Source organism: Mastacembelus armatus, chromosome 22 (assembly GCF_900324485.2).
Source record: "Mastacembelus armatus chromosome 22, fMasArm1.2, whole genome shotgun sequence".
Lineage (NCBI taxonomy): Eukaryota > Metazoa > Chordata > Actinopteri > Synbranchiformes > Mastacembelidae > Mastacembelus > Mastacembelus armatus.
The window spans coordinates 19,643,325-19,715,413 of record NC_046654.1 but is presented as its reverse complement, the minus strand read 5'-3'; the positions used below and the strand labels follow the sequence as shown (position 1 = coordinate 19,715,413).

Sequence of the window (72,089 nt, the reverse complement as noted above, 5' to 3'; positions counted from 1 at the left end):
AGAGCTAATAAGAAGCATTTTAGCTTGGACTTAAACATTGTCAGAGATGAGGATTGTCTAACATCATCAGGAAGACTATTCCAGATTTTAACTGCATAAAAGTGAAATACTGCTTCTCCATGTTTTGTCCTGACTCTGGGCACAAGCAGAAGGCCTGTCCCTGATGTTCTCAGAGTCTGAGATGGTTCATATGGCACCAACATATCAGAGATGTACTGTGGTGCTGAGCCATGAAGAGACTTATACACAAACAGTGATGTTTTAAAGTCTATTCTCTGAGATACAGGAAGCCCATGCAGAGGTCTGATAGCAGTAGTAACGTGGTTGTACTTACTGGTTCTACTCAGGACCCAAGCAGCAGCATTCTGCATGTACTGCAGCTGCTTTACAGCTCATTTTGAGAGCCCTGTGAGCAGGCTGTTAGAGTAATCTAACCTGCTGGAGATAAATGCATGGATGAGTCTCTCGAAGTCTGGTTTAGACATGATCCCTTTGAGTCTAAGTAGTGATCAAAGTTTTTTTTCTGTAATTGTATAAACTACTTTATTAGTCATTGAAATTACACATGGACAAAGGACACAGCTCACACCGCAATCCTTATCTTATTTCCAGTTCTTTCATATTCATAATTAAAGTGAAATAGTGAATTTCTATTTGTAAATATAGTGTAAAAGCAATGAACCCTAATTTTATTGTGTCCCTTTACTTCTGAAACAAAACCAGAGCCCTTGAGGTTGCTCAAACATATCTTTGTCATTTCTTTACTGTGGCTGACATTGTCCTGTGTTTTTTCCAGAGTGTTCTTTCGAGCTGTGTACAACACCTTACACCCTTCTGCTGCTCTGAGATTGGCACATATGGATAAAATGGATTCAACAAGAATGCGATGCTGGAACCTGAGCCACTCCAGAGTCAATGGACTATAAGTGTTCCAACAACCCCAGCCTGGAGCTCAACACAGCCTCAGTGGTGTCCTGACCTTCCTCTGTGCACACAGCACAGCAGATGTACTGTGGTGCTGGGCCATGAAGTGTTTGATCTGGCCAGGCACAGAAAGACCAAAAGTTCATAAAAACCTCTGCTGATGGTGACATGCTAAATTCATGTGCATATAGAGAAGAATCCTGCCAGAGAAGAATGCAGTTATTATGGAGAAAGAGCCTAGAGCAGTATCAGTACCATTGCTGTATGTGATTTAGGTCATGGTCTCATTCATTCTTCTGCTAAAGATCCTAACTATACTTACTACACTTCCGTAACTTGAATTTACATTGCCTGAGGATGACCGAACATACTAGTATGTTCACAGTTGTTCAAAGGTGTTGGGTTTCTGCTTACCTCTGGCTCTGGCAGAAACGCTTCTAAAATTAAAATCTACATCATGCTGCCTTGATATTACCAACAAATTTTTTTTTTAAATGTTTTTAACAGCTTAGCTCCAGATGTATTGCAGATTGTCAATAGTTCTCTTCAGTCAGGGCAGTTTCCCCAGGCCTTAAAAACTGCTGTTATAACTACAGGCCAATATCAAATCTTCCATTTTTGGGAAAAATAATTGAAATAAACAAATTCATAGATTTATGGTGCAGAACAATCTTTTTAATGCACTTCAGTCTGGATTTCGTGCACACCACAGCACTGAGACTGCACTTATTAAAATTTTAAATGATTTACATTTGAATAATGATGAATCCAAAACCTCTGTTTTAGTACTACTGGATCTCAGTGCTGCATTTGACACAGTTGATCATGATGTGCTGCTTGATAGACTAGAAACGTGGGTGGGAGTTACTGGCACAGTATTAAATTGACTAAAATCTTACTTACAAGATAGAGTGTTTTGTCTCACTTGGTAATTATGAGTCTGAGCGAACAAAAATTAAATGTGGGGTTCCTCAAGGGTCTATTCTTGGTCCTGTCATTCAATATCTACATGCTGCCCCTTGCTCAGATTATGGAATACTACAACATTGACTACCATACCTATGCAGATGACACCCAACTTTATATATCAGTATCATCTCATGGTTATAGTCCTCTAATTTCATTAGGTGAGTGTATTAATCAAGTCAAAGAATGGATGTGCCAGAATTTTCTCCAGCTCAATACAGACAAGACAGAAGTGATTGTTTTTGGCCCCAAAAATGAAAAGTCAAAGGTCATTGCTCACCTTGACTTCATGTCATTGAAAGCTACAAATCAAGCCAGAAACCTTGGTGTAATCATTGACTCAGACCTGAATTTTAACAACCACATAAAATCCATCACTAAATCTTCCTATTACCACCTGAAAAACATTGCTAGAATAAAAGGTTTTCTGTCTAAACAAGATGCAGAAAAACTTGTTCATGCATTTATCTTCAATAGGTTAGATTATTGTAATGGCTTGTTTACAGGTCTTAGCAAAAAGTCAATCAGGCAGCTGCAGCTAATCCAGAATGCTGCTGCCAGACTCCTTTACAAACACCAAGAAACTGGACATTATCACACCAGTTCTTAGATCACTACACTGGCTTCCCGTTAGTCAAAGGATAGATTTTAAAATCTTATTGCTAGTCTATAAAGCACTAAATGGTTGTGGACCAAAATATAATCAAGATGTATTAGTTCCCTATGAGGTTTCCAGACCCCTCAGGTCATCTGGGACAGGTCTACTGTGTGTTCCCAGAACCAGAACCAAACAAAGTGAAGCATTCAGTTACTATGCTCCTCACTTGTGGAACAAACTTCCTGAACACCTGAGGTCTGCTCAAACTGTCAGCTCATTCAAATCAGGACTGAAAACACTGTTGTTTACTGCTGCCTTCAAATAATTGTTCATCCTTGTTTTCTTAATGTGATTTTATGTCTTATTTTAATTTACTTTATTTGATTTAAATTTATTTTATGTTTAATGTCTTTGTTTTTAGATGCTCTTTTCAATGCTTTTAATGTAATTATATGCCTTGTAAAGAACTTTGAATTACGTAGTGTATGAATGGTGCTATACAAATAAATTTGCCTTGCCTTACCTGTGCACTTGCTGTCACTGCAATGGAATGGGGCTTGTGTTGCAGTGCTGTTCATAATGATCCACACTGTTGTGTAATCACTTTGTTTCAAAGTAATGAATCATCACATCACAAAAAAAAAAAAAATCAGTAAATAATTAATATCCACATCTGTTAAGGAATGTATAAACATCAAATTATGAAGAGCCATATGTAATAATACAAAGCCAAAACTTGTTAAATATGTATTACAATTGATAGAAAGCCAACAATAAATGGCCTTGCATCAAATAATGAACACAGAGGTTGAATTATGAAATGTGGCCATTTAATTGAGGCGGCTGTGGCCCAGGAGGTAGAGTTGGTCGACCATGAACCAGAGCGTTGGTGGTTTGATCCTTGGTTTCCCTAGTCCACAGGCCGAAGTGTCCTGGGGCAAGACCCTGAACCCCAGTGGCTGTTCCACCGGTATATGAATGTGTGAGCATTTGTGTGAGTGAGTGAGTGAGTGAGTGGACAAATAGTGTAAAAGAGCTTTGAGTATACTTGAGTGTAGAAAAGGGCTATATAAGTTACAATCTTCAGGACATAATATTAAACAGAAAAAGACTGAAGCTGAGCTTTTGACTGAGGTAGTATTGGACTGAGCCTCACAAACAAGGACTAAATAGATCTTAAAAAATCAAGAATTAAATATGATTATTCGTAATATTTTACAGCTCAGTTTATATTTATATTAATAATGATTGAAGCCATGGTTGAAGTTTGATATACTCATATATACTGCAGTTTGAGTTTGCATGTTCTCCCTGTGCTTGCGTGGGTTTACTCCGGGTACTCCGGTTTCCTCCCACAGTCCAAAAACATGCATGTCAGGTTGATTGGTGACTCTAAAATTGCCCGTAGGAGTGAGTGTGAGTGTGTGAGGTTGTCTGTCTTTGTGTGTCTATATGTGGCCCTGCGACAGACTGGTGACCTGTCCAGGGTGTACCCCTGCCTTCCACCCGAGAGAGAGCTGGGATAGGCTCCAGCAGATCCCCGTGACCCTGAACAAGGAAAAAGCGGGTATAGAAGATGGATGGATGGATGGATACTGCAGTTTAAAGGGATCAAACAGCATCATGTCATTAATGCTGTATTTTACCTCCATACCTACCAAACTTTGTTTACATTTTTGTAGACTGTTTTCAAATGCATATAGTGCATTGTTAGATATTTCCAGTCAAAGGATGAAACATTGATCTGGACATCCATCCCTTCCAGTGACAGATGATGCATTTTGACAGCAGAGACAGCAGAGAGAGACAAGCACATTCCAACCGCATATGCAAGGTCTCATATTGATGACATAAAGTCCACTTTTGACCTGTTTCTGACCAAGCCTGTTGAAGAGGTGGTGCTGAACATGACAAACAAGCAGGGATGACACGTGTATGATATGTAAGTGGAAAAGGATGGATTGAATGGGCCTGCAGGCATATGTGGATATGTTGATTCCCGCTGGCATGTACCGATCCAGTAAAATTACAGCTAGTTTATGGCATCCAGGCACTGATGTGACTGTGGATAAGTGGCTGTTCCTCTCCAGAGGTCGCTGTCTATTCCAACAGCACATTCCAAGTAAACCAGGAAAATATGGGATAAAACTATGGGCAGTATGCAATGCCAGGTCCAGCTATGCATTGAACATACACTGGCAAAGCTGCTGGTGTGCAGTCAGAAAAAAATCAAGTTGTCCCTGGCATGACAGAAAATCTCCAGGGCAAAACAATCACCTGTAACAACTTCTTTACGTCACATGCCCTTGGCGTGCAGCTGTTGTAAAGAAAGATGTTCATGTTGGGAACAGTATGGATAAATAATCCATACTGTTTCTACCTGCACCGGTGTCTAAAATGGACAGGGCTTGGTTCTCATCTAAGTTTGCTTTCACCGAGACCCATGCTCTGGTGTCCTATCACCTCAAAAAACAGAAAAATGTTCTTCTGATGAACACTTTGCGTTGAGATGGTGCTGTGCGCACTTGGGATAACAAAATCATTGAAGATTACAATCACAACAAAGGAGGTTTCGATAACCTTGACAAGGTAATGCATTCATAATATTTATATTATATCTGGAAATGATGATGCATTGAATTTGTCTGTAGGAAAATAAATTTACATTTCTGATTTTTTTTTTTTTTTTTTCCAGGTTGCCAGTGTGTACACGTGCAAAAGAATGACAGCCCACTGGCCCCTCATTGTCTTCTACAACATTCTCATATGTCTGCATACAACTCCTTTGTCCTGTGGTCTGAGATCAAGCCAGCATGGAATCAGGGGAAGTACAGCAGGAGGAGGCTGTTCTTAGAGGGGCTGGGGCGACAACACATCATACATCACATCAAGCGACGCAAAGTCAGCATTAAGCTGCATTTCTGCTGCTCTTCCTTCTCTAGTAAACTCACAATTTGAACTATTTGTATTTTCACAGTGATTTGTTATAATGAAGTTTGACAGATTATTCGCTGCACACCAGTCAGATTGGTTATGGAGATCCAGCAGTTCTGCAGGGCGGCTGTGACTCAGGAGGCAAAGCAGGTTAACCATAAACCAGAGAGTTGGTGGTTTGATCCTTGGCTTCCCTGATCCATGGATTGAAGTGTCAACCCCAAGTTGCCCCCGGTGGCTGCTCTACCAGTGTATGAAGTGACTGTATGGGTGAATGGACAAATAGTGTAAAAAAAGTGCTAGAACAGTGCTATACAAGTTTAAGACCATTGCTCCAGCTGTCCCTCCTGGCCGATCACCCAAAAGAAGTAGCCAGACTGATCTCAAAACATTGAAAATGTGCCAAAAATGCAATGCATACATCTTGGGTGATAATTTATACTTTTTGCTCAAACCAGACAGGGTCCATTAAAAAAACTGAAGTGCTTTAAAATGGCATCCTGACTCAACTTTGACATATACCAGTCTGTGATGATCTATCAATACACGTAACTGATTTTATTTTTATACAAAAACAAGGCTGAGTTCATGTAAATGAGTGTTATTGGCCTTAAATTTCAAATGGAATTTAAAAAATGGTATTAATGTTTTTAAATGAAGTTATTAAAGGTGTAAGACAGAACTGGGTGAAATATCCACTTTATATTCTTTAAATAACCAAATTCAATTCAATTCAATTCAATTCAATTTTATTTGTATAGCGCCAAATCACAATACAAATCATCTCAAGACACTGTAAAAAAACTAAAACTAAAAACCCAACAATTCCCTTATGAGCAAGCACTTGGCGACAGTGGAGAGGAAAAAACTCCCTTTAACGGAAGAAAAAAACCTCCAGCAGAACCGGGCTCAGTTTGGGCGGCCATCTGCCTCGACCGGTTGGGGTGAGTGGATAGAGCAGAGAGAAAAGAACAGCAACAATAAACAACAAATAGACACTGCAAGGTGGTGGGGCCAGTAACTGCACATCAGCAATATACAGCTCCAGGACCAGGGACACCTGCAGAAGGTACAGAGAGAGAGAGAGAGAGAGAGAGGGAGGGAGAGAGCACAAACTAGGGGAGAGAGAGAGCACAAGGTTAGTAACATTCAATGGTGGAATATACATGAGGTGGGAGAGAAGGGGGGGGGGGTTAGGGTAGGGGAGCTCAGTGCACCGATGGTCCTCGGGCAGTCTAGGCCTATAGCAGCATAACTAACTAAGGGATGGTTCAGGGTTGCCTGAAGCCAGCCCTAACTATATGCTTTGTCAAAGAGGAAGGTTTTAAGTCTAGCCTTAAAAGTACAGAGAGTGTCTGCCTCCTGAACCCATGCTGAGAGCTGGTTCCACAGGAGAGGAGCTTGATAGCTAAAGGCTCTGCCTCCCATTCTGCTTTTGAGAACTCTGGGAACCACAAGTAGGCCTGCACTCTGAGAGCGAAGTGGTCTATTGGGATAATATGGTACTATGAGGTCTTTAAGGTATGAAGGAGCTTGATTATGAAGGGATTTGTATGTGAGAAGAAGGATTTTAAATTCTATTCTATATTTTACAGGGAGCCAATGAAGAGAAGCCAATATAGGAGAAATATGATCTCTCTTGCTAGTTCCTGTCAGGACTCTGGCTGCGGCATTCTGGATTAATTGGAGGCTTTTTATTAAGGTATTAGGACATCCAGATAGTAATGAGTTACAGTAATCTAGCCTTGAGGAAACAAATGCATGGACTAGTTTTTCTGCATCATTTTGAGACAGGATGTTCCTAATTTTGGAAATGTTGCGCAGGTGAAAGAATGCAGTTCTAGAAATTTGTTTTATGTGTGAGTTAAAGGACATGTCCTGGTCAAAAATAACTCCAAGGTTTTTTACAGTAGTGCTGGAGGCCAGGGCTATGCCATCTAGAGTAGCTATAATTTTAGAAAAGTTATTTCTGAGATTTTTAGGCCCAAATATAATGACTTCTGTTTTCTCCGAGTTTAAAAGTAAAAAGTTACTGGTCATCCAGGCCTTTATGTCAGTTAGACAGGCTTGAAGTCTGGTTAACTGGTTTGTGTTAACAGGTTTAATAGATAGATATAACTGAGTGTCATCCGCATAGCAGTGGTAATTAATAGAGTGCTTCCTAATGATATATCCTAAAGGAAGCATGTACAGGGTGAACAGAATCGGTCCTAGCACAGAACCTTGTGGAACTCCATAACTAACTTTTGTTCGTGTGGAAGGTTCATCATGGACATGAACAAACTGACTGTCCGATAAATAGGATTGGAACCACTTTAACGCTGTTCCTCTGATACCAATCACATGCTCCAGTCTCTGTAATAAGATGTTGTGGTCAATGGTGTCGAATGCTGCACTAAGGTCTAGGAGGACAAGTATCGAAACAAGTCCATTATCTGAGGCTAAGAGAAGATCGTTGGTAACTTTCAACAGTGCTGTTTCTGTACTATGATGTGCTCTAAATCCTGATTGGAAATCTTCAAATAGTTCATTCCTGTGTAAGTGGTCTGATAGCTGCTTAGCAACAGCTTTTTCTAGGATTTTAGAAATAAATGGCAGGTTGGATATTGGTCTATAATTAGCCAAGACTCCTGGATCAAGACTAGGCTTTTTGAGTAAAGGTTTGATTACTGCAGTCTTAAAGGCCTGTGGTACGTAGCCTGATACTAGAGATAAATTTACCAAGTCCAATAAAGATGAGTTCATTAATGGCAGGGTGCCTTTAAGCAGTCTAGTCGGGATGGGGTCCAAGAGACACGTTGATGATTTCGATGAAGCAACTACTGATGTAAATTCAGAGAGATCTATAGGAGAGAAGCAGTCTAAACATAACTGAGGTCCTACAGATGATTCAAGAGCTACTGTAGTAAAAGATTCATTTATTGCAGGTATAGGAAGCACCTGCTGAATTTTATCTCTAATAGTTGTGATTTTATTTGTAAAGAAACTCATAAATTCATCACTGCTGAGAGCTAAGGGAACACTGGGCTCAACGGAGCTGTGACTTTTTGTCAGCCTGGCTACAGTGCTGAAAAGAAACCTGGGATTGTTCTTATTTTCCTCTATTAGTGATGAATAGTATGCAGTTCTGGCTTTACGGAGAGCTTTTTTATATGTTAGTAGACTGTTTTTCCAGGCTAGAAAAATTTCCTCTAAGTTTGTGGAACGCCACTTCCTTTCCAGCCTTCGTGATGCCTGCTTTAAGGTACGAACATGTAAATTATACCATGGGGCTAGTCTTCTCTGAATCACTAACTTCTTTTTCAGAGGGGCTACAGAATCTAGCGTTTCACGCAGTGAGGTTACAGCGCTGTCAACAACATGATCAATTTGGTAGGGAGTAGGATTAAGGCAGCTGCCCTCCACTATGTTTATACTTGGCATAGATGCAAATAAAGATGGAATTATTTTCTTAAATTTATTAACAGCGTTGTCGGATAAACATCTGCTGTAGTGGAATTTTCTTCCAGACGCTGCATGATCCATCATTTTAAATTCAAAAGTTATTAAAGAATGATCTGACAAAACAGGATTTGGGGGAAAAACTATTAGATGTTCAATTTCGATGCCATAGGTCAGAACAAGATCAAGGGTGTGATTGAAACAGTGGGTGGGTTTATTAACATTTTGAATGAAACCAATTGAATCTAATATAGAATTAAATGCAATGCTGAGGCCGTTATTTTCAACATCTACATGAATGTTAAAATCTCCCACTATAATAACTTTATCTGATCTAAGCACTAAATCAGACAGAAAGTCAGGGAATTCAGTTAAAACCTCTGAGTAAGGGACAGGTGGACGGTACACAGTGACAAGTAGAACTGGTTTTTGTGTTTTCCAGTTTGGATGTGAGAGACTAAGAGTGAGGCTCTCAAATGAGTTAAAATTGTTCTGAGGATGAAAGTTTAATAATACGTTTGAGTGGAAGATTGTAGCTACTCCACGTCGACCTGTGCTTCGAGGAACATGATAATTTTTATGAGTGAGGGGGGTTGATTCATTCAGACTGACATATTCATCCTGCTGTAACCAGGTTTCAGTAAGATAAAGTAGGTCAATTTGGTGATCAGTTATCAAATCATTTACTAACAGAGATTTAGATAAAAGAGACCTGATATTTAATAGTCCACATTTGACAGTTCTGTTTTTCTGTTCAATAAGAGGAGTGGTCTTAATTTTTATTAAGTTTTTATGAATAACTCCTCTTCTGTTAACTTCTGATTTATTTGATTTATATGTTCGAGGGGCAGACACAGTCTCTATGTGGTTTGAGGGGGGCGGCGGCTCTAAGGAAACTGCAGAGACTGCGTTTTAGACTGAGTCTCTGCATCCCGGTCCCCACCCTGGATTGTCAGGCTTTAGGTCGGCTAATAAACTCGGCCAAATTTCTAGAGATGAGAGCTGCATCCATCCCAAAGTGGGATGGATGCCGTCTCTCGCTACCAGACCGGGTTTTCCCCAGAAAGTGGCCCAATTGTCTATGAAGCCCACATCATTTGCTGGACACCACCTAGACAGCCAGCGACGGAACGATGACATGCGGCTAAACATGTCATCGCTGGTCAGATTGGGGAGGGGTCCAGAGAAAACTACGGAGTCCGACATTAATTTGTCAAAGTTACACACCGACTCAACATTAATTTTAGTGACCTCCGATTGGCGTAATCGGGTGTTATTGCTGCCGACGTGAATAATAATTTTCCCATATTTACGATTAGCCTTAGCCAGCAGCTTCAGATTTGACTCGATGTCGCCCGCTCTGGCCCCAGGAATACATTTGACTATGGTCACTGGTGTCTCTATTTTCACGTTCCTGACTATAGAATCGCCAATTATCAGAGTCGGTTTCTCTGCGGGTGTGTCGCTGAGTGGGGAAAATCTATTAGAAACGTGAACAGGCAGGTGATGAGCCGTGGGCTTCTGCTTAGGAGTACGTTTCCGTCGGACCGTCACCCAGGCTAATTCTCCGGGCTGCTCCGGAGCTGCCCTTGGACCGCTAACAGACCCTGAGCTCGGTGGCTCCACACCTGCTAATGGGGCTAGGCTAGCTGGCTTTTGTTCGAAGGTGCGGAGCCGCGCTTCCAAATCAGTGATCCTCGCCTCCAAGGCTAACAGAACCTTACACTTAATACAGGTATCATTATCGTTAAAGGAGGCAGAGGAATAACTAAACATGTGGCACACCAAGCAAGAAAGAGAGAGAGAGGGAGAGGCCATGTTAGCTTAGCTAACTAGCTAGCTAAGCTAACCGGTAGGCTAACGAGCGCTAAGTCAGGAAATAGCAATAAATACCGGTCAAAATAGAAAGGTACTTGACTAGTACCGGAATGTACCAGTTAATGAATTGTTTAGTGTTTAGTTAGTTTTTAGGTGTGTTAAACTATAGCTAGTCTGTTGCTAGTCTGTAGACGAACTATACAACACACACAACACGATACGCTTGCAAGACAAAAGTGATTCGCTTACCCGGAGAGCAACAATAAGTCCTTGTGGGTGGATGAACCGGTTTTTTTGAAGAGACGTTCAAGGCGATGGGCTTGGGTTTTGAGGAGGAGGTGTTCGGGTGTGTACCATGGAGCAGAGTGCGTAAAGGATACAGATCTAGTTTTGAGTTGGGCGAAGGTGTCGAGTAGATTTCGTAGCTCACGGTTGAAATTGGATAACATGTTGGAGAGGGACGGTGTGTAATTAGTACATGAAAGGTTGTTGGGAACAGCAGTGAAGGAGGGGAGGTCGATGTTCTTTAAGTTACGGAAGGTGATGGTGCGGGAGAGGTGGGTTTTGAGAGGTAGTTTGGAGTTAAAGCAGACTAGTTTGTGGTCGGAGAAGAAGGTGTCGGGGGTTAGAACATGATTGAGCTGTGACGCCAGAGCAGCAGACTAAGTCGAGGGTGTGAGCTAGAGAATGTGTTGGGGAGGAGTATCTCCCACTTCTACGAGAGAGACAAAAGTGGTTAAATGTGAAAAGAAATTTGCATTGTAAATGTAAGCACCATTTCTATGTAGTGAAGGAGGACATGAGGATAATTGGTGTGGGTGTGAAGGATATAGAGGATAGGGTTAAATGGAGGCAGATGATTCGCTGTGGCAACCCCTGAAGGGAGCAGCCGAAAGGAAAAGAAGAAGAAATGTAAGCGCCATTTCTATATTTTTAAGGCTCAAAGGTGTAAGTTCAGTTACCTAACTTCAACGGTAGAGGGCACAGACCTATTTTTTTTATGTCGGCTCTTCCTATCATTGTGAAGCAGAATTCACCAAGTGTTGGATTGTTCACCCACTAATAGAGAATGTGAGCTGGGTTTAGACCGTCGTGAGACAGGTTAGTTTTACCGTGTGTGATCACTTGTCCAATGCGTAAAACAATCTATCGTCCATTTGTTAAGAGAAGTGGTTAATATTAGGAACACGAAGAAACAAACAGAAAGTTAAGATTAGTCACTACACTTATCTTTTTCCCAATGCAATCCTTGTTCTGATCATGAAATTGTACTTCCTGCTTCTGAAGGGTGCAGATGCTTTTCTGCTTGCTCCTGCTTCTGCCAGCTTTACTTTGCTTTTATTCCTTTTTATGTCATTTATTTTTACCCAATGATTTTATAATACACTTTTTTTTACCCCTTTTTTAACTGCACTTGGAATTTTTGCAAGGATTTTACTTTTATTTTTATCAATTAATCTCACCTATTGAGTGACTACAGCCATGGATTGTTTATATTTGAACACGTCTGGAAAAGAAAACACATTGTGCCAAAACTGCCGGACACATCTTCAGGAAATCATTGTGTTATAAATGAAGATTCTTGTTCTGGAATCTGAAAAAGGACTTCACAACACGCTTTTGTTCAGACCCAGTGGTATGAAGCCAAAACCTACTATCAATAAATGCTGTGTTGACCAAAACGCTACTCTGAACCTGGACGATACAGTGTCTTTCCCAAAACTTTCAAGAGTGGGAATTGATCAAAATGAAGCCACCTGGCATAAACTTGGTGCCAAACCAAAGCGTCACAGAATTAGAAAGAAGAATGGTGGCACCCCAGGAGCACATGGTAGCATCAACAAACATACAGCTCAGTAACAGGTTTCAACCACTGTCTGAACTAAATCTTATTGAGCAACAAATGTCTGCTGTGACTGAGAACCAAAAAAGCAATAACTTTAAAAACAGGAGCCATGGAGCTAGTCAGAGAAACAGATACAAAGAATCTGTGACAAATGTGAAGGACAGAGATATCCTTCTGCTTGGAGACGCTGCTATCAGTGACATAAACAGCAACAGAATTATTAGATGCAGTTACCCAAGTGCCATGGTCACTGATATAGCAGCTCTCCTCCCCCAGGTCATCTCAAAACACCATGGAGTCAAACAGCTGATCATGCATGTGGGTGCAGTGGACACCAGAAAGGGAGAATCAGAAGTTTTAAAACAGGACTTCTCTAAATTATTAGAGGAACTTGACAAACTGAAAATCCAGTAATTTTGTCAGTGGACCTCTCCCAAACATCGACAGGGGGATTAATAAATTCAGTTGCTGCTTGCATTGAACACATGGCTATCCAAGGCCTGTGAGATAAGAGGAGTGCATTTCATTGAGAATCTCAGCTTGTTTTGGCAACGTGACAACCTGTTCAAGGGAAAGGGCCCATATCTGACCAGAAGTGGAGTGAGATGGCTAACGGATAACCTCCTCCACTCTCTGAGGCACCACACTGGGCCTGGATGGTCGTCTGAACAGCCAAAGGCTCCTCTGAGAGAAGAGAGGAGTGAAGAAAACACTCACACCTCACCAGCAATGGACCCCTCATCAGCCAAGGATCCCCCCTCAACAGCATCTTCAATGGTGCCCCCTCCACTGCCCTGGGCCCCCCCAGCTGCATCCACATCCTCTGCAGACTCATCATTGTCCATCCCATCCCCGGTTTCACCCATGGGATTCCCAAATCATTTGGAAACCTTGGTGAAATCAGGAATTAAAATGGTGCCTCTTACCCCTAACCTGGTATTATCATCAACGCCAGTGAATTCATCCCCCCAGCAAACACCACCCCCTCTGCCACCCAGGAGCATGACCTCTGTCCCTCAATCAATTAAAACTCCACCAGCTCGACCACCTCAGCCAACACCTACACCTGTCTTTCCTCAGAGCACCCCTGTCAGACCCCCCCACCTGCTCCCGGACCAAAGATCCTGACTAGCATCAATGCTGCTATGAGCAACTAGGACACCCAGGGCCTCTGCTGTTCCAGGACTTACAGCCATAATAAACCACTTATCGACCTGAGGCCCAGGGAAAGAACACTCTCCCCTAGTGCTATAGCCACAGTTAAAACACGTAGAGTGGCTAAAAAAGTGACAGTTAGACTGTCCAATCAGAGAAATCTAATTCAAATCCCTTGCAGACAGGTTCAGGTCCTACTCAAACTAATTTGAAACTTGCAGTGCTCAATGTCAGATCTTTATGTAACAAATCATTTTTAATCGATAATTTTATCTCCTCTTACAATCCTTATTTTATGTTTTTAACAGAAACATGGTTAGATAGCAGGACAGCAAATGCAGTTCTTATTGAATCCACCCCACCTAATTTTACATTTCTATCAGAAACACGAGAAAACAAAAAGGGTGGTGCCTTTTTTAGGGATAATGCGGTTACCCACAGGCTGTCATTTGGAGAATTCTTATCATTTGAGTACGTATCTTTTAAAATGGAGCAAAAATGATCTCCCTCTGTACTTTTCATAATAATTTACAAACCTAACCCAATTTTATTGATGAATTTACTGAGATGCATTCAGTTGTCTTCAGAGTTTGACTGTTTGGTTATTACAGGTGATTTTAATGTTCACATGGATAAGACCTGTGACAGATATGCCAAAGAACTTTCTGCCGTCCTTGTAACGTATGGCCTTAGTCAGCGTGTTAGTGAGCCGATCCATACCAGAGGTCACACTCTGGACCTTGTCATTACTAAGGGTGTCAACGTTTCTAATGTCAATGTGACTGATGTTGCTTTGTCTGACCATTTTTGTGTCTTTTTTGATTTGTCCATAATTCCCAAAGATGCAACTGGACCTACACTTGTTCAGAAAAGACACATAAATGATAACCCCAGGACACTGTTTATGGAGATGATTAGGTTTTAAAACACCACTTTCTCTCATGTTGAAGATTTGTGGAATTCATATACTTCAAGTGTTCTAAATGTCATAGATGTGATTGCTCCTGTTAAAGATAAATTAATCAGGAACAGGCAAAAGCCACCGTGGAGAAATGATGACTCGGTCAGGGCACAGAAAAGTGCCGGAAGGCCGAACGAAAATGGCGTAAATCAAAGCTCCAGGTTCATTATGATATTTATAAGCAGATGTTGTGCATGTTCAATGAAACTCTACGTAGAAAGAGAGAAATGTGTTTTTTTGAAATCATCAACAACAGTAGTAACAACTCACGTGTCCTGTTTACTACAGTGAGTAGGTTAACAAACCCACCCTCTCCATTGCCACTGGAACTAATTTCAACATGTAAATGTAATGAATTTGCATTATTTTTTTAATGACAAGATTCAGGCTATTAAACAAACAATAAATTGCACAAGGCAGATACCAACTCTGCAGCCATCCAGGAGACACTTGGTAGAACTGACACACTTAACACAACATAACAGTTGAAGAGATCAACCACCTGTTGCTGTTTTACCCACTAGATTTCTGAAATCAGTACTAAACAGTTTGTTACCACAACTCACTCAATTAGTTAATAACTCATTACAGTCTGGAACATTTCCAAGGGCCCTGAAAATTGCTGTCATCAAGCCCCTCCTGAAGAAGAGTAGTCTTGATGCTATGGTACTGAACAACTACCGGCCCATATCAAACCTGCCGTTTTTAGGCAAAATCATTGAAAAAGTTGTTTACCAACAACTTACTGACTTTCTCATGCTAAACAACTGCTTTGATGATTTCCAGTCAGGTTTTAGGCCCCATCACAGCACTGAAACTGCACTCATCAAGGTGACAAATGACATTTGTCTGAACACCGACGCTGGCAGAGTCTCTGTCTCAGTACCGCTGGAGCTAATTGTTGCTTTTGACACAGTGGACCATGTGATCCTGTTACAAATGTTAGAGGACTGGATAGGCATTTTTGGTACTGCACTTAAATGGTTTAAGTCCTATCTTGAAGACAGGAAGTATTTTATTGAAGTTGGTAACTGCATCTCAGACCAAATGGCCTTGACATGTGGGGTCCCCCAGGGGTCCATCTTGGGACCCCTTTTGTTCAATCTTTACAGTTTTCTTTAGGCCAGTTAATACGCAGCAATAATGTGTCCTACCATAACTATGCAGATGACACTCAGATTTACATTTCACTCACAGCTGGTGAATATGGACCAGTCGATTCACTGTGCCGCTGTATTGAACAGATCACTCTGTGGATGCAAAACAATTCTCTCCAAATAAACAGTGACAAGACTGAAATAATCATCTTTGGGCCACAAACAAAGAGAAAAGTGTCAGCAGTCACCTCAAGTCTCTTTCTCTAAAATTTAAAAATCAAGTTAGAAATCTAGGGGTAATCATGGACTCAGACTTGAATTTTAACAGCCACATTAAATCAGTAACATTGTCAGCATTTTACCATCTCAAAAACATTGCCAGAATCAAAGGGATCATGTCTAAACCAGACTTGGAAAGACTCATCCATGCATTTATCTCTAGCAGGTTAGATTACTGTAACGGCCTGTTCACGGGGCTCTCAAAACGTGTCAGGAATTCCAGGCAATGAGGACCAATTAGATGCCAACACCAAGACTCAGTTTTAAGATGTTTATTGTTTTCTTGAGGGACTCGCCAGATCTACATGAAAACACATGGGAACAATGAAAACTCAAAACACGGTTACAATACTTGATGTGGGGATCTGGGTCTCCTAATTGGGACTCACCAGACCTTCATGGAAACTGTGAAAACTTAGCACTGGATAACGTGGCTTGACGTGGAAACCTGGGTCTCTCAATTGGGACTCACCAAATCTACATGGAAGCTATGAAAACCAAAACTAGGTTACGTGGCTTGACGTGAAACAAAGAGCAGGATGAAACGTAGAATGTTAGCTGACCGGAGGTGCTATGGAGGGTGCCTAAGCCCACACTCGGTACCTGCGAGGAAGCCTAGACGGATGGCGGCTTGGATCCAGAACTTGGCCCGCAGAGCAACATCTGACGGAACGTATTAGCCTTGGTCAGGGGCGCCTGGTGATCTTATTCAATCCAATGCAGTTTAGACGCACAAAGTCAGCAATGCCAGGACGGAGTCTGTTGAGAAAGTGACTGTTTACATGCGTCTCCCATGAGCTTGGAACCTCTCCAAGCTGTGCCGGATGGTCCATGCCTCCATATGTGTCAAAAATGTCAATGAGGCGGTGCAGATAATCCTCTACTGTTTCACCCTCATTTTGTGTGCATCCTGTGACTTTCCCCATATCTATCAGGCGTCGAAAGGCAACTTTGTCATCAGTCGAGTGATTGTCTCTCGATATGTGGTGTTGTCGTTGTGTTCCCAGGTGACATGTTTACAGCACAGTTCAGGAGGTGGCAGGTCATGTGAGAATTTCTGTAAGTCAGCCACTGACAACTTTGCCGCCAATACACATCTCAGTTCTGCTCCTGTGGGGCGGAACCCCTGACAGAAAACTTCCAGGTGATATGCAGACTTTTCATCTGAATGCATTGGAGAAGGAAGGTGACTTACTGATGCCTGAACATCATCCTCAGATGCACTGACTGTCTGAGGGCTGAGCTGCTGTGCTCCTTCAACCTGGGATAGTAGTGGTGGAGGTGAAGCTGTGGAGATGGTGGTGGTGGTGATGCAGGGCCTGACAGACCAGGTCATAGTCCAGTTTCAGTGCTGTGTAAATCTGAGGATAGAGAGAAGAAACACCGGGAGTATTTGAGGGTGGTGTAATCTGCTGTGATTTATTTTGTTTTTTCCATCTTTAGCATCTGGAGTTTCTGATACATTTGAGAATTTTGAGTGTTTTCTCTGCTTTTTATCAACTACATCCTCTGAAGCACTAGATTTAGCCATTGCCTTTTGCAGTTGTTTTCCTTCCCTGTACTCTACCTCCTCTTTCCAAAGTCTCAAACATTCTTCATGCATTTCACAGTCTTGGAAAATCTTAGTTGTCTTTTTCTCCATGAGTTTTGCTTCTGCTCCCTTTAACCCTTCCTCCAACTTCTCCAATTGGTTTTTACTCAAAGAACCTCACTCAGGGAACCCATAATCATTTATCCATGTTTGTAGGCATGCCACCGCTTTGTCCCCATATTTGCCCCTCATGATATTGACTATCGGACCACACCGACCCACGTTCGTGGGTTCCCTACTTGCAGTTTGTCCCATCCCTCATGGACTAAAAGTATCTCAACACAGACTATCCGCGGAGATGATCCTGAGTCCCGGATTCTTACGTCTAGGATCGAGTAGACTACAGCCAGAGGTTCCGAACCCCCTTATTTAAGTCTACAGCTGTTTAGACCGGTATTCTAAGGATAACACTAAAGCGCCTAGGTTCCTAACCCCTGAGTCCCTAACCCAGCTTTAGATCGAAGGTTCCTAACCTAATCAGCTTAGAGTACTGATCGTGAGTCCGACTGTCTCCCCCAACAGAACAAAAGTAGTGACAAAACAGTTTTTTTTTTTTTTTTTTCACATTGAATAATAATTAATTCTAACCGGCCCCGATGATCCTCTCTGCAGACCAGATTGTGTGTTGCAGTCTGTTCCTGCATAGTTTGGTGGCTGATCCAAACCAGACAGTAACTGTGCTCTAAATCCTGATTGAAAATCTTCAAATCGTCCATTCCTGTGTAAGTGGTCTGATAGCTGCTTAGCAACAGCTTTTTCTAGGATTTTAGAAATAAATGGCAGGTTGGATATTGGTCTATAATTAGCCAAGACTCCTGGATCAAGACTAGGCTTTTTGAGTAAAGGTTTGATTACTGCAGTCTTAAAGGCCTGTGGTACATAGCCTGATACTAGAGATAAATTTACTAAGTCTAATAAAGATGAGTTAATTAATGGCAGGGTGTCTTTAAGCAGTCTAGTCGGGATGGGGTCTAAGAGACACGTTGATGATTTCGATGAAGCAACTACTGATGTAAATTCAGAGAGATCTATGGGAGAGAAGCAGTCTAAACATAACAGATGATTCAAGAGCTACTGTAGTAGAAGATTCATTTATTGCAGGTATAGGAAGCATCTGCTGAATTTTATCTCTAATAGTTGTGATTTTATTTGTAAAGAAACTCATAAATTCATCACTGCTGAGAGCTAAGGGAACACTGGTCTCAACAGAGCTGTGACTTTTTGTCAGCCTGGCTACAGTGCTGAAAAGAAACCTGGGATTGTTCTTATTTTCCTCTATTAGTGATGAATAGTATGCAGTTCTGGCTTTACGGAGAGCTTTTTTATATGTTAATAGACTGTTTTTCCAGTCTAGAAAAATTTCCTCTAAGTTTGTGGAACGCCACTTCCTTTCCAGTCTTTGCGATGCCTGCTTTAAGGTACGAATATGTAAATTATACCATGGGGCTAGTCTTCTCTGATTCACTAACTTCTTTTTCAGAGGGGCCACAGAATCAAGCGTTTCACGCAGTGAGGTTACAGCTCTATCAACAATATGATCAATTTGGCAGGGAGTGGGCGGGTGCGCCTTTATCCCAGTGTTTTGGTTAGTTTATAGCCTCTGCAGTCTCCTCATGAGTTATCGGTTCAGTATCTGTCTGTCTGGTTATATCTGTCAGAGTGCTAGAATCAGTGCTTTTTTTATTTGTCAGATGACTAACTAATTGATTTTGTGCCATGGGATCCTTCAACTGAATTTTGAAGGGAAAAAAAGTTCCATTTGGTAAAACATCTTTTGTTCAGATAGTTTTTTCTTTGAAAGGAGCCATTCTCTACATAAAGACTATAACTAAACGGTCCATCTTCAAAAAACAAACAAAATCTTGGCTCATAATGCAACGAGAATGTAATCATGTTTAAACTATGAATTGTGTGTGTGTGTGTGTGTGTGTGTGTGCGTCCATATGTATATATAGAATTTTTTATTTGTGCAAATTACTTTATGGACATTTTATTGTTTTCACTGTTAATCTTTGTAAATAATTTAGGTACGATTAACTGTCAAAAGCCTATCTAGGGACAGGTTTTGTGAATTAGCCTTATATTATTAGCCTTGGCTATAAACACTGTGATACTGATATTGGATTACTGTTACTGTTTATTGTCTCTGTCCCCACTAAATAAACCATAAAATAAAATAAATAAAAAATAAAACGATAAGGAAATATCCCTGCTTCATGTGGTCAGTTGCATCACAAGAGTGGTTACAAGTTCGACAAATTAGTCTCTCAGTCTACCAAGACGTACATCTTTCACAAACATGGTGAAATTGTTTTTCTTATAGTCATCAGAATCCTTGAAAAATAGATACTTGGTAGATGACACAGCATGCTCTAAAGATCTGTCAGTCAGTGGGGACCGGGATGCAGAGACTCAGACTAAAATGCCTCTCTGCAGTTTCCTTAGAGTCGTCACCCCCCTCAAACCAAATATAGAGATTGTGTCTGCTGCTCGAACATATAAATCATATAAATCGGATGTTAACAGAAGAGGAGTTACCACTCCTCTTATTGAACAGCAAAACAGACAGTCAGATGTGGATTATTAAATATTAGGTCTTTTTCATCTAAATCTCTGTTAGTAAATGATTTGATAACTGATCACCAAATTGACTTACTCTGTCTTACTGAAACCTGGCTGCAGCAGGATGAATATGTCAGTCTGAATTTTTTTATTATTAAACTTTCATCCTCAGAACAATTATAACTCATTTGAGAGCCTCACTCTTAGTCTCTCACATCCAAACTAGAAAACACAAAAACCTACTCCCTACCAAATTGACCAAATTGATCCTATTGTTGACAGTGCTGCAGCCTCGCTGCGTGAAATGGTTGATACTGTGGCCCCTCTGAAAAAGAAGTTAGTGAATCAAAGGAGATTAGCCCCATGGTATAATTTACATATTCATACCTTAAAGCAGGCATCACGAAGGCTGGAAAGGAAGTGGCGTTACACAAATTTAGAGGAATTTTTTCTAGCCTGGAAAAACAGTCTACTAACATATAAAAAAGCTCTCCGTAAAGCCAGAACTGCATACTATTCATCACTAATAGAGGAAAATAAGAACAATCCCAGGTTTCTTTTCAGCACTGTAGCCAGGCTGACAAAAAGTCACAGCTCCGTTGAGCCCAGTGTTCCCTTAGCTCTCAGCAGTGATGAATTTATGAGTTTCTTTACAAATAAAATCACAACTATTAGAGATAAAATTCAGCAGATGCTTCCTATACCTGCAATAAATGAATCTTCTACTACAGTAGCTCTTGAATCATCTGTAAGACCTCAGTTATGTTTAGACTGCTTCTCTCCCATAGATCTCTCTGAATTTACATCAGTAGTTGCTTCATCTAAGTCATCAACGTGTCTCTTAGACCCCATCCAGACTGCTTAAAGACACCCTGCCATTAATTAACTCATCTTTATTAGACTTAGTAAATTTATCTCTAATATCAGGCTACGTACCACAGGCCTTTAAGACTGCAGTAATCAAACCTTTACTCAAAAAGCCTAGTCTTGATCCAGGAGTCTTGGCTAATTATAGACCAATATCCAACCTACCATTTATTTCTAAAATCCTAGAAAAAGCTGTTGCTATGCAGCTTTCAGACCACTTACACGGGAATGAACTATTTGAAAATTTTCAAGCACATCATAGTACAGAAACAGCACTGTTAAAAGTCACCAACAATGTTCTCTTAGCTTCAGATAATGGACTTGTTTCAATACTTGTCCTCCTAGACCTTAGTGCTGCATTCGACACTACTGACCACAACATCTTATGACAGAGACTGGAGCATGTGACTGGTATCAGAGGAACAGTGTTAAAATGGTTCCAATCCTATTTATCGGACAGATTCCAGTTTGTTCATGTCCATGATGAACCTTCCACACGCACAAAAGTTAGTTATGGAGTTCCACAAGGTTCTGTGCTAGGACCGATTTTGTTCACCTTATACATGCCTGCTTTAGGCAACGTTATTAGGAAGCACTCTATTAATTACCCATGCTATGCAGATGACACACAGCTTTATCTATCTATTAAACCTGATAACACAAACCAGTTAGCCAGACTTCAGGTGTGTCTAAAGGACATAAAGGCCTGAATGACCAGTAACTTTCTACTTTTAAATGCAGTGAAAACAGAAGTTATTGTATTTGGGCCTAAAAACCTCAGAAACAGCTTTTCTAACAATGTAGCTACTTTAGATGGCATAGCCCTGGCCTCCAGCACTACTGTGAAAAATTTTGGAGTTATTTTTGACCAGGACTTGTCCTTTAACTCACACATAAAACAAATTTCTTGAACTGCATTCTTTCACTTGTGCAACATTTCCAAAATTAGTAGCATCCTGTCTCAAAATGATGCAGAAAAACTAGTCCATGCATTGTTACTTCAAGGCTAGATTACTGTAACCCATTAGTATCTGAATGTCCCAGTATCTCCATAAAAAGCCTCTAGGTAATCCAGAATGCTGCAGCCAGAGTTCTGACAGGAACTAGCAAGAGAGATCATATTTCTCCTATATTAGTTTCTCTTCATTGGCTCCCTGTATAATCCGGAATAGAATTTAAAATCCTTCTTCTCACATGCAAATCCCTTCATGATCAAGCTCCTTCATACCTTAACAGACCTCATAGTATCATATTATCCCAATAGAGCACTTCGCTCTCAGAGTGCAGGTCTACTTGTGGTTCCCAGAGTTTCCAAAAGTAGAATGGGAGGCAGAGCCTTTAGCTATCAAACTCCTCTCCTGTGGAACCAGCTCCCAGCCTTGGTTCAGGAGGCAGACACTCTCTGTTCTTTTAAGGCTTGACTTAAAACCTTCCTCTTTGACAAAGCTTAAAGTTTCAACACAAAAAAGTAAATATTGCAGCATAATACTGCAATACTAACTACTGTCTGAAAAAGAAAGATGTCCAATACAGCTGTATTGGACATGAAAAATATTGTATTATTTGATTGAAATAATTCTTATTTGTGTAATAATTATAAAGCACACACAGAAAAACATGTAATCTCTACTCAAAGTATGTACAAGAAAAAGTTATGTCCTCTGCCACCAGGTCGTGAGTCATCGGACATGTATCTGCGCAGAGAACTTCAAGAGCTAAAGAATTACATCTTCAGTGGTATAAGTAGGTTACACAAAATGTAATGCTTGTGAAACGCATATAATTGTGCATACTAAACAAGTAGTAGTAGTAGTGTTTCTGCGTTAAGAACTTTTGATTTGCCTGAAATTTGCTCGCTTTCCGAAGGCTGTTTGTTAAGAAAATCTTTATACACATCGTTATGGTGGAATGAGGTTTTTAGGGATGGTTTGTGTTAAATTCCCATATCTTCTCATAAAACACGTGACTTGTTCAGTTTAAGTGCGAGTGGTGGATGCAGGACAGATTGTTGCTAAAGACTGGATATTATCAAATGTATGAAATGAGGTCATGACCAAATAGCCCCAATTATTATTAAAACCATAAGATTAATTAGTGTTTGTGCATTTATTTATTTAGGTATTTTAGCTTTATCTGAAGAGATAAAAAATTAAGAACTAACTAACTAAAACAAAGCTAAAATAAATAAAATGAAATAACTACAAGTTAACATGGTTTGGTCCTACTGTTATATAGGTGACTTACCAGGTCCCGCCCTCTCTGCAAAGGCACCCTGCTGGTAAGGAAACAGAGATGGGATAAAGGGAAGAAAAGACTTAGCTTTACAGAAAACTTTAGGAAAGGACCTGCGCAGAACCCAGATCCTGACAACAGCCCTTATTTCCCAGATTGGAAATAAGGGCTTATAATTTATTAAACTATGCTTAGACAAAAAAAAAAAAAAAAAAAAAAATCACATTTGGGAAAGAGATCTTGTGTTTTGTCCTAATTTATTTACAAAAACAGATTTGCAGTAGAGTTTTATATTTTGCCATGTTTTGTTGCCACGTCATGGGTGTCATGAACCGACCAGACTGAATGTAGTCAGAGGTTTCGTCTTTCGCTCTACCTCTGATCCCCTCTGTCCTGGTGTTGGTGTTTGTGTTTGTGTGTGTGTGTGTGTGTGAGCTCTCTTTCAATCTGTCCTCACTTGCAAAGGAGGAGATTGGGAAGAGTGGAATTCTTTCTTTGCACAAAGATTTTAGTCTATTTTTTTGAAGCTATCTGGTTAACTTAATCACACATTAATTGGGTGTGATTATTTTTTCCTCATAGATGCTGTTATGAAGAAATATCCTGGCATCACCAAAGCCATACACTGCAATCACATATATGAAAGTGGCCATATTGCTATATTTTGAATTGTTTCATAGACTGACATTATGTGCAGCGCCCCAGTCGAATAAAAGGTCTTGACTGATGGTCTAACAGCTTTGTTTATTTTGAACCAAAGTAAGAGCTAAATATTAAACAAAACAGAACAGAAAACAATTAGCTTCGCAGCATGTGGTCTAGGGTAATTAACAACACAAAGTTAGCTAACTAACATAAAAGCCACCTGAAAAAAAATTGTTGCCACATTCGACTCCTGCCAAAGTTTGCAATTCCTTCAACTTTTTTTTTTACACCATTATGTCCGTTGTCTTTCCTTCTCCTTTGCGTTTCCCCTTTTGCGCATATCAAATTACTTCCTCTTACTTGTCTGATGGCCTTCCAGAATAAAACACTTCCGCCGTAACAGGAAATAAGAAATTAACGTAAATCTTACAAAGAAAACCATAATATACACTTCGGTCAATTACATTAAGTATGTAAATTGCATATTTCGCCATATATCATTTTCCTGTTGGATATGACCACCTCAGTGCGGACGACTGCTTCCTTTAGACACAATTCAGTAAGCATTTTCTGAAATTTAAATTTTTACAAAGACATACGTTTGTACTACCACAGAGCAGTGTGTATTTTCTTACTTCATTAGGGTATGATTCTGACAAAATCAGCTGAATGCATATAAAAAGCGGGTCAGTCTAACGTTTAGCAGTCGATGCATGTTAAACACATAAGAATCGCACATGGCGCACCTGATGTCTATATGATATAGACCCACTGTAGGTAATTTTTAAATGTGAAATCCAAATATGCAAATTCACATTTAATAACAAATGTGCATTACACATTTAGCCTAAAAGATTGCTTTGAAACAAGAGAACATTCTATGTACTAAAGTAGTAGGCTACAACACCACGTGACTGTAATAATCTGTAATATTTGCTGACATAATTCAGATTTTGTATAAGCATACATGCAATGAGAATATGGAACATTACAAATGCATCGCAGTAAAACGTATTTCCTCTTAGGCGTCTGACTGAACCTAACAGCTTTCACTTCTCTGGCTGCTGTACGTGCCCTGGTGGGTGAATGCGACTTTCCGGCGGAGAGTGAATTCTCCCGGAGAGATGAGTTTCTACAGCGATGCGTCTACCGAAGACACAAGGGACGAGTTAGATACTTTGGGGTAAGACAGTCTAGGATTAATAAAAACTGATATAAGGCTGGCTTCCGTGTTTAGCCTGTTTTAGAAAACGACACGCTTCTAAACGACTCGTCCAATTGACACATATGTAGCTATTAGACTCCGTACCGAATGCATGCACATGAAAAGTATATGTAGGCTACTTATGTTAATTTTTATTAGGCTACTTATTATTTTCATTACTCGCTGCGCATACAGCAGATTTGGATAAAATTATAGCGTATTTAATCATTTATTAACTAGCTTGACTGTAAGATATATTAGCTAAATATATCTATATTTATATGAAGGCTACAGATGTAATTTACCAGAGGAAATAATCGTTAAATAGTATTAGCTTAGTCGCGTTTTCCTATTTTCCCCACAAGCAGTATATTAAACGTCCAAGTTCCTGGTTAGAAAGAATGTAAGGTTGTTTGGTGTGTAGCTGTTGAATTTTTAAACAGTACTAGTCTATGTAACTCTGATGGTACAGTACATCAACATTTACCGCTTGTCTTATCGAGCGTCACGAGGGGGAGGCAGAACAATGACTGAAAATATTTGGCATTGAAAACAAAACCTTAAATTGTAAAAGGACACACTGGTATTGAAACACTATTGACAAATAATGAATTGGTTCTAAAGAAAAGTATTAATACTATAAAACACTGTACTGAAAAGTAAATCTGTCATTTTAATTAGATATTTTTTAATTCTGTTTTTCAGTGACAGACCTTTCCATTTATGCTGGCAGTTTTTAGTCAGTGTATTGTCTTTGGCAAGACAATTTATCATTTAATGGAAACACTTGAGAGTTAGGTAGCACTGATTAATTCCACTCCATTTCATTCCTTCTGGATAGCGGTGAGAGAAAAACACTCCACTCTCTTGACCAGTAGAATCCCTCCACCACTCTAATATTGCAGCAGTTGACAACCTACTGCAAAGACAATCTTTTTAACTGGAAAATCCCAAAAGTCAATTCATATTAATTACTGGATGAGGTTTATTACAGAATAAACATTATGGTACAGTATGCACCTAAATCAGTAGATCTTCAGGACACACACATGTCACTGGTTTGGTAATGACATAATGTTGGAATAAATGAACTACTGCATAATCAGTGTTTTTTTTTTGTTTTTTAAGAGGTATGAGCTCAGAAAGAGGCTTGACAGGAGAGTGAGTTTAATAATGTTTATTAAAAACACAGTAGCTGAGATAGAGGTTCAGGTGAATTAGGCAACAATACAGGAAACAGAACGTCTTCCAAACATATATGCACCAATATATGGAATAACTTAAATATTCAAGGCCGAAACGAAGTCACAGTTTAATTCAGGTAGGTAACTACAAGAAGTTAAGAACCAGGTTCAGGCCAGAGAATTAGCAGAACACTAAGGGAAGCCCAGGAACAGGTAACAAGTAGAAAAAATAAGTCAGTTCAGGGAAACAAAATCAGGCTTACATTTTAGTTCATGTCAGACAGGCAATAATATTGCCACTCAAAATCTAGGTCAGGCACTAAGGAATCAGGTTTGACAATCAGGAATCAATTATGGCCATCAAGAGTCAGGTAACACCTTCTGAGGTCAGATTAGGCCATAAGGAATCAGGTGAGACCTTTAGGAGTGTGGTCAGGCATACAAGGATCAGGTCAGGCTATCCGGAGTCAGGTAATGTCTTCAGGGGTCAGGTAGGTCCTCAGAAGTCAGGTTAAGTTCCCTGAATAGGTTCATGAATAAAGCGAGGTCCTCATGAGACAGGTTCTACCTTCAGGAATCAGGTTAGCTTCAGAGGAGTCAGGTCAGCTCTCAGGAAACAGAAACAGCCCTCATTAAACAGGTTTGGTCTTCAGGAAAAAGGTTTGGTCATCAGGAGTGAAGTAAGGCATTCAGGAATCAAGTAAGGCCATTAGGAATCCAGTGAAGCACCAGAAATCAGGTTTTGGTCTTCAGGCAGGGCTGGATGGTGAGTAACAAAAGTAACTTCATAATCTGGCAAGAGTGGGTGGCTGCAGACCTGCTTTTATGCAGAGAGCCACAGGTGCAGCAAATACCAGTGATCACAGGGCAGGCACAGGTGAAGTCAATCAAAACCAATTAAATCAAGTTGCCAAAACTAACTCAAGGGGAATACAGGAAGTGAAATACCAAAATAAAAGTCCAAGGCAGGAAGTCCAAAGACCCAGATCCTGACATAAAGTGTGGCAGCTAAGATATTTAATAGCTTAAGATGAATTCTCAGTTTAACGCAGCATTGAGGTACAGATTATTTTAAATTTTTTTGAAGGTGGTACCACTATGACCTGTCTCGTCATGCTGCAGAGGCACTTCTCTTGTCCAATGGTAGTGATGGAAGTTATCTCCTGAGAAACAGTAATGAGGGACCAGGCTGTTTCGCCTTGTCTGTCAGGTGAGTCCACCTGTAACAATATCATTCTCATGTAAAAAAAATACATCATGGTTTTGGTAGGTGATGACATGATAAACATCTCATATTACAGTAGATCACTAGTGTACAAACAAAGATAACCCCACTTTAGAAGAGGTAAAACAAATACTAAAGTGAATTTCCTAAGAACAGGACTATAGAACCTTATTATTTTATTTGTAAATATTAAAATGTGTATACAGCATCAGAGCTTGGACCACACTGTATTATCTTTCACATATGAAATACATTAATATTTGAAATGTTTTTCAATGTATGAGACAAGCACCATAAACTCACTGAATTACTGAACAGATTTTCTGCACTCACTGTTGTATGAACTTGTTCAGATTTATATAGTAATTTTAATCATTTTGACTGTAGACAGTATTTTATTTAGAAAAATTTTATCCATGGTTCCTTGTTTTGAAATGTTTGGAAAACATACCGTTTTTAACAGAAACTTTGACTTCTTTCGCTAACTAAAGAGAAGTTAGAAGAAAATATATTTGTTTGAGTAAGATATTGAAAAAGTTATGCTTTTTGGTGTTAGTTTGGTAACTGAAAAAGTGTTTAATAAAAATAAAATGTGTAATTACCAAGGACCAATTAAACACTTGGCTCATTATTCAGCTACAACTGCTATTTGGTTTTACTGTGCTTTCACAGAATAAATACCCAGCTTCATTTCATTTGTGTAATAAAATCAGGACATTTACCATACAAAATTTTAAAAGTTGTGCCCATATCCAGAAATGAGTATAACTCATTTGTAAGATGTAACTAAGCACATAAAGTGTTAGCAGTAAATTAAAGTTACTAGACTGAATAAATCACGTCAGAGGCAGAAACTAATAGTTTGTCACTGTAGCTCCTTTTTTTGCGTTTAACTTCATAACAATAACAGACAGTATTAATCTCTTTTCCAAGATCACTGTGCACAAGATCATTTTGCATGTGAATGTTTTTGAAATTCCAACATTAAATGTTGTCATTTGACATATAGGGCAAAGGATTCAGTCAAGCATTTTCATGTAATGCGAAAAGATGGTTGCTACGTCTTTGGATTTAATGAGTATGCAACCCTTCAAGACTTTGTCAACCACTTTGCTAACCAGCCTCTGCTGGGCAGTGATACAGGTAAAGAGATCTTTACTAACCTACATTCAAATAACATTCAAATTGCACAATACTTTTTTATGTATATGTGTGTATATTTTTATATTTTGTGGAGATTGCTGGAAGGTGTAAATTTCCCATAGGGAAATTTAAATAAACCAAATTTAAATTTAAATGAACTCTGACTTCAATTAAAGTATCTATCTATCTGTCTGTCTCTCTGTCTGTCTATCTTTCTTTCTTATGACATGAAACATATATTTTATTGATTTCTGCCTTGCTTCCTGTCTCCTGCTTTCTGCTAAAAGTGATGGGGGGGAAACTTGTTTGAGTTATATCAGTGTGAACAGTGATAAATCTGAAACATGCTATACCTGTGTCATGTGTGATTTGTACTTTAAAGTCTACCCGCAATCTTTCAACCTTAATTGTTTTTATCTGCTGATGCATGTAGAAATGTGTCTGTTTTGGACTTCCTGCTCGTCTTTGGGCTTTGTCATTTGCCTGCTCTGCTTACAATACCTTTTTATGTAGATTAACTTTCTGTTCACTTGCCCTTCTGCCTGGCTGTCTTTGTTTGGGTCCTCCTGTCTAAATAAAGAATAAAACAGTCCTGCTGGCATTGACAGTAGTAAAGAAACAGTTCAGAATACAATAACTAAAAACTAATCTGAAGTGGACAGGAAAAAAATCAGAAGCAACAAAAGGAGTAACGTTTAACAGGAAAAGAATTAAAGAATAAAGGCTTGTGATTTTCAATAAATTTTTCAGTGTGAATAAATCTCCTGACCAAAACTCGTCAAAACCAACAATGAGTGTAGCAAGGTCTGTGCACCCAAATCTTTAGCTTTAGATTTAGCTTTTTACTCTGCCATAAAGCTTTGTTCTCCAAAATACTAATCAGTAAACTAATCAGTAAATTCCTTCATTATAAAGAATATTGGCACTTTTATTTTTCATAGAGGAAATTACAGCATTTAAAAATGTTGTGAAAGTTTTATATTATCTATTGCTGCACTTTTTCAACAAAAAGTCTGCACATAAATTGAAACCCCACAATGAATATATAATTAATAATCTTCAAGCCTTAAACAAATATATAAAAATAAAAAAAAAATTCCCGTCTCACCCCTATGGGTGGTGTGTCTTCCTCAATCTCGGGTCCTCTACCAGAGGCCTGGGAGTTTGAGGGTTCTTCGCAGTATCTTAGCTGTTCCTAGCACTGCGCTCTTCTGGACTGAGATCTCTGATGTTGTTCCTGGGATCTGTTGGAGCCACTCTCCCAGTTTGGGGGTCACAGCCCCGAGGGTGCCGATTACCACGGGGACCACTGTTGCCTTCACCTTCCACATCTTTTCTAGCTCTTCTTTAAGCCCTTGGTATTTCTCCAGCTTCTCATGTTCCTTCTTTCTGATGTTGCTATCACTTGGGATTGCTACATCTACTGTACTCATGGATCTTGGCTGTTTCATCTTGGATGGTGGCTCTGACGCTCACCAGTCCCCAGCCTCCTTCCTTCCTCTTAGCGTACAGTCTCAGGATGCTGGATTTGGGGTGAAGTCCTCCATGCATTGTGAGGAGCTTCCTTGTCTTGACATCAGTGGCTTCTATGTCCTCTTTTGGCCAGCTTATTATGCCAGCGGGGTATCTGATGACCAGCAGGGCGTAGGTGTTGATGGCTTGGACCTTGTTCTTCCCATTTAGCTGACTTCTTAGGACTTGCCTTACTCTCTGTAGGTATTTGGCTGTGGCTGCTTTCCTTGCGGCTTCTTCTTGGTTCCCATTTGCCTGTGGGATTCCAAGGTACTTGTAGCTCCCCTCAACATCCGCTATGCTGCCTTCTGGGAGTTCAACTCCTACAGTCCTGACAACTTTCCCTCTCTTTGTTGTCATTCGACCACACTTGTCCAGTCCGAATGACATTCCAATGTCGTTGCTGTATATCCTGGTGGTATGGATCAGTGAGTCGATGTCTCGTTCAGTCCTGGCATACAGCTTGATGTCATCCATGTACAGGAGGTGGCTGATGGTTGCCCCATTTCGCAGTCGGTATCCAAAGCCCGTCTTAGCGATGATCTGGCTGAGGGGGTTCAGGCCTATGCAGAACAGCAGCGGGGACAGAGCATCTCCTTGGTAGATGCCGTACTTGATGGAGACTTGTGCTATCGGCTTGAGGTTGGCTACTAGGGTTGTTTTCCACAGTCCCATTGAGTTCCTTATGAAGCTTCTTAGGGTCCTATTGATGTTGTACAGCTCCAGGCATTCCAGGATCCATGTGTGAGGCATTGAGTCGTAGGCTTTCTTGTAGTCAATCCAAGCGGTCCACAGGTTGGTCTGCCTGGTCTTACAGTCTCGAGCGACCGCTTTATCCACCAGTAGTTGGTGTTTTGCTCCCCTGGTGTCCTTACCTATTCCTTTCTGGGCCCCGCTCATGTATTGAGCCATGTACCTACTCATCTTAGCCGCTATGATGCCCGACAGGAGCTTCCAGGTTGTGCAGAGGCAGGTTATCGGATGGTAGTTGGATGGGACTGCTCCCTTTTGGGGGTCCTTCAGGATCAGGACTGTCCTGCCTTCAGTTAGCCACTCTGGGTGAGTCCCATCCATTAGCAGCTGGTTCATTTGAGCTGCCAGGCATTCATGGAGGGCAGTTAGCTTCTTTAGCCAGTAGGTGTGGATCATGTCAGGCCCCGGTGCTGTCCAGTTCTTCATGTTGGAGACCCTTTCTCGGATATCTGCCGTTGCGATGGTTACTGGTTCTTGTTCAGGGAGGTTGCAGGTCTGCCAGCCACTGGGCATTGGTGTTATGTGATGCCTCCCTCTCCCATATGTCTTTCCAGTATTGTTCAGTCTCCAGCCTTGCTGAGTCTGCCCTTGTGTTACTGCCCTCCCACTGAGAGTACACCTTGGATGGTTCGGTGGAGAACATCCTGTTTATTCTCCGTGCTTCTATTTCTCTGGTGTACCTCTTCAGGCGTGTGGCCAGGGCTGTGAGTCGTTGTTTGGCAGTCTCCAGGACCTCTGGTATGGACAGCCTGCTGTATTTCTTACCCAACTTCATCCCCCTTCTCTGCAGTTCTGATAGTTGGCTGACTTCTCTCCGTGTTGCCCTTATTTTTGCCTCTAACCTCCTTCCCCAGGCAGGGTACTGCTCCTTGGTGGTGGAATGTATCTGTGGCCAAGCATCTCAAGGATCACTGTTGCCGTGGTGTATATCAGCTTGTTGGTCTCGGTGATGATCACAGTGGGGATTGTTCGTAATGCTGCATTCACATCTTCTAGTAGACTTTTAGAGAGTACTTCACTTAGTCTTGGTAACCGGCTGCGGAGGTTCCAGGTGTCCATCTTGCCTACGATCTTCGCTCTCAGGTCAGCTGCTCTTGTGTTGAGCGTGTCGGGGCTTGTCATTGGGGCTTGATACCCAATCTCGGGTGGGGGTGGTATTGTTTCCCCCCTGACCTGGCGTCCTGGCTCCCCCTTGCCGTAGCATTTGTGTTGTATTTCTTCAATCTCTAGTTGTGATAGCAGCTGCCATTTGTGGATGTTGGAACACTGAGCTACTAGATGCTTTGGCCCTAGTGTGGATGGTGGTTTTCGGAGTTTCCATAGGTTCCACATCCTCTTCATGTAGCCCCTATCGCTGGGGTTACTCATGTAGTAGCATTCCAACAGTTCTCTGTTATCAGTATCTGTATCTGATATCGTATAGCGCCAAATCACAATACAAATCATCTCAAGGCACTTTACAAAAACTAAAACTAAAAACCCAACAAATCCCTTATGAGCAAGCACTTGGCCACAGTGGAGAGGAAAAACTCCCTTTAACAGAAGAAAAAACCTAAGGGATAACTAAGGGATGGTTCAGGGTTGCCTGAAGCCAGCCCTAACTATACGCTTTGTCAAAGAGGAAGGTTTTAAGTCTAGACTTAAAAGTACAGAGAGTGTCTGGCTCCTGAATCCAGGCTGGGAGCTGGTTCCACAGGAGAGGAGCTTGATAACTAAAGGCTCTGCCTCCCATTCTGCTTTTGGAAACTCTGGGAACCACAAGTAGATCTGCACTCTGAGAGCGAAGTGGTCTATTGAGATAATATGGTACTATGAGGTATTTAAGGTCTGAAGGAGCTTGATCATAAAGGGATTTGTATGTGAGGAGAAGGATTTTAAATTCTATTCTGGATTTTGCAGGAAGCCAATGAAGAGAAACTAATATAGGAGAAATATGATCTCTCTTGCTAGTTCCTGTCAGGACTCTGGCTGCGGCATTCTGGATTAATTGGAGGCTTTTTATGGAGCTACTGGGACCACAGTAATGAGTTACATTAATCTAGCTTTGAGGTAACAAATGCATGGACTAGTTTTTCTGCATCATTTTGAGACAGGATGTTCCTAATTTTGGCAATGTTGCGCAGATAAAAAAATGCAGTTCTAGAGATTTGTCTTATGTGTGAGTTAAAGCACATGTCCTGGTCAAACATAACTCCAAGGTTTTTCACAGTAGCGCTGGAGGCCAGGGCTATGCCATCTAAAGTAGCTATAATTTTAGAAAAGTTATTTCTGAGATTTTTAGGCCCAAATATAATGACTTCTGTTTTCTCCGAGTTTAAAAGTAAAAAGTTACTGGTCATCCAGGCCTTTATGTCAGTTAGACAGGCTTGAAGTCTGGTTAACTGGTTTGTGTTAACAGGTTTAATAGATAGATATAACTGAGTGTCATCCGCATAGCAGTGGTAATTAATAGAGTGCTTCCTAATGATATATCCTAAAGGAAGCATGTACAGGGTGAACAGAATCGGTCCTAGCACAGAGCCTTGTGGAACTCCATAACTAACTTTTGTTCGTGTGGAAGGTTCATCATGGATATGAACAAACTGGAATCTGTCCGATAAATAGGATTGGAAACATTTTAACGCTGTTCCTCTGATACCAGTCACATGCTCCAGTCTCTGTAATAAGATGTTGTGGTCACAGGTTTTAATTTTACAGTGTTTGACATGACAAAAATGAAATACTGTAATACATTCTTATAAAATCTCAACATTACATTTTTCAGATGAACCTCCAAAGAAAACCCCCATACCCTCCTGAGAACCGAGGAAAATAAGTGTCTTTCAATTTATTCTTTTTTGTAATTTCCTACCTATTTTTGGTTAAAAAAAAACATCTTACAATTTAGACTTTTTTTAAATTTATTTTTATTTTTAATTTTATAGCATGTCCACTGTAGTGGACCATAGGACCGTTTTTGTGTGAACAAACTGTCCACTACAAGGGACACAAGTCAGTGGGCTGGGTCTCAGGAGGATACATATTAATTATGTTATTGGATGTTGATTGTGCTTTAAAGACACGTAGTAACTATCCCTCTCTCTCTGAACTAGGAACCCTTATTGTACTGAAGTGCCCATACCCACGGCATGTGGAGGAGCCATCCATCTATGAGTCTGTGCGAGTTCACACAGCCATACAGACGGGCCGCACAGAAAATGATCTTGTACCAAATGCACCATCGGTATGACACCTAGTGCACACGCCCGTGCGCAGCTGATATCAAAATACCTCTGTGATGTAACCTACCTATGTAACCTTCACTGAGTGGTGAAATGTTTCAACCTAAAAACTAGAAGTCTAGTTGCCATGACTCAATCTCGAGATAACGTCCCCTGGACGACTGAGAATCTTCACTGACACCACTACTAATACTACTACTAACACAAAGCATGTCTTTTTAGCTGGGCACAAAAGAAGGCTATCTGGTCAAACAGGGAGCATTTGTGAAGGTAAGATCGGTGGCATTGTAGGGGGGTTACTTCACGGTGACTGAACATGAATTAGCTTTTAACAGGAATGCAACTGTTGAATTCCCGTGATTGCTGCTGAAAACATTAACTGTGGAATGTGTGATACTCCATAATGTTAAAATATGTACATTTTAACTTTTGAACCACTTTGCAGAACTGGAAACAAAGGTGGTTTACACTCAGCAGATATGAACTGAAATACTTCAAAGACAAAACGGTGAGTCTCTCATCAACTGGGACTTTGTGTTCTCAATGTGCCATTTCTGAATTTCCAATTTGGTATTAGGTTTTTGTTTTTATTACAGTATATTACTTCTGCAATTGCATTAAGTTTCAACTCCTTCTAGTCACACGACACAAGCAACGACGCTGTAGTCTCTCTGTTGCAGTGTGAGGAGCCCATTCGAATCCTCGATCTAAGAGCCTGCTCTGCAGTCCAGTTTGACTATTCTCAGGATAGAGTCAACTGCTTCTGGTAAATCATGGTCATTTAACTTTTCATTTATTTATTTTGATCATGTTAATATAGAATTTCATGATAAAATTAGGTTCATAAACAGAATGCACTTTTATTTCCCAGTACACATTCCATGAAAGGAAACAGGAGAAGAAAATCTTATTTCCTATCATTATTCAAAACAGACATGAAAAGTTCCAAAGGGGGATATTATTTCTTAATGCCATCTTGTGCACTTATTTTTTTCTGTACTATTTCTTAAATTTCTATATTTGAATTCCACTGTGTGACAGCATGGAGTGAAATACATATCTGCTTTAAAGTAGACTATACATACATTAAATTTCCTTTTATGGCCCTCACAATCAGAACTGAGAAAGTGTTGATCTCTTTCTTTTTGCCTTAAACATAATATATCTGTAGTTCCACCACATCTTTAAATTGCATTAAGCCAGACTTTATAAACTTTTTATTTACCCTGTGTATAATTCTTACTTCTTTTTCTGTAATACAAACAGTGGCTTTGTATTGGTCATGTACATTGCTCAGTGTGTTCATTTAACAAAAGATAAATTCCCCAAAAATAACCCCAAATATACATGCCACTTTCAATAAACTGTCACTGTTGTGAATCACATGCCATAGTCAATGCCTGTTTTACATTTTGTTTTTAAAAACATGGTGTTTGGTTTAAAGTCATTTAAATTGCTGGAGAAAGTAGTATATTATTATTGACTAAATATTTGTTAGAAAGTAACGTAGCTCAGATAGTCATTATTCCAGATTTAGGTAATATGTGAACTGAGCTATTTCTCTTTGCTGATTAAGATGGTGAAATCTATTTAAAAGCACTGCAGTAAGAGGTGAGACCAGATGTTTTCTGAGTTGTACTTACAATCATTTGCATCATGAAAAAGGGGAAGTATGAGCAGTTCAACAACAAAAGGAAATGAGGGGCGATGTTACAGACTCTCTCCTTTTCACCTTTCACACACATTTCAAATAGGAAGTGTTTATTCTCTCCATCTTCATTTGATCCAACAAAAATGTGGTTCACTTTCTATTAGGCAATCAGGCTTCCTCTATCTCTTAATTTCTCCAGGGTGCCCCCCTTCCCTCAAGATCACTGAAGCAAATGGGTGATTTATTCTGCCTTAAATTCAGTTGGGGTGCAGGACCGGACAAATTTATTTTTAAAATTACTGACTTTGAGATTTATTTTGAATGGCTGAGATGTAAACATTCTCAATACCTGCTATCACTAAACTTACCAGCTGCACACCAACAATGAACCATTTAAAAACACAATTTTACTTGCAGTGCAGAGCCTGACAAACAGAAGCATTTTTTTGTCAGAAGAGAGCACATCTTAATCTCTTAATGACCAGTATGCATTAACATACTCTGTTGCAGTGTTTATGTGTATTGGTGTTTTAGGAATAATTTTATACTTCTTAAACTTGAGGAACATGTGTGTATTGGAAACATAAACTATGTGATGGAACTCTCAAAAGGTTTCTGGGCAATGACATATTAAGGATATTCTAAAGCAAAAGATGAAATCACATGATCACCTGCTGATTCAGTAATTCAACGCTTCTCATGGAACCACCACTACAACTACCTCTTCCTGGTCAACAAGCAAATGACAAATGTTTGGTTCCATTTGATGATTTTTTTTTTTTCACACAACCTTTGTGTGTAAAAACTGAATAATATAACACACTTCTTTACTTACCTCTGTGTGTCCACAGTCTAGTGTTTCCCGATAGGACATTTTATCTTTGTGCAAAGACGGGTGTGGAGGCAGATGAGTGGATCAAGATGCTGAGGTGGAAACTGGTAAGTTTATTCAGACTGTGTGCATTTCCCAGCTTTGGTGACAGGGGTGTGATATTTTTACTAGTAACTCACACTGCTGATGGGTTTCCCCCTCATCAGTCTATAGCAAAACTATCAATGTGTTGTATCTCTTCAATCAAATTCAGTTTTGTTTGTATAGTGCCAAATCAATGAAAATCATCCCAGGGCACTTTAAATAGAAACCCAACAAATCCCTTATGAGCACCACTGGAGAGGAAAAATCCCCTTTAACACGAGAAACCTAACAGAACCAGGCTCAGTTTGGGGTTGGGGTGAGTGAAGAGAGGAGAGAGAAAAGAAAAAACAAACAATGTGTAGATTGGTGGAGTCAGTAACTGCACCTCAGCAATATACAGCTCCAGGACCAGGGACACCTGCAAAAGGTACAGAGACAGAGAGAGAGAGCACAAAACTGATGAAACAGAAAAAAGCTAATAAAATATTCTATACAAAGAAAAAGAGCTTCCAGATAAGTTTTTTTTTTTTTTTAAATTTACAATTGTGTTCTCGCACTAGAGACAAATATTGCACTGGGCGGTGTCTGCTCTAATCTGTTACCTGCTAATCTGAGAAATATGATTAAATGATCATAGGCATGACTGCAAAGACGAAAAAACTGTCCTTGTGTTCCGGTGATTTTGGTACACCATGGTTTTTTGGACCATCTGTCACGGATGTGAGGGGTCTGCAGAAATCTTCTATGCCCTCCACTTGACCAACAGGACACAGGTCCTCTCCAGCTGGCACATCCAATGGTTTCACAGGCACCACTACAGAATGAGCAAAATGTTGCCAATCCTATAGGCAAAGACCTACTATACTCAACAGGACAGCTCAAGCCCTATAGTTACAGTAACTGTCAGTGTTATTGTTCAGCCACACTAGTTGTCAGGGTGCCTTGAATACCTGGATGCATATCTTATTTTGCTTTCTGTTCTCATCACTGATTAACATTACCAGTTGCATGAAGGAGAAATACTAACAGCAATCCCTTCAATTAAATTTATAACCCCTTGGAGCTTCTGTGTGGTTTTGAGTGCAGGCAAGTCTGCAACATCTTCAGCATCACTTTCTCAACAAGGGTGTTTTGTTGAGTTGGGCCTATAACATGAAGAAGGCATAACACCCGCTCTTCCAACTCGATAAAACAAACTAACCACAATCCTAAAGGAAGGTTTTAAGTCTAACCTTAAAAGTATATACTGTTTTCCAGGTAAGTGAATCCACTTCAAGCATGTTGTGCTGTATAGTTCGTCTACACATTAGCAACAGACTAGCTTTAGTCTAACACACCTAAAAACTAAAAAACTAAACTCTCTAAACAATTCATTAACTGCTACATTTCGGTACTAGTCAAGTACTGTTCTATTTTGACCGGTATTTATTGCTATTTCCAGACTTAGTGCTCGTTAGCCTACCAGTTAGCTTAGCTAGCTAGTAACATGGTTTCTCCCTCTCTCTCTCTCTCCTGCTCGGATTTCCACGTATAGTTATTCCTCATTCTCCTTTAGTGATAGTGATACCTGTAATAAGTGTAAGGTTCTGCTAGCTTAGGAGGCTCAGGGTCTGTTAGCGGTCCTAGGGCAGCTCCGGAGCAGCCTGGAGAATTAGCCTGGGTGACGGTCCGACGGAAACATACTCCTAAGCAGACGCCCACGGCTCATCACCTGGCTGTTCACGTTTCTAATAGATTTTCCCCGCTCAGCGACACACCCGCTGAGAAACCGACTGATAATTGGCGATTCCATAGTCAGAAACGTGAAGGTAGAGACACCAGCGACCATAGTCAAATGTATTCCTGGGGCCAGAGCGGGGGACATCGAGTCAAATCTGAAGCTGCTCGCTAAGGCTAATTGGAAATATGGAAAAATTGTTATTCACGTCGGCAGCAATGACACCCGATTACGCCAATCGGTCACTAAAATTAATGTTGAGTCGGTGTGTAATTTTGCTAAATTAATGTTGGACTCCGTAGTTTTCTCTGGACCCCTCCCCAATCTGACCAGTGATAACATGTTTAGCCACATGTTGTCGTTCCGTCGCTGGCTGTCTCGGTGGTGTCCAGCAAACGATGTGGGCTTCATAGACAATTGGGCCACTTTCTGGGGAAAGACTCAGTCTAAAACACCTATCTGCAGTTTCCTTAGAGCTGTCACCCCCCTCAAACCACATAGAGATTGTGTCTGTCCCTCGAACATATACAGTATCTCACAGAAGTAAGTACAGAGGTAAACCGCTGGCAACAAATGTGTGTACACCACTAAGTGAAAATGTCCAAATTGGGCCCAAAGTGTCAATATTTTGTGTGACTACCATTATTTTCCAGCACTGCCATAACCCTCTTGGGCATGGAGTTCACCAGAGCTTCACAGGTTGCCACTGGAATCCTCTTCCACACCTCCATGACGACATCACAGAGCTGGTGAATGTTAGAGACCTTGCACTCCTATACCTTCCGTTTGAGGATGCCCCACAGATGCTCAATAGGGTTTAGGTCTGGAGACTTGCTTGGCCAGTCCATCACCTTTACCCTCAGCTTCTTTAGCAAGGCAGTGGTCATCTTGGAGGTGTGTTTGGGGTACTTATCATGCTGGAATACTGCCCTGTGGCCCAGTCTCCGAAGGGAGGGGATCATGCTCTGCTTCAGTATGTCACAGTACATGTTGGCATTCATGGTTCCCTCAATGAACTGTAGCTCCCCAATGCCGGCAGCACTCATGCAGCCCCAGACCTTGACACTCCCACCACCATGCTTGACTGTAGGCAAGACACACTTTTCTTTGTACTCCTCACCTGGTTGCTGCCAGACACACTTGACACCATCTGAACCAAATAAGTTTATCTTGGTCTCATCAAACCACAGGACACGGTTCCAGTAATCCATGTCCTTAGTCTGCTTGTCTTCAGCAAACTGTTTGCAGGCTTTCTTGTGCATCATCTTTAGAAGAGGCTTCCTTCTGGGATGACAGCCATGCAGACCAATTTGATGCAGTGTGCGGCGTATGGTCTGAGCACTGAGAGGCTGACCCCTCACCCCTTGAACCTCTGCAGCAATGCTGGCAGCACTCATACGTCTATTTCCCAAAGACAACCTCTGGATATGACGTTGAGCACGTGCACTCAACTTCTTTGGTCGAAAAATGGCTAATTAGGCCCAATTTGGACATTTTCACTTAGGGGTGTACTCACTTTTGTTGCCAGTGGTTTAGACATTAATGGCTGTGTGTTGAGTTATTTTGTGGGGACAGCAAATTTACACTGTTATACAAGCTGTACACTCACTACTTTACATTGTAGCAAAGTGTCATTTTTTCAGTGTTGTCACATGAAAAGATATAATAAATTATTTACAAAAATGTGAGGACTGTACTCACTTCTGTGAGATACTGTAAATCAAATAAATCAGAAGTTAACAGAAGAGGAGTTATTCATAAAAACCTAATAAAATTAAGTCCACTCCTCTTATTGAACAGAAAACCAGAACAGTAAGATGTGGATTATTAAATATTAGGTCTCTTTCATCTAAATCTCTTTTAATAAATGATTTGATAACTGCTCTCCAAATTGACTTACTCTGTCTTACTCCTATTCAATTCAATTCAATTCAATTTTATTTGTATAGCGCCAAATCACAATACAAATCATCTCAAGGCACTTTACAAAAACTAAAACTGAAACTAAAACTAAAAACCCAACAATTCCCTTATGAGCAAGCACTTGGCGACAGTGGAGAGGAAAAAACTCCCTTTAACGGAAGAAAAAAAACCTCCAGCAGAACCAGGCTCAGTTTGGGCGGCCATCTGCCTCGACCGGTTGGGGTGAGTGGATAGAGCAGAGAGAAAAGAACAGCAACAATAAACAACAAATAGACACTGCAGGTTGGTGGGGCCAGTAACTGCACATCAGCGATAAACAGCTCCAGGACCAGGGACACCTGCAGAAGGTACAGAGAGAGAGAGAGAGAGAGAGAGGGAGGGAGAGAGCACAAACTAGGGGAGAGAGAGAGCACAAGGTTAGTAACATTCAATGGTGGAATATACATGAGGTGGGAGAGAAGAGGGGAGGGGGTTAGGGTAGGGGAGCTCAGTGCACCGATGGTCCTCGGGCAGTCTAGGCCTATAGCAGCATAACTAACTAAGGGATGGTTCAGGGTTGCCTGAAGCCAGCCCTAACTATATGCTTTGTCAAAGAGGAAGGTATGTCAATCTGAATGAATCAACCTGTCCCTTACTCAGAGTTTTTAACTGAATTTCCAGACTTCCTGTCTGATTTAGTGCTTAGATCAGATAAAATCATTATAGTGGGAGATTGTAACATTCATGTGGGTGTTGAAAATAATAGTCTCAGCACTGCATTTAATTAAATATTAGATTCAATTGGTTTCACTCAAAACGTTAATAAACCCACCCACTGTTTCAATCACACCTTTGATCTTGTTCTGACCTGTGGCATCGAAATTGAACATTTAATAGTTTTTCCCCAAAATCCTATTTTGTCAGATCATTCTTTAATAACTTTTGAATTTAAAATAATGGATCATGCAGCATTTGGAAGAAAATCCCACTACAGTAAATGTTTATCTGACAACACTGTTAATAAATTTAAGAAAATGATTCCATCTTTATTTATATCTATGCCATGTGCCAACACAGTGGAGGGCAGCTGCCTCAATCCTACTCCCTATCAAATTGATCATATTGTTGACAGTGCTGTAGCTTCACTGTGTGATACTGTTGATACTGTGGCCCCTCTGAAAAAGAAGTTTGTGAATCAGAGGAGATTTTAGCTCCATGGTACAGTTCACATACCTCACGTACCTTTAAGCAGGCATCACAAAGGCTGGAAAGGAAGTGGCGTTCCACAAATTTAGAAGAATTTTATCTAGACTGGAAAAACAGTCTATTAACTATAGATAGAGATCTATTTTATGTGTGCATTAAAGAACAATTCTTGGTCAAAAATAACTCCAAGGTTTTTCACAGTAGTGCTGGAGGCCAGGGCTATGCCATCTAAAGTAGCTATATTGTTAGAAAAGCTATTTCAGAGGTTTTTAGGCCCAAATACAATAACATGTTTTCTCTGAATTTAAAAGTAGAAAGTAACTGGTCATTCACGACTTTATGTACTTTAGACATGCGTGAAGTCCGGTTAACTGGTTTGTGTTATTAGGTTTCATAGATAGATACAGCTGAGTGTCATCTGCATAGCAGTGGTAAATAATGCAGTGCTTTCTAATACCATTACCTAAGGGAAGCATGTACAGTGCCTTGCAAAAGTATTCACCCCCCTTGGCATTTTTCATGTTTTGTTGCCTCACAACCTGGAAATAAAATGGATTGTTTGAAAGTTTGCATCATTTCATTTATAGAGCATGCCTACAACTTTGAAGATGTGATTTTTAAAAAAAAAATTGTGACAACAAATAGGACAAAATAACAGAAAACTGCGTGCATTAAAGTGAGTACTTTGTAGAGCCACCTTTTGCGGCAATTACAGCTGCAAGTCGCTTTGGATAAGTCTCTATGAGCTTGCCACATCTTGCCACTGGGAATTTTGCCCATTCCTCAAGCTAAAACTGCTCCAGCTCCTTGATGTTGGGTGGTTTCCGCTTGTGAACAGCAATCTTCAAGTCTGACCACAGAGTCTCAATTGGAGTCTCAAAGTCTGGGCTTTGACTAAGCCATTCCAACACATTTAAACATTTACCCTTCGGGTCATTGTCCTGTTGGAAGGTGAACCTCCGTCCCAGTCTCAAATCACAGGCAGACTGACAGGTTTTGCTCAAGAATATCCCTGTATTTAGCACCATCCATCTTTCCCATGACTCGAATCAGTTTCCCAGTCCCTGTTGCTGAAAAACATCCTCACAGCATGATGCTTCCACCACCATGTTTCACTGTGGGGATGGTGTTCTTGGGGTGATGGGATGTGTTGGGTTTGCGCCATACATAGCGTTTTCCTTGGTGGCCAAAAAGTTCAATTTTAGTCTCATCTTTACCAGAGCACATTCCTCCATACATTTGGGGAGCCACCCACATGTCTTTTGGCAAACTCAAACATCTTAATTTTAAAAGTTAAGTAATGGCTTTTTTCTGGCCACTCTTCCATAGAGCTGAGCTCTATGGAGTGTATGGCTCCATGCACAGATACACCAGTCTCTGCTGTGGAACTCTGCAACTCCTAGAGTTACCTTTGGTCTCTGTGCTGCCTCTCTGATTAATGCCCTCCGGCTCATTACCCGGTCTGTGAGTTTTGGTGGGCTTGGCGGGTTTGTTGTGGTACCATGTTCTTTCCATTTGAAGATGATGGATTTGATGTTTCAAATGTTTGTTTTCATGGTGTGAAGCCTCTTGCTTAGTGGTGTTGCAGCCTCTGGGGCCTTTCAGAAAAGATGTGTTTATACTGACAGATCATGTGACACTTAGATTGCACAAAGGTGGGCTTTATTTCACTAATTATGTGACTTCTGAAGGTAATTGGTTGCACTAGAACTTTTGAGGGGCTTCATAGCAAAGGGGGTGAATACATATGTCACATGTCAATTTTCAGATTTTTAAAAATTCTTCTTTATATATATTTTTTTTATTTCACTTCACTGACTTAGACTATTTTGTGCAGATCCATCACATAAAATTCAGATTTAAAAAACATTTAAATTACAGGTTATAATGTAACAATACATGAACATGAACTTTTGCAAGGCACTGTATAAGGTAAAATGAATTGGTACAGTTGTGAATGGAAAGTTCAACATGAATACATTTGAATCTGTCTGATAAGATTTAAACCAATCCAGTGGCATTTTTAGGTCTGATCATTATGGGCATCAGCCCCAAATATTTTGATCTTATCACGAAATTTTTTTGATCCTGACAAGGGAAAATATGGAGCAAGGTCATATTCAGACTTTGATTGCATCACTGGAGGGAGGGTGAGTGATTTAACACAGCACATACACAAGGAAGATGCATAAAGTTATTTTCATTATAGCAGGCATAAAAGCCAGTATACAGCCATTTAAAATACTAAAAGAAAAACAATCTAGTCCTCTTGGGATTTTCATGAAAGCTGAAGGTAAATAATTAATCATGATTATAGAGGAAATGCTGGGTTGATATTCAGAAAAAGTTTTGTCAAAAATAATGTTTATTTGTGTAAGAGTTGTCTAGCTTGGGGGTCTCTAGACATGTGAGGAAATTATTTCTGGCAGTGCAAGGTGAATTCTGTCTGCGATGCTGCTCCTTCACATGTGGCCACAAAAATGGTCTCTATAATAAGATGCTGTGATCAGTGGTGTCAGCATTAAGATCTAGCAGGCCAAGTATAGAGACAAGTCCATTGTCTGAACCTAAAAGAAGATTATTGGTGACTGTTTCAGTGCTGTTTCTATACTATGATGTATTCTGAAGATTCAAATAGCTCATTCCTGTGGAAGTTGTTGCATAGCTACTGCAACAGCTTTTTCAAGGATTTTAGAAATAGAGTAGAATGGATATAAGTCTAAAATTAAAGTAGGCTTTTTGAGTAATGCTTTGATTACTGCAATCTTTAAAAGGCCTGTGGTACCTAGCCTGTTACACGAGATAAATTGACAAGGTCTAAAAATGTGTTGTGTAAAGGGAGGGCATCTTAGAGCAGTGTACCTGGTATGGGGTATAGGAGACATGAAGCAACTGTTGAAGTTAGTACAGAGAGATCAGTGGGAAAGAATTCCGCTATAAGATTGTACTTCTTAAATTGTGGTTTTTCCTGTCTTCCTTATGTTAAAAGCAACTCTAGCAAACATTTTTTCTCTGGAACAATAAAGTTGTCTGAATCTTAACTGAGTTATTACAGATGATTCAAGAGCTACTGTAATAGAAGCTTTATCTGTCGCAACTGCAGGAAGGACCTCATACATTTTATTTAGTTACAATTTTATTTGTAAAGAAACTCAAAGTCATCACTGTTGAGAGCTAAGGGAATACTGACTTTCTGTCAGCCTCGCTACAGTACTGAAAAAAAATCTGGGGATTTTCTTTTCCTCTATTACTATGCAACTTTGGCTTTACGAAGGGCTTTTTTATGTTTGTAAAGTTTTTTTAGGCTGCCTAAAATTCTTCTAAATCTGTGGACCACAATCTTTCTAGTTTTCACGATGTCTGCTTTAAGTTGCAGATTTTATTCAACATTTAGTTCCATCTACCGAGCACAAATCAGACCCTTTAAGTGTTGATCTATATCCCACACTTTATGGCCAGCTACTATTTTAATGCATGCTGTAAAATATACAAGGCCACTAAATATAATTTGTATTTTATTTGTATTTTTCTTTTTAAAAAAGTATTTATGTCTTAAATAGCATATATCAGCATAAGCTGTGCTTTGTAATGTAGGACTTCTGGAGTGTTAGTCCAGATGTGCATGCTGGGAAATGTATTCTTGAACTAATAATGTATTTTAACTTACTAATTTAATAGTTTGAGGGGAACCTCAACTCAGAGTTGACAAACAAGTTGACCCCATTGAACTCTAGGCCTATTTTTAGAACTCTGCTCGAAAACAGCAGTTATTTTTAGTCAATTTAAAACTAACAAATTTATAATGTTTATTGGATTATTGGATAATTTTTTTGTGACCTGGCACTATACAAATAAACTGAATTGAATGAGCTGATCTCTATATGCTCCATTATGGGTTTTACAGCGACCAGTGACACAAACTTTGTTTCCAGTCACAGATCAAAAAAGGTCAATAACTGCTGGCAAAGAAGACACAGGAGATACCGTAGACAGACGACTGGCCTTCATACAAGACATCACATCAACTAGATGAACAATATTGAAGTATTTTTAAAACTGAAGAGTACGACCATAAATAACACAGGGACATATGTCCCTGATTGTACAGAGCTCAAGCTAACAACTTGGATGTTTATTTAGTACAAAGAGGCTTAATTTTTAGTTCCTATTCCTAGAGTTACCTATTAGCAGTCTTGCCTGATTTGCCTGCTTTAACAGTCAGTGGTAGCATTATTCTGAGACTAAATCTAACAGTCTATTCATCTCTCAATGTTCAATGTCCCCAGTTAATGTCAGTGACTCTCTAATGTAGTTTGATATTCTTTTAATAAAGTTTAGTAATTTTGTAGAATGTGGCTTCACGATAATAAACATGTTGCATTGCAACGCCATGGTTCACTATTTATGTACAATAGAGTACACACATTAACTGGCACTCAAGAAAAAACTTCAAGGGATCTGACTATCTCCGATGGTGGAAAAACAAAGTGGTTAGTCTTAAATATGATATATGAATCAATGAGAATTATGTAAATAGCTTGAGATGAGATTCAGGAAATGTCCATCCATCCATATTTTTATGCTTATTCGGGCTTATCGCAGGGGCAGTAGCCTAAGCAGGAATGCCCGGACTTCCTTATCCCTGGACACTTCCTCCAGCGTTCCCAGTCCAGCCGAGAGACAGTTCCTCCAGCATGTCCTGGGTCTTCCCTGGGGCCTCCTCCCAGTGGGGATTCAGGAAATTTACTTTATATATTTGAATGAAATTGGTAATTACAATATAGCATTACCAGTGCACCAATAACTAAGATCCAGTCAACCTGAGTTGTATGGTTAACTTTTCAAGCACATAATTCTATCATACTAATAATAAAATTAAAGTTGTGACAAGAGAGGATTGGACTGCAACTGTGTGAATTACACTATGGAGAAACTGACTTCAGGCTTGAGGTTACAATATGAACAATACACCTTTTACATAAAAACCTTAAAGGAAAAGACATGGATCAGGTACTAAAAAGTGAAACATTTATTCAGACATTTTGACATTGAATTCATATATTAGATGTGAACAGTCAACAGGACAAAAAGTGTATAGGAAAATTCAATCATAACAGAAACAGGTCAGCAGATGTTAACACTTCCAAGTCATTACTTAAAAATGCAAAAACATTGACTGGTTTCCCACAGGACATGAATGCATCAGAGAGATTCCATAAGCAGGGTTTGAACCAGACTCACAGGGGTCATGCTCATGGTGCCCTCAAATGTCAGACCCTATGTCACTTCAACCACCTGCCTCAGCTCTTCTACTAGTGGAGCCAACTCCTTCTCCAGGCTCACGATGAGACCTAAGAACACAAAGTGTACTGTAGTTACTTAAGTGATTATCTAGACCAGAAGAGTCACACTCCAGTCTTCGAGGGCCACTGTCCTGCTTGTTTTCCAACTACCCTGCCCTACCCACTGTTGAGAACCTGGATCAGGTGTGTTAGTCCAATTAGAAGCTGATACTAACACACAGTGAGGTCTGTTTTTGTGTGCCCATTCACGTGATGGGATGAGGAAGGACATCCCTGCGAGTAAATATCCAATCACTATGCTCTAAAGGTAAGGGAAGCTGACAACAGATTACAATATGAACAATGCACTTCAAGTGAGGCCTGGTATAGCACCTACACTTGCTGAAAATTATGATTTTCATTATAATTTATAATGAATTCATATTTTATCAGTCAGCAAATGTCAACCAAATGCACAATGCACTTTTTATTACCTAAAGGTAAAGTGGTTGTAGCACTCCTATAGGTCATGAAATCTGAAAAGTGTAACACTAGCTGAGATATCTGACGTGACTGAGATGATTCTTCTCAAGTCATTAAAAATTCTACTTTAAATGCTACTTCTTACTTTAAAATGAACTTTAAGCAAAGGACTTGTCATTCTGTCCCTTTTGCTGTGAGTACCCACCGACAAATATTGCATTTGACGGATCATTTGACTTTAGTGTGTCAAGCATTTAAATTAAGGAGATCTGCTGTATTACTCTAAACGTCATGACATGTTTATTCAGTCTTGGTTATAGCTCTGTCATGGAGTTCGCACATGACTGTACATGTCACTTTTTGGAGAGTATAGGGATTGTGAATAAATGATTGAATGAATTTATTGGCTGTGTAGCTTCATAAAAACCAGTATTTGACAAGCTTGGAGCCAAACCAAAAATGGAACCAGCTAAACCTATCCCTGTTCATTGATAACACTATTTGTATTCATGATCTCTGGTGCTTTCAGAGAAGTTCAAGAATAACAACGTACAATGATCATTTCAAGATTTCACCTGTATTGGCACTGCTGTTGGCAATGAAACTGATGACCAGTGGCAACCGATTGAACTGCACAATCTGCTTAACACAAACACACAACAATCATGTTATGCTGAAAACCAAGCAGACATAATGGAATAGGAATCATTATAAGCTTACCCATTATTTTACCTGGTAAGTGTTGTAGTAGCAAATTATGCTCTTGTTCTTAGAGAGACCAAGCTTGCTGCCCTGATCTGTGGCCAGAGCAAAAGTGGACAAAAAACCAGGCCTCAAAGCATGGACTGGGACGTTGTCATTGGCAACTGCAGGGACAGAGCAGCAATTATTAATTTTTCAAAGAGTCAATGCTACTCCATCGTTCTGATCCCACAATTAATTTCACATATTTTCTTACAAAATCTGCATAATGTAACATTTACACTGCATTGACCTTAAATCCATTGTGCCAAAATGCCATACTGACTTACTTCTCCATGCCAAAAATTATGTAACAAGACCTACAAAAACAGAATCATAAAAATCTACTATGAACAGAAATAGTATAAAATGCATGAGCTCCAAGATGCTTTGATGCAAGACCTGTCCCGAGGATGGGTTCTATTCTCTCCATACAGGGATGTATTGGGAGGGTGGGGTCTGTTTCTACTGAAACTTTTGATGCCTGTTTTAACAATGCTAGTCCTACTATGTTGTTTCCTTCCTTCAAGAGATGCATATACTGTGTGACAGAGAACAACTCCAGATATATTCCCAAACCTAGAGAAAATGGACAAAAACAGTAATAACGATCAAAAAGGGTCTTCACTTGGAGATCCATGCAGGAAATAAGGCCTTAATGATTCTAAATTTTCAGTTAGCAGCATGAGTGATGTGACATTTTATTATTCCTGTATCAGAGTGGCATGCCTGGTGCTTGTGAGGGACTAGTCTGTGAGGCAATGGGTTAGAAGCTTCGATAGGATGATCTCATTTGCTATGACAATTTTGAGCTGAACACTTGTTAAAACATCTTCAGGGTGTACACATCACCTGAACAGTACAAACCACATGCTTCAGTGAACTGAAGATTGACTTAATCAAGTTCTATTATCAAAGTTCACAAGTTTACAACATATATGCAGCAGTCAAGGGTCAGTCCTTGCCCAAGCATAGTCTAGCCATTATAAAATAAATGTGCATGCATCTTGCGGTGAACAAACCTACTCACTACAACCGAGCAGCTGTTAACTGAGTAATTAATTTAGAAATTACATTACTTAATGACGACTTTTAGTGGTAGATAAAAATTAGATACAGCTTCAGTAGAGACACCTGGTGTGGCTTAATTGGTGCAGCTGAAACTGATTACCCTGATACAACCTGGCTATTTGTCAGGAGTTGCCGGTAGCCAGGTGTCACAGGGAAATGTCTGAGTAGCCACACAGCAAGCTGCCAGTTGGCAGTAGGAAGCAGCATGAGAGAGGTCATGCTCAGTAACCAGATGGGCGGCAGGGAACAGCGACTGGAAAGCGCTGAAGGAAGAGATGAAGCAGGTGGCTGCGGAAACAGCCCAAGCGAGTCTTGACTGTCATTCACACAGGTGGCAAGGGAGATGCAACCTGTGGCTACTGCTTTTGTGAATCTGGAGAGATGGGATCAGGGGCAGGTGGCGTTGGAAGTATACCAGGTGGGGGAAGAAGACAAGCAAAGCGGGTGCTGGAGTCTGCCAGCATAGCACCCAAACAGTAACAAAACTTTGAATAAAAGTGACTGAACTGCTTGTCTGTGTACCAGTAGTACTGTGGAGTGTACTGCCAATTCTCACTTATAGTAACATTTGTCCGTGATGACTGCATGATGTGCTTCCTATTTAGGTAGCAAGCTGGCAGATTCTCTGACACTTCTTGGAAGAATAATGACTGTTTGCCTTGAAAACAAAATTTAAGATTTTTAAGGCCTTTTTTGAGAAAACTAAATTCAGTGCATTTTAATATGAGTAGACACTGTCCATAACCGCTAATCACTGGAATACTGTGCTGCTACAAATTAGTCTATGAAAATGTTAGATTTTACACCCTCACAATGTAAGGCAAAAAGGAAATACCCTCTGAAAACCACAGTCATTATCTCATCAGTTTCCCTAAAATTTTAAACTTTTTTTCAAGCCAGCTGCTTACAGTATGAATACATGCCTTATGTACAGCACAGCATATGAGCAAATAAAAATTAAATGAGTCTACCTACCAACCTGTCATTTTTAATTATGTCTTTTATCCACCAAACTAACGGACACCAAAAATTCAATATTCTATGTACTAAATGATTATGCTAATGAGAAAGATACTGTAACCCTAGAGCCCAGGTGCAATACATTATATAAAGGTTGCAGTTATTGCTGGTTTTGTTGTGTTAGAATTAAGTCATTCTAGAATATTTGTGTGGTTTCTTACCTTTGATAACTGGGACGCCATCTCTGTCAGTCACTACAATAGCATGCAGACCATCCACACTTTAGGAGAACAGATAAATTTAAAACAGACATTAAACATGCTGACAGCATTTCTATCACCTGTAACATGGAACATTATTTAACTTTAATCATACACACCTTTGCAACTGTTTGTACAGGTACCTCTTCAAATCCTGCAAAACGTATGTTAGAAAAAGTTAGGCAAGCAGATACATGTCCACTTGTCCACTTTTGTGAAATAAATTACACTGAATATTTTTCCTCAACATCGTTTACACCACATATATGAAACGTTTAATTTTGTTATTAATATTTCAAAGTGCCGTTTTTGTTTGTTTCTCCCATGAGTTAGCTAACGCATACTCACGTCAGCCATGCTGGCCAGTGTTTTTCGTGTTGTAGAGGATGTTCGGCAACTGTGCAGAGAAACAAGCTCCATTAAACGTTCTTATTAATATGACGCCACAAATAAAGCAGAATATCTGTTAGTACAGCTAACCATTGGTTATTTAAATTGAATAAACCATTCTAACATAAATAATAATAATACATGTTAGCAAATTTGCAAAACTGACGATATTTCTGCTTCCTTTTATAATTCAACACTGTTTTGCTATTAATAAAGCACAAAGGTAAACGAGGACACAACATTACCTTCTTCGAATGCTCCTAAGTAAAATTACAACTAACAACTAGCTACAAACAAGATGCACAGACATGAAATCACATGACGTGCTTGTTTTGTTTCCGGCTGTTGAAGAAATATTGAGGAAAGTCAATATTGCGCAAAACTGCAGCAACGTATGACGCATTTATAGCCGCAGCATACAATGATACATACAACTAACGTTTGAACCACCTCAGCATTGTGGTCAATCGGGCCGCCGTTCGTATTTGCGTAGTTAAATCAGTGGCTCCTCTGTTTCGAGTGCGCAATTGATCGGAGATTTACAGCAATCATAATGACACGTCAGCGAGGTCTGTTTGCAATGACTGTAGAAGGCAAAACATTGATGTAATACATCTATAATGTAATACATTCGAGAAAACAACGCCCACATGTTAAAATACTTCAATGTTAATTACTTTCAATTATGAACTAAGGCAGTCGAATTTCATATATGCATTCTGATATACAAAACCACCTTGAACATACAGCAATTCCCACTGAACGATATCCTCCCCCTTCTGCCTATTTCCCCTTCTTCTTCCTCTTCTTCTTCTTATTCTTCTTCTTCTTCTTGTGTTGCGTATTGGCGGGTTTCAAGCAGAATTTGCTGTATTACTGCCAGCTACTGAACTGGAGTAGGCTAAGGAAAGACATTGGCCCGAAAGAACAACTCAACTATTTTTATTTTAAAAATAGTTGAGTTGAGAGCAATCAAATAGCGCACACACACACACACACTTTATACATTTTACCTTAATAATCTACAGTTACTACTCGATATACTCTCTACAGATGCTACATTTGTTTTCAACTTTTCAACCTCTTCAGTATGCTTTACTTTCCATTACTACATGTTTTACTGTCTCATCTTGATTTTAGTTTATGCATTTACCTATTGGGTGATGTCCTTTCCTAGCTTCCTTTATATTTTATATAAATGTCTACCTTTTTCTCCTTCATCTCACTGTTCTTGCCATACTTTATGTTTTATGTGTGATACTCTTAATTTCATTTAATTTAATTTAGATGAAATAGTTTTATACTTTCAGGCTTGTTTTGCTACTGCACCAGCCTCTTCATTACTGTTAGAGAAAATGAAAATGTTTTCCTATCCTATGACCTAATCCACCTTACTTTCGTATAATTGAAACACAGCCTATTGTGTATTGTGGAAATATCATTTTTGCTTTCAGTGAGAACAGTTTGCGCTGACCTTGACTTTTTGAAAAAGGACTCTTGGTATACCCAGATGTCTTGCTGTGGGAAATTACCTCTCCTTTCTGCTTACATGATCATAACATCAAAATTGATGGGCTGCTAACAGCCAGAATTTCTCAAGCTGTATTAAGCTGCTGTATGACTGTCATTCCTTGCAAGTAAAACTTCTATATAATCTTACTGAAGTTTGTCCTCTGAGTCAATTTATTAACGGGATTTACCTAACAATTACCATCTAATCCTACATGAGCAGGGATCCTTGCTTCTGATTTTCCAGTATTACTGCCAGTTAAAGCCAATAAATGATCTGAACATATTCTCTTTTCTCTCTTATCATTTATTTAATTGCTGTCGTCATGGGGCAGTCGTGGCCTAATGGATAGAGACTCGGACTTGTTCCAGTCTCAGGACAGGAGTAGGTATTAGAATTGTCGGTGGGGGCGGAGTGAATAGCCAGCCCTCTCCTTCTCTCATTGAGACCATTGAGCAAGGCACTGAGCCCAACTGCTCCCCAGGCGCAACAGCAATGGCTGTCCACTGCTCCGGGTGTGTGTGTTCACTGCTGTGTGTGTGCACTTTGGGTGGTAATGCAATTTCCCTATTGTGGGAGTAATAAGGGTAATAACTTAACTTCTCCTGTTGATGATAATCTCTTGTTCTTTATTTTGTTATTATTTTCTCTTGTGGAATTAATGTAGCTGTAATTATTGTCATGGCAAAAAGCAGTAGGAGGCAAATCTCAGGTTATAGGATGGCAATTTTAATAAGCCAAAGCAGCAGAGTCACAGTGGAGCATACAATCTGCAGAACAGGTCAATACTGATTGACCCAGGACAAAGGAAAAAGGCTAACTTATATCAACTCAGAAGTTTCAATTTACACATCAGAGTCAGTCGCATATAAATCATGCCGGCATGACATACACATAAGTGAATACACAGTGGTCAGTAACATGATTAGCATGTCTGTGTGACTACCTGTCTTTTCATCTGCTTCCTACTGAAATACAAAGCAGTGTCAAAAGTCTTTGTGGCTATAATAAAAGTTATTTTGTCAAAAGTGTGTCATTGTTTTTGTCTTTGTATATGGCAATATTTAAAGATGTTTGTACAACAGGCAGCCTTGACGAGGCAAATATGTGTAATAGTAAAATTGTATTGGTAGTATTTTGATGCTGATGCTTATGCAACTTTGTTTTTTATATTATAAATGGGGTATTTCAGTGACTTTGGCATTTGTGTGGGTTCAAAGATTTTTATTTAGAAAAAGAATTATTTCTACAGTTTGAATCTAATTTAATGATCTAATTTAATGGTTTTAATCTGCTCCTTTTGTGGCTCACTACCTCTTCAGCTTTGGAGAAGACCTGCTCGCATGGTACTGATGTAGCTGGCATGTGAAAGTATATCTTGGCCATCTGAAAAGATGGGGATACATGTGTAGCCCAGTAACTGAGTGGGTCTTCTCCTCTGGAGATGTAGGGCTCAGACAGGTATCTCTGGATTTCCACAGTTGCATCTGCTGTTGCACTATGTGATTTTTGAGTGGCACATAAAACAAAAAGCAAGTCAGTCATTTTTTTTGCATAACAAAATAATACTTATGTTAATAATTCTAACCAACTCGGCTGTCCAAAAGATCCCACAGGTTGTCCTGAACTCCTGCCTCAGGCCCAGGTTCTTCGTCTGGTGCTGACTGATGAAGTGTATTCATTCATTCATTATCTATACCTGCTTATTATTTGAAGTTGATTACATTCAAATATAATTTGTGTGTACAGCTATGTAAAAGACAATGATAATAGTCTCCACCAGCAGCAGCAGCAGCAGCAGCTACTGCTACTGTTTTAGGTGTGTCTCTGGGTGTTTGGAGCGCAGGTGTCGCAGCACTGAGGACGTGTTGCTGCTGTCAGCTCCTGAGCACAAATCAGGAATTTGACCTTTTTGGGGGTAATTAAATCAAAGTGCTCCCAGGCATGTGATCGTGCTGTGTTTGGCACTGGTTCTTCCTCTATATAACCTCATTCACTCACTGGCTCACTCAGTCACTCACCTTTCACACACAGAATCTCACACAACTTTCAGTCCCTCAACTCACTCTCTGACTTACCCATCTATTACTAAACCTACTCTGTTTCTATGTCTGCCTGGTGTGTGAATAAGTGTGTGGTGTCTGTGTGTGTGTTATTCAGTGTTTGGAACTAAACTAAATATAACTAAACTAAATATACCTAAACCTAAATGTAAACTAATACTCTCCCTGACTACAATTCAAATGGTAATAATAATGTCTCTAGCAATCTCCTCCTCTCAAAAAACCCACGGTTTGAGCAGTGACTCAGACCTTTTAAAGCCTTGACATATTGAAAAGCTCAGCTCCTTCATAATTCCCGCGAAGCAGCTCGACACGTCATGTGACGTAACAAGGCCTCACTCGCAGCGATCACGTGATTTTGGGCATGTTGAAGCAGGGATCGAAACACTGCTCAGCGACACTTCCGGCTCAAAAGATCGATACTGTGTCGAGCATACAGGCTCGAGCGTCCCATCACTAGTTGTATGTGATACCAATAATTCAGAGAATATATTGACAGTAGGGCCCCGATATTTATGGCTGGAAAACCCCAAAAGGAGGAGACTTGTAACAAATATAAGGTTGAACACAATAAACAACAGTTAGTGTATCTCCGGGGAATAGGTTGATTTGCAACTGTTGCAAGTGCATAATAAGCCTTTGGCTCAGACTTTGTCGACTTGAGAGTTTGATTTCAAACATTGGTAGCAAAAGAACCACCACATTTAATCTGCCCACAAGCATCCCAAGAGGCTGGGTTTAATAATTTCAGAACACAGACCCTTACCATAAAAGACTGAGTAATATTTTATTGCCAACTGAGAAAACTGCCTTAAACACCCAAGGACAATCTTGTCAGCAAACAGAGCACTCTACTCAAGCTATAAACAGAGAAAACATACACAAACATGTTTCATGAAAATCCCATGGACTGGTCATCCTGACCTGTGCACCTCAAAGACCTTAGAGTCAGGTTAGATAACAGTAAGTATAAGTAAGTTCTTACTGCATGGAGTACATGCAGAAAGGGTCATGATGGGCAAGAGGCAGTAACCAAGGGCATTGACCACAAAACCAAAAAACAGCCAGGGAACTAATTATGTCCAAGATTTCATTCTGTGCTCAGTGATAATATTTTAAAACCTACTGTGAACACACTTGATGTTCATTTGCTAATTAAATGTCAGTGGTATCCTGCAGCTACAAAGTAGTAATTCCCTGTTATTACAGCAGATGGAGTCACAACATTACAGTTTGGAAAGGTGACATTCTAACATGATGAGTGACAACACATTTCTTTTGTGAACTGAGAAAACTAGAATTAATGGTGGAACACTTATGGTTATAGTTTGGCCTATTCCCAATGTAGTTCTTTTAACTGAAATGATCCATCCATCCATCTTCTATACCCGCTTTTTCCTGAAAACCAGGGTCACAGGGATCTGCTGGAGCCTATCCCAGCTCTCTCTCGGGTGAAAGGCAGGGGTACACCCTGGACAGGTCACCAGTCCATCACAGGGCAACTGAAATTATTAAAAATAAAAAATAAATTGTTAAAAAATTAACATGGGGACCAGGCAAGGTGGTTGGGTGTATGTATATGTGGACGTCAACAAAATGTGCTGTGTTATTAACAGCTAAATTCTAAAGATAACAGTCTGGTGGATTGTGCAGTATAAGCAAAATTAAAAAAATAATATCAAACAACATACACACCTTTAAATAATCCTTATTTTAAAAACAGAGCCATCTAATTTAAATAAAGGTGCTTGATAGTAGCCAGAAATTCCTTAATAAGAAGGTTTGAAACAGACCTCAGGTGGCCAAACGTATTAGAAAGTGAAAACAAAGGTGCAGTAAATTTATTACCCAGTGTGTGGTAAAAATTAATTTATATTTACATGTAGTCATTTACATAGTTTACAGATCCACTTGTTTAAAATTCTGTGTCAGATCTGTCATATTTTGGCATTTGAACAGCTTAATGATATTGTCTTTTTTTTTTGCAAAGGCAATCTAAAATATTGAAAATAAAGATCCATGTTGTCATATCCCAAGCATGCAATTACTATGGCTAAAGGTAACTGTTCTGTTACTGAAATTGTAGCATCATGAAGGTCCTGAAAGTCCTGCCACCTATTTTTATATTTTGTGATCGTCATCTTACTATTTTAAAAGTAAAGTACAAAACAGTTTCTGTAACATCACAATACATACTTAAACACGTTAAGTTAAAACTTCATTCTAGTTTCAAACCCTTTGAAAGAGCCAGAATGCATGTCCCTTTTTTAAATGTTACCTTTTTGCAACCTAAATCACAACATAACATTTTAATTGGTTAATGCCCCTTAAAGCTTTGAAACAAAGCTTTACATTCCAATTTATTGCCCTAAAACAGAAAAATAACTGAAAAATGGAGAAGACGTTAAAAAGACCACCAAAAGCCTTCAGCTTAAGCACTATGTATACTCTTGATATTCTGATCCAGACAAAGATGGTGGGTAGCTAAAGAGATAGCATAAACAATAACCAAATTGTGTGTTTATATTAGTGAACAGACATCCCCCTACATACATAATATGCAAGGAAATGTGTATGTTTGACAGAAAGAGATGGGAAAGACATTCCCATAGTGGAACTGTAAGGCCCACTCTTTCTTCTTACTGTTTGGATTGTTTAAAGCAAACAAATCCCTCTGGCCAAGCAGTAGGCTGAAGACATGCGCTCCCTGGGTCCCACATAACTCTCCTACTACTTTACACTAAACTCTTCCAGATGACTAGCTCCTTTCAAAAGACTCTGTCATGCTCACCTTTTATTTGGGGCTCTGTGCTAAGGGCATTGCGGCCCATCATTAACCAGTGCACTTCACATGAAAAATATCTGATTCAGTTTCAATCTGCAGCAAGAGAGACATGGCTTAATTTACTTTAAACTATTGAATACAATATGGATCAGTAATACTTGAAATAGGGTGTAGCAGACCTAAGGCAGGAAAATATGTTCACATTCCAAGACTTGTACCTTTTGAAACAATTTATTGCCCTGAAACTTATAGTGACCTACAACAGGGGATGGTACAATCTCTCCAACAAGTACTGCACTTGAGAATCACCGCAAGAATCCATTTGATAAAGAGCAGATCACTGGCTCTTGATGAAGAAACCCCCCTTGCTTTACATCCTGCCATAAATACCTTTGAAACTACTCCCTTTCAGGCAAAACCTGAAACCTATACAATGACTATATATACAATGATCATACTATTTCTGCTTTGATTGCTAAATATGTACCATGTGTGACCAGACCTATACAGAGCATCGCTGTCAGAGTATGGTGTAATATAGAAGCTGTGCTATTGTTTATCTGTTATTCATGCTTGTAGTTAATCAATATAACTATGAAGTTATTGATTTCCTTTTATGATGTTCCTGAACTATTGACTCTGGTTAGTTACTTTGTCATGTTTCAACCTTGCTGGGTGGAATAAGAAATTATTGTTCCCATCGTAGAAAAACATTCTTAAAACTTAAAAATTTTTACTGCTCACGCACAGGAGAGAAACAAAAATGTGTGTGGCTGTCCTACAGCTCATCTCCAGTTGACCATCTCACATCAACCAAAATCCATGAGACAACCCTGCAGCGGCCAGATGGAGAGCGAGAAAAGGTAACGAACGGACTCCAGGCCTGCAGCCCAGGACTTCATGGAACACCTACGTCTCTCCTAGAAACCCGCTGGCAGACTGCAGTCAGTCCAGCCCACATCGAAACGGACCGAGCCTCAGTAAACCTGAGGACAAGCAAGTAATCTGTGGCTGTGCTGGTTGTTTCCACAAAATCTCAGGTGGTTTCTATAGTTACTTAGAGCTTCCTCCTAAACTGTGTTTAGACCTTAGACTCAAACACAGAAAATAAATTAATTTCAAGATTTCTTTTCCACAGCTGCAAACAACCTACTGTTAAACTGTTCTAATGTTTTATTCGTTAATTCATCTAGTTTCTCAGATCAGCTAGTTTCTCAATTCCCTTATGAGCAGCACTTGGCGACAGTGGAGAGGAAAAACTCCCTTTAACGGAAGAACAAACCTCCAGCAGAACCAGGCTCAGTTTGGGCAGCCACTGCCTCGACCAGTTGGGGTGAGTGGATAGAGGAGAGAGAAAAGAACAGCAACAATAAACAACAAATAGACACTGCAGGTTGGTGGGGCCAGTAACTGCACATCAGCGATATACAGCTCCAGGACTGGGGACACCTGCAGAAGGTACAGAGAGAGAGAGAGAGAAAGAGAGGGAGAGAGGGGAAGGGAAGGGAGTGTTAGGGTTAGGGTAGGGGAGCTCAGTGCACCAACGGAGAATCCTCAGGCAGTCTAGGTCTATAGCAGCATAACTAAGGGATGGTCCAGGGTCACCAGAACCAACCCTAACTATAGGGGAAAAAAAGGAAGGTTTTAAGTCTAGCCTTAAAAGTGTAGAGCGTGTTTGTCTCCTGAACCCGGACCGGAAGCTGGTTCCACAGAGAGGAGCTTGATAGGTAAAGGCTCTGCCTCCCATTCTACTTTTGGAAACTCTGGGAACCACAAGTAGACCTGCAGTCTGAGAGCGAAGTGGTCTATTGGGATAATATGGTACTATGAGGTCTTTAAGGTATAAAGGCGCTTGATCATGAAGGGATTTGTATGTCAGGAAAAGGATTTTAAATTCTATTCTGGATTTTACAGGGAGCCAATGAAGCCAATATAGGAGAAATATGATCTCTCTTGCTAGTTCCTGTCAGGACTCTGGCTGCAGCATTTTGGATTAACTGGAGACTTTTTATGGAGATACTGGGATATCCTGAATGACAGTGGGTACGGAAAGTATTCAGACCCCTTTAAATTTTTCACTCTTTGTGTCATTGCAGCCATTTGCCAAAATCAAAAAAGTTCATTTTATTTCTCATTAATGTACACTCAGCACCCCATCTTGACAGAAAAAAACAGAAATGTAGAAACTTTTGCAAATTTATTAAAAAAGAAAAACTGAAATATCACATGGTCATAAGTATTCAGACCCTTTGCAGTGACACTCATATTTAACTCACATGCTGTCCATTTCTTCTGATCCTCCTTGAGATGGTTCTGCTCCTTCATTGGAGTCCAGCTGTGTTTAATTAAACTGATTGGACTTGATTAGGACTGAGTGCTACATACTCAGTTTCTGCTGTTGAAAGTGCAACTGATGACTGCTTCTTACTCAGCCAACTCACTGCTCTTGCACCCAGTAAAAATATATTACCCGTGGTTGAGCGACGCTCATCTTGATCTCCAGCCCAGTCAGCATCTGAGTATCCCACTAAAGCTTCTGCCTCTGACTCGAGAGCAAGGTTTTTGGTACCTTTCAAGTATCTGAAGATTCTTCTCACAGCTGTGAGATGTGCAGTATTTGGATTTGCATTAAACCTTGACACAACACTCACTGCTTGTGCTATATCTGGTTGTGTGGCCATAGCTGCATACAGCAAACTTCCTCCCATAGACTGATAGGTACTTGGATTCACAGGCTTACTGACGTCATTTTTTTCTCAACTTGACATTTGAGTCAGCTGGTGTTGCAACTGGATTGGCATTGTCCATTCCATATTTCTGCAAAATAGCTTTAATGTAGTGCTTTTGATGAAGCATGACATAGTTCTGTCTTGTCTTGCACAACAGAAATGCCCAAGATGTAAGAAAGCTCACCCATATCTTCCATCTTGCAGCGCTTCTTGAGAGCCATTTTCAACTCATTCATGCTTTCCATTGACTCTGTAATCAAGATCAGATCAACATACACAGCTAGTATTTCTAGTTGCTCTCGAGATCTTACAAACACACACGTCTGATTTGCTCTGTGTAAAACCAATGTCCTTCATGAACTCTGTGAAGGCTTTGCTCCAGCATAGAGGAGACTGCTTTAATCCATATATTGACTTGTTCAGTTTGCACACTAAGTGTTCCTGTCCTGGTTTAATGTAGCCTTCAGGTTGCTCTATGTAGATTTCCTCTTCCAGATATCCATTTAGGAATGCAGTTGGTGCACATGTAGTTTATTCTGAACTGCAAAAGCCAACAGTGTACGAATTGAGCTGAATCGCACCACTGGTGAAAATGTTTCATCATAATCAACACCATTTTTCTGTGAATATCCTTTAGCAAAAAGTTGGCAATTGTATCTTTCCACTTGTCCATCACTGTGATGCTCGACTTTAAACACCCACTTTGATCCAATAGCCTTTCGATCCTTGGGTAACTCCACTAAGTCCCATGTGTCATTTATCAGCAGTGATTCATACTGTTAAGTTAGCTGCTTTCTGCCATTCTTCTGCTTTTGGACTCCTCATCGCTTCTTTTAGTGTACTTGGCTCTGTGGTACAACACACATTGGCATAATAATCAACATTTGCTATGTCTACAAACTCATTATATCCGTATCTTTTTGGAGGCTTTCTGATCCTTCTACTTTCTGTAGACACTTCACTGGCTATGGTCTCATTTCTTCATTTCTCTTTCATTTATGTTTAAGTTCACTTAATTCTCTGATGAGGACACTTTTATTTCCTGTATCCATCCAAAGTCTGATTCATTGAAGACAAATGAATATTCTCCTTTTTTCTTCATCCAGGAGACGATACCCTTTGGCACTGGCTGCATATCCCATGAAACAAGTTATGGGATAAAAAACAAACAAAAACAAAGTTTTTCTGCCTTTTTGCCCAGTTTTCTTCTTTCTGTGTCTGAGACGTGCATAAGCAATGCAACCAAAAATCCTCATGTGACTCATGTCTAGCTTTTTTCCGTACCATCTTTGAAAAGGTGTCTCCTTCTTCAGGACAGATCTTCGTATGTAAACTGCAGTTGCTATAGCTTCAGCCCTGTACATTTTTGGTAGCTTGGCATGTGACAACATACTCCTTGCTTCTTCAATCAATGTTCTGTTTTTCCTTTCTGCTACAACATTTTGCTGAGGTGCATGAGGTACAGTCATCTCATGGTGGATACCCTGAGATTTCACATATTCTTGAAACTCTTTGGATTTGTATTCCCCACCATTATCAGTTCTCAGTTTCTTCACTTTTTGTCCACATTCATTTGAGAATGTCTTCTCAAATTCTTTGAATTTACTCAGAACTTCACTTTTTTCACGAATGGCATATACCTTGCAGCATCTGGAGTAGTCATCAATGAAAGTGACAAAATACTTCGCTCCACCTATGGATTCAGTCTGCATGGGGCCACAGACATCAGAATGAACCAGCTGCAACTTGATTTTGGAGTGTATTTCTCCCACGGTTTCAGGACAACTTGCCCTCAACACATACTTCACAGAAGGTAGTTTCCTTTTCTGTAGTAAAGTCCACTCCTTTCACCAGATTTTTGAGTTCAGTCAGTTTATTTGTGTGACCTAGTGGCTGATGCCACAGACTGGCTGCAACTGATGTGCTGTGACTTCCCTCAATGTCCAGTTGATACAGTCCATCAGATCTTTGTGACCCTAATCCTTGAAGACTCCCATCTTTCCCACGGATATAGCACCGGCACTTCTTGAACTGCACTGTGTTGCCTTTCTTGGCAGTAGCTCCCACTGAGAAAATATTCCTGTATAACTTTGGAATATACAGGACATCATACATCATTACATGTTTTACATCACTGACTCTGAATGCCATTCTCATTTTGATGTTGCCAGACCCTTGTGCTTCAAGCACTCTGCCATCACCAAGTTTGACAGACTGTGGCCCTGTAAAGTTCTGATACTGTTGAAGACTTTCTTTTGTGGTACGTCATATGTTTTGAGGCTCCAGAATGAATCAACCTGATTCTGAGGTTTCTTTACTGATCGTTTCTAGGTACTCCTCATTCTGAGGTTATCTGACTTGTTTACTAAGACAACGTGTTCCTGGATGTAGCCACTCAGGTGAGTGGTTAGTGGAGTTACCCAAGGATCGAAAGGCTATTGGATCAAAGTGGGTGTTTAAAGTCGAGCATCACAGTGATGGACAAGTGGAAAGATACAATTGCCAACTTTTTGCTAAAGGATATTCACAGAAAAATGGTGTTGATTATGATGAAACATTTTCACCAGTGGTGCGATTCAGCTCAATTCGTACACTGTTGGCTTTTGCAGTTCAGAATAAACTACATGTGCACCAACTGCATTCCTAAATGGATATCTGGAAGAGGAAATCTACATGGAGCAACCTGAAGGCTACATTAAACCAGGACAGGAACACTTAGTGTGCAAACTGAACAAGTCAATATATGGATTAAAGCAGTCTCCTCGATGCTGGAGCAAAGCCTTCACAGAGTTCATGAAGGACATTGGTTTTACACAAAGCAAATCAGACGTGTGTGTTTGTGAGATCTCGAGAGCAACTAGAAATACTAGCTGTGTATGTTGATCTGATCTTGATTACAGAGTCAATGGAAAGCATGAATGAGTTGAAAATGGCTCTCAAGAAGCGCTGCACAATGGAAGATATGGGTGAGCTTTCTTACATCTTGGGCATTTCTGTTGTGCAAGACAAGACACAGAACTATGTCATGCTTCATCAAAAGCACTACACTGAAGCTATTTTGCAGAAATATGGAATGGACAATGCCAATCCAGTTGCAACACCAGCTGACTCAAATGTCAAGTTGAGAAAAAAATGACGTCAGTAAGCCTGTGAATCCAAGTACCTATCAGTCTATGGGAGGAAGTTTGCTGTATGCAGCTATGGCCACACAACCAGATATAGCACAAGCAGTGAGTGTTGTGTCAAGGTTTAATGCAAATCCAAATACTGCACATCTCACAGCTGTGAGAAGAATCTTCAGATACTTGAAAGGTACCAAAAACCTTGCTCTCGAGTATGAGTCAGAGGCAGAAGCTTTAGTGGGATACTCAGATGCTGACTGGGCTGGAAATCAAGATGAGCGTCGCTCAACCACGGGTAACATATTTTTACTGGGTGCAAGAGCAGTGAGTTGGCTGAGTAAGAAGCAGTCATCAGTTGCACTTTCAACAGCAGAAACTGAGTATGTAGCACTCAGTCAAGAAGCACTCAAGAAGGGACTTGGTTGAAACAACTACTGAGTGATCTTGAAATGGATGATACACCAACAGTGACTCTGGAGGATAACCAAGCAGCTATCGCAATAGCAAAGTATCCTGTTGATCATGCAGGAACAAAGCACATAGATGTCGGTGCACCGATGACAGTGTCCCCGCTGAGGTTCCGCCAAGGATTCTAGAATCTCAGTGTGCTGACGACAACGTCCCTGCCGAGTCACAAATCCTACTTCCAGACATTCAGTGTGCCGATGACAGCGTCCCCGCTGAGGTTCCCTTCCAGTCACCTAGATCTTCAGCTAGCCTCTCCCCTCAGTTTCCAGCAGGCCTCTCACCTGAGTTTCCAGCAGGCGTCTCACCTGAGTTTCTGGCTAGCTCTTCGCCTTAGTCTCCGGCCAGACCTTCACTCGAGTCTCCAGCCAGCCTTTCACCTGAGCTTTTGGCAAGCCCTTCACCTCAGCTTCAGGCCAGCCTCTCACTTGAGTTTACAGGTTTTCGCCTCTCTATCTCTTTTCCTAGTTATGCTATGGTGCACTCAAGGTCACTTTCTTTTTCAAGCAGTTGATACAAAGCATATAATAACTTCTAATCCCTACACATCACACACCATACTTTTGGCTTTGTGGATTTTCTTTTTCTTTTTCCACTTTGGACAATCATGTTTTATATATCCTTCTTTTCCACACTTGTAACATGAACTGGTTTTGCCTGTTCCCTCTACCTACATGTTTCCACGAACTTGAGGAGACATGGCTGGTGTTCCACTGGACACAGCACCACCACAGTGGGTATGATCAGCATGCAGTTGTTTTTGCTCTTCACTTATTAGTGCTTGTTGCACAAACTGCAGTGTCAGACTGTCCATCTTTGTTTCCAGTGCAGTGAGAATTGTAGCATAGCTTGGTGGCAAACTACCCAGAAGAGTTACAATTTGGTTCTCCTCTTAAATCACTGAACCTATTGTGGCCAGCTGATCAGTCAACTCCTTAATTTTCTTTAAATTTTCACTTGAACTTTCACCTTTCATTTCACACCGGAAGTAGCTTTTCTTCAGAAACAGTTTATTTGCAAGAGTGTCTCTCTCAAACTGTGCTTTTAATGTATCCCATGCTTCCTTTGGGGTCTTACAGCTTGTTATCAGGTACAACTGCGATGTACTTACATTCAGCACAACCATGGAAAATGCTTTCTCTCTTCGCCTTTCAAACTCGGTTTGTTGCGTTAGTGTTAGCATCCACCGCTAGGTTTTCTGTCTCTGTGACCATGCTCCATAGTCCTTTTGCTTTTAGCAGATGCTCCATCTGGAATTTCCATGTTGCCCAGTTCTCTGGCAGTTGTCGCTCAGCTTATCAATAAACAGTTTATCTTCCATTGTGAATCCCACAACACTGTTTATTCCACACAAAACTCCGTGCAAAACAGCTGTTTTTCGGCGACGCTCTGGGCCCATAACCTGTTGCAATGAAGTCTTTATTTAAAAAAAAACATTCGCCAGCAGATGGCAGCACTTAAATTCCAAACATTGTGAAATTACAACACAACATATACAATATCAAGTATACAAACAAATATCTTCAACGTGGCTCTCAGAACATCATTAATCACAGTCTGGAACACTCAAAATGTCCTAATGGCATAAGCCGTCTTCCATTCGTCCCCCTCTCTGCTGCACACCAGATGGATAGCAGGTACTTGTTTTTTGCTGTTATCTCATTAAGTTCTCTATAGTCAATGCAGAGCCTCAAGGTTCCATCCTTTAAAAAACAAAACAAAAAACAAACAAAAAAATGGATGCAAGTTTATTTCTCAATCATAGATAGGGTCTATGAGGTGGTAAACACTGAGCTATATCTATATATCATGTGACAACCAACCCCGATTTTCACAGTGCTTAATATTTACATTTTGCAGTGAAAAATACTAAAAGTTCTCTCACCTCAGTGTAAAGTGTCATGGTAGGTGATCTCTGACCCCAATTTTGAAAAATTCAGTGCTAAGATTTTTTAACAGCACAAACTAGGAAGCGAGTTATAATCAATGTGACAACTAACCCATTCAATTCAATTCAATCAATTTAGTTTTATCTGTATAGTGTCAAATCACAATTCAATCATCTTAAGGGACTTTACAAAAAACCAATGTGACAACCAACACCATTCTCCCCTAATGAATAACGTATCATAAAAATGATAATCTAGTTATTATAATCTAAGATTGTTAGTAATATAATTGTGTTTGAAATATTTCAAGAATATGACAAAATCCAACCATCAACAAAACTTGGTCATGGTTTGAATGAACAGGTTTACAAATTCCAAAGTCAATAAAAGTAAATAGTTAAATAAAGTCAGTGCTCATTAGGACATTTAGGACTTGTTTTCTACACACTGCTAACACAAGAATGAATTGTGAAACATTTTGCATAAATGATGGATGAGGTTTTATGACAAGAAGGTCCATTATTGGACTGTATCATAAGAGTCTGCTGTTTGCTGAGAGATAATGACACATGGCCCCTTATAGATAATGGCACTGTTATGGTTTACGAGATGAAGGACCCAAGCGCAGATTGCAGTTCAAAGCAAAGTTCATTACAAACAGAAAATCACTGGAGGCAAGGGAACAGAGACTCCAGGGCAGAAAGTCTATGCAGCGTCCACACACTGAGTAGAAACGAGTACACACGCCGACGAGATGAGTCCCCTTCGTGGGAGCTAAACAGGCAAACAGGTAGGCACCGGGCACGCGAACTGGGAGAAATCAGTAGAGCAGGTAAGTACAGGTTCCGAGACACAGTAACCGTGCACTGCTCCACTGCTGCACTGCAGCACTGCACTGCTGCGGAGGTAACTGGACAAATTGATGAGGATGGAGTGAAGAACCGAAGCTTTTATTGTGGCATGTGGAACATTGACAGTAGGTGCGGCTCATCACCAGCTCTGCTCTCCAGTGATGCACCTGCAAGGAATCGACAGAGGGAGACAGCACAACACACACAAGGGAAAGGGAGAGAGAAACACAAGGCATCCGGGAGGGCCAGAATTGCCACCTCCTGACACACACTGGTGTCAGGAGACGACACAAACCCAAAGTGATTCAGTAACATCAGCATCATATTTAACCCTCCCTTTTATCCTCCCCCCCTCTCCTTCCCTCTCCTCCCCCCTCACATGTATGTCACCATTGAATGTCACTAACTTTGTGCTCTCTCTGTCCTCTCTCCCTGTACCTTCTGCAGGTGTCCCTCGTCCTGGAACTATATTTTGATGATATGCAGATACTGCCCCCACCAATCTGCAGTGTTTATTTGTTGTTTATTGTTGCTGTTTTATTTCTCCTCTATTCCTTCACCTTAAACTGAGCCCAGTTCTTCCATTAAAAGTGAGAGAGTTTTTAGTCTCCACTGTCGCGACGTGCACAAGGGATTTGTGGGATATCTTTTTTTTTGTGTGTAAAGTGCCTTGAGATGATTGTATTGTGATTTCGCACTATACAAATAAATTTAATTGAATTGAAATTGACCATACAAGGCTCAGACCTGAGTAAATCTTCAAACAGCATTACATTTTATTACTTAAAGTTTTGGTAAAACCCAGAGCTGCTGCTCAAACTATAAATACTGCATTTTTCAAACGTTTGCCATGTATTTCACAGCTTTATTCTGGACCATATCAACAGAAGACATTGGTAGCAGGCATTACCAAAATATTTATTCAAGAACACAACAAACTCTAGCCAGACTGAACTCAGTGCTTGTCTTAATGCTAATTCCCTTTTAGGACTTCCTGCCGACTTCCTACCTTTATTTTGTGTTAAGTTCCTGTTTTCCCTGCACTGGTCCCCAGCAGCTTAACATTAATCAGCCTCAATTATTTTCACCTGTTCTTACTCTGCCTTTTGTTTGCTCCCTATAAAGACTTCCCTCTTTCTTTTATGTTTGCGGGAGCATTACTTGATGTTACCAGATTGTGACTGTTATGTTTTGCCTGCCTGTCCTCGCCGAAGGTGACATTTCATTCCCGGACAAGAACTCTTTGTTTGTTGTACCTGAGTCCTGGGAGGTCCAGGTTAATAAAGAACTTTCGTGTCCTGCATTTGGGTCCTCTGTCCCTCCTTCTCACCCAAAACGTGACAGTCTGGGAAGGAGGGGCGGTAACTGGACTCCAGTATTATTGAAAGTACAAAGCTTGAATTTAAGATAATGTTAGGTGCTGCTTAAATAACTATCATGTCACTTGTATGGAAATAGAATAGTAGTTGTCTTGAGTAAAACTGACACGTCCCATGTTACATTTGTATTTATTTATATCAGTACCAAAACTGAACTGCCTAATTCTGCAAAACACTACAGAGGACAAATAGTTACAGTGATAATAACTTCACTATAATAAAAATAACTATATAATTACATTACAAAATACAAATTAGACTTTGTAGTAGACTACAAGATTTGTGTGTTATGGCACCTAATGAAAATATAGTTATATTGTAGTTGTATAGTTTGGGCTCCCTACATTCTTACACTGGATATATTCTGCAGCTTGCTGGAGGGGTCAGGCTGCATAATCATTTCCAAAACTTTGGTACGAGTGAAGCCACTACTCATGGTGCTTGCTGCTCTTCTCACCAGGAAATGACCAGCAGGATGACATGCCAGTGTTTTAATCCACTTACCTTGTTTTGGTTTAGTCTGTACTTCTCCCCATCCATCAAAAGGCAGCAGGTGCATAAACACACTTAATTTGTTTTTGTTTGTTCAATGTAGAGTCTTTGTTCTCTGAGAAAATCAGAATATGTACCTCAGCTCCTCAGACACCTCAGGGTCAACACGCAAGGTCACACACACACATAACCACACACACACACACACACTATAATTAGTGTGAATGCAGATTCAGTAGCATCATTGAAATAATACAGATTAATTTTTTTATTTGTGTTTCTGACCCCATTTTTCATACCATCAGGAGCAGCAGAGTCTTGTCTTTCATAAAATCACAACATTTTTTCAATAAGAGTCACGGTCTAGTCGTGGTCAGTCAGAGTTTGAGGGGGTTATTTTAGATTAATCTGTCTAACAGACTGTAAACAGGTTACATCTCCATGGTAACCAGAAAATGCACACAGACATTCATACATACACACACACACACACACATATACATATACACATATACACAGACACCCATGGACAGACATATTGACACATACAGGCACACACATACATTCATATTTCATATCGCTGATATGAAATAACAGCAATGTTTCATATCACACTGAAATGACAATAGAGGCAACCTTGAATCTCCAGTTTTGTATCTTAAGTAGTGCCCAAAGCAGTAACAAGAAAACAAGCTCAGTTGCTTGATCAACCAATCAATATTAAGCAAGGTCACAGTTCACAGGCTTTACAGTAACTCTCTCAATGACAATTCGCAGGCACAAAACTAATTCCCCTAATTTAACAAGCGATCAGAAAATACCACAAAAATCCAGAGTGGCAGAAAACAAGCAGCTTGAACGGTGACTGTCATTATGGTAGATATACTCTGACAACATCTGCTGGTCTAATCCCATGGCATCAATCATTTTTGAATGGACTAATCATCAGGCACCACCTGTTTTCATGTACATTTTATTAAATATTGTTCTGGTATTCCATAAGTCATAGGTCTTGTCCACTTGGAGTCAAATGTATTTATTTATGTTAAATTAGTGGTTAATACACAGTTTGTCATGGCCCTTGTTCTCGTTTCCTTAAGAGTAAGAATAAGAGTTCTATTTCATCCCTACTGACCACCAGAGGCGGTGCTTGAAGCACTGGATGATCATCCTTGCACATGCGCAGGCCGAGTATTAATAAAAACAAAGTCACCTGTGACCTTCTGGTGACGCCTCGGTGACCTGGTGAAGCTATAAGATCACGTGACACCGGAGGCTCAGTCCCTTTTGTCCTTCTCGTGCACAGGTTTGCTGAGTGTGTGTGTGGTTATCATTACATGCCACTACTTACTTGCATTTGCTTGTCGCTAGTACCCTCGTGACTGTATTACAGTGGGAGCTGTGGGTGCATCTTGCCCTCCAGGGGCTGCGCAAGCTAAATTAATATTATAATATACCCAGAGCAGGTAAGTAATTTTCTGTTGTATTTATATATTGGCCGTAGCGTGTACTGCTCTGCCAATTATGTTGAGTTGAGTGTTTTTCCTAGTTGGTGACGATCATTTTCATCCCCTCTCCCAATCTGTGGTTTTGTGTTGCTTTGTGTAGCCGTGTACGGCTTGCCTAAGTTAGTTATGTGCATTGCCAGGCTTGGCCTTGTTTATCTATGATATCGGCAGTGACCTTTTACTGTTCGCCTTGATTTAACCTTCTAATTATTATTACCGATTGTTTCCGAATCATCAGTGGCGTTTTTCGGCTCGACCTGATTTCGGAAGCACAGAGTAATTCAATTCAATTCAATTCAATTCAATTTTATTTGTACAGCGCCAAATCACAATACAAATCATCTCAAGGCACTTTACAAAAACTAAAACTAAAAACCCAACAATTCCCTTATGAGCAAGCACTTAGCGATGGTGGAGAGGAAAAACTCCCTTTAACGGAAGAAAAAACCTCCAGCAGAACCGGGCTCAGTTTGAGCGGCCATCTGCCTCGACCGGTTGGGGTGAGTGGATAGAGCAGAGAGAAAAGAACAGCAACAACAAATAGACACTGCAGGTTGGTGGGACCAGTAACTGCACATCAGGGGGGGTTAGGGTAGGGGAGCTCAGTGCACCGATGGTCCTCGGGCAGTCTAGGCCTTTAGCAGCATAACTAAGGGATGGTTCAGGGTTGCCTGAAGCCAGCCCTAACTATATGCTTTGTCAAAGAGGAAGGTTTAAAGTCTAGCCTTAAAAGTACAGAGAGTGTCTGCCTCCTGAACCCAGGCTGGGAGCTGGTTCCACAGGAGAGGAGCTTGATAACTAAAGGCTCTGCCTCCCATTCTGCTTTTGGAAACTCTGGGAACCACAAGTAGACCTGCACTCTGAGAGCGAAGTGGTCTATTGGGATAATATGGTACTATGAGGTCTTTGAGGTATGAAAGAGCTGGATTATGAAGGGATTTGTATGTGAGAAGAAGGATTTTAAATTCTATTCTATATTTTACAGGGAGCCAATGAAGAGAAGCCAATATAGGAGAAATATGATCTCTCTTGCTAGTTCCTGTCAGGACTCTGGCTGCGGCATTCTGGATTAATTGGAGGCTGTTTATGGAGATATTGGGACATCCAGATAGTAATGAGTTACAGTAATCTAGCCTTGAGGAAACAAATGCATGGACTAGTTTTTCTGCATCATTTTGAGACAAGATGTTCCTAATTTTGGAAATGTTGCGCAGGTGAAAGAATGCAGTTCTAGAGATTTGTTTTATGTGTGAGTTAAAGGACATGTCCTGGTCAAAAATAACTCCAGGCCAGGGTTATGGCATCTAGAGTAGGTATAATTTGAGAAAAGTTATTTCTGAGATATTTTGGCGCAAATATAATGACTTCTGTTTTCTCCGAGTTTAAAAGTAAAAAGTTACTGGTCATCCAGGCCTTTATGTCAGTTAGACAGGCTTGAAGTCTGGTTAACTGGTTTAATAGATAGATATAACTGAGTGTCATCTGCATAGCAGTGGTAATTAATAGAGTGCTTCCTAATGACATATCCTAAAGGAAGCATGTACAGGGTGAACAGAATCGGTCCTAGCACGGAGCCTTGTGGAACTCCATAACTAACTATTGTTCGTGTGGAAGGTTCATCATGAACATGAACAAACTGGAATCTGTCCGATAAATAGGATTGGAACCATTTTAACGCTGTTCCTCTGATACCAGTCACATGCTCCAGTCTCTGTAATAAGATGTTGTGGTTAATGGTGTCGAATGCTGCACTAAGGTCTAGGAGGACAAGTATTGAAACAAGTCCATTATCTGAGGCTAAGGGAAGATCGTTGGTAACTTTCAACAGTGCTGTTTCTGTACTATGATGTGCTCTAAATTCTGATTGAAAATCTTCAAATAGTTCATTCCTGTGTAAGTGGTCTGATAGCTGCTTAGCAACAGCTTTTTCTAGGATTTTAGAAATAAATGGCAGGTTGGATATTGGTCTATAATTAGCAAAGACTCCTGGATCAAGACTAGGCTTTTTGAGTAAAGGTTTGATTACTGCAGTCTTAAAGGCCTGTGGTACGTAGCCTGATACTAGAGATAAATTTACCAAGTCCAATAAAGATGAGTTCATTAATGGCAGGGTGCCTTTAAGCAGTCTAGACGGGATGGGGTCTAAGAGACACGTTGATGATTTCGATGAAGCAACTACTGATGTAAATTCAGAGAGATCTATGGGAGAGAAGCAGTCTAAACATAACTGAGGTCCTACAGATGATTCAAGAGCTACTGTAGTAGAAGATTCATTTATTGCAGGTATAGGAAGCATCTGCTGAATTTTATCTCTAATAGTTGTGATTTAATTTGTAAAGAAACTCATAAATTCATCACTGCTGAGAGCCAAGGGAACACTGGGCTCAACAGAGCTGTGACTTTTTGTCAGCCTGGCTACAGTGCTGAAAAGAAACCTGGGATTGTTCTTATTTTCCTCTATTAGGGATGAATAGTATGCAGTTCTGGCTTTACGGAGAGCTTTTTTATATGTTAGTAGACTGTTTTTCCAGGCTAGAAAAATTTCCTCTAAGTTTGTGG

The 72,089-nt window shown here is 40.1% G+C and overlaps 3 protein-coding genes across 9 annotated transcripts in view; 2 read left to right on the top strand and 1 right to left on the bottom strand.

Annotated features, from left to right (window-relative positions):
* Nucleotides 1-1,460, top strand: part of atp10d (ATPase phospholipid transporting 10D) — an 81,420-nt gene extending 79,960 nt beyond the window's left edge. Inside the window, exon 23 of the mRNA XM_026308073.1 lies at nt 797-1,460. Within this exon, the coding sequence (XP_026163858.1) occupies nt 797-926 (130 nt within the window). The 3' untranslated portion in view covers nt 927-1,460. The remainder of the gene's footprint in view (nt 1-796) is intronic.
* A 22,871-nt stretch (nt 1,461-24,331) lies between these two features.
* dapp1 (dual adaptor of phosphotyrosine and 3-phosphoinositides) lies at nt 24,332-45,963 on the top strand. 4 transcript variants are annotated; one of them, XM_026301661.2, is made up of 10 exons: nt 24,333-24,475; nt 24,942-25,099; nt 27,392-27,514; nt 28,539-28,672; nt 34,030-34,160; nt 34,381-34,428; nt 34,604-34,666; nt 34,797-34,924; nt 36,661-36,748; nt 45,483-45,956. In XM_026301661.2, the coding sequence occupies exons 2-10, from the start codon at nt 25,041-25,043 to the stop codon at nt 45,504-45,506; spliced, it is 798 nt and encodes a 265-aa protein (XP_026157446.1). In that variant the 5' UTR covers nt 24,333-24,475; nt 24,942-25,040; the 3' UTR covers nt 45,507-45,956. The 4 variants fall into 4 exon arrangements, with proteins under 4 accessions (XP_026157464.1, XP_026157446.1, XP_026157474.1 ...); XM_026301671.2 differs by having other exon boundaries at nt 24,336-24,475; nt 34,839-34,924; nt 45,483-45,953; XM_026301679.2 differs by lacking the exon at nt 34,381-34,428 and having other exon boundaries at nt 24,332-24,475; nt 45,483-45,963.
* A 627-nt stretch (nt 45,964-46,590) lies between these two features.
* lamtor3 (late endosomal/lysosomal adaptor, MAPK and MTOR activator 3) lies at nt 46,591-51,556 on the bottom strand. 4 transcript variants are annotated; one of them, XM_026301710.1, is made up of 7 exons: nt 51,474-51,556; nt 50,696-50,744; nt 50,467-50,501; nt 50,309-50,367; nt 48,048-48,181; nt 47,891-47,954; nt 46,591-46,901 (listed from the first exon to the last, which is right to left on the bottom strand). In XM_026301710.1, the coding sequence occupies exons 2-7, from the start codon at nt 50,702-50,704 to the stop codon at nt 46,828-46,830; spliced, it is 375 nt and encodes a 124-aa protein (XP_026157495.1). In that variant the 5' UTR covers nt 50,705-50,744; nt 51,474-51,556; the 3' UTR covers nt 46,591-46,827. The 4 variants fall into 4 exon arrangements, with proteins under 4 accessions (XP_026157495.1, XP_026157512.1, XP_026157521.1 ...); XM_026301727.1 differs by having other exon boundaries at nt 51,485-51,554; XM_026301736.2 differs by having other exon boundaries at nt 51,415-51,493.
* Between the last annotated feature and the right edge of the window lie 20,533 nt (nt 51,557-72,089).

What these genes read in the sequence shown, in the direction of transcription:
- dapp1 (XM_026301661.2), top strand. Translation starts at nt 25,041, where the DNA reads ATGAGTTTCTACAGCGATGCGTCTACCGAAGACACAAGGGACGAGTTA. An exon ending in GACGAGTTAGATACTTTGGG is followed by an intron (nt 25,100 to 27,391) that starts GTAAGACAGTCT and finishes ATTTTTTTGAAG; the next exon opens with GTGGTACCACTATGACCTGT. An exon ending in TTGTACCAAATGCACCATCG is followed by an intron (nt 34,161 to 34,380) that starts GTATGACACCTA and finishes ATGTCTTTTTAG; the next exon opens with CTGGGCACAAAAGAAGGCTA.
- lamtor3 (XM_026301710.1), bottom strand. An exon ending in TGGCGTCCCAGTTATCAAAG is followed by an intron (nt 48,182 to 50,308) that starts GTAAGAAACCAC and finishes CTGTCCCTGCAG; the next exon opens with TTGCCAATGACAACGTCCCA. An exon ending in GCTACTACAACACTTACCAG is followed by an intron (nt 47,955 to 48,047) that starts GTAAAATAATGG and finishes TGTGTTAAGCAG; the next exon opens with ATTGTGCAGTTCAATCGGTT.